The sequence below is a fragment of the Nicotiana tabacum genome, chromosome 22 (assembly GCF_000715075.1).
Source record: "Nicotiana tabacum cultivar K326 chromosome 22, ASM71507v2, whole genome shotgun sequence".
Classification (NCBI taxonomy): Eukaryota; Viridiplantae; Streptophyta; class Magnoliopsida; order Solanales; family Solanaceae; genus Nicotiana; species Nicotiana tabacum.
Genome location: NC_134101.1, coordinates 165,746,551 through 165,818,639, shown reverse-complemented (window position 1 = coordinate 165,818,639; position 72,089 = coordinate 165,746,551). Strand labels below are relative to the sequence as shown.

Genomic DNA, 72,089 nt, shown 5'->3' with positions numbered 1-72,089 from the left:
GTCAAGCCTTAACCTCGAATCCCCACCAATGGAGTTACCCAATGCAGTCGCAAATCCCTGTTCCAACAACGACCAACCTGCTACCATTTTACCCACCACACCTTGAACGATGGACTCGATCTACCACAATAGAATCACCCACCGGTGTAGACACATAAATAGGAGCACTCAAAGAATCACTATGCATGACCAGATACGGTGCAAATACATAGGAGTATGTAGATCCTGGATCAAATAAAGCTATCAGAAGAAGATAAGTGGAGGATTGCCATGAATGATGAAATACAGTCCCTTTATCAGAATCATACATGGAGATTGGCCAATCTCCCGAAGGGCAAGAAAGCAATTGGGTGCAAATGGGTTTACGCAAATTGCCCAACTCTCGCTGAACCGCTCTCCAGAAACGCAAAGTAAACTGCGTACCTCAGTCCGAAATAATAGATATCGGCACAGCATGAAGGGTAACTTCAAAAAGAGATTTATTGGTTTTATTATGTCGCAATACAAGAAAATAATGAAGTTTTTACTCATTCAATAGTTATTGCATTTCCTTCATTAAACAAGAAAAATAATGAGATTTTTAATTAATTAAAAGGTCAAACATGAAACAACGGATCAAAGGAACTAATGGAAAAGCCAAGTTAATTCTTCGTGATTGATATGACTAAGAACATGATTAAAGAAAATGTGATGGGAGGGAGGTTAGTGTGTACGCAGACCTTACCATTATCTTGTGAGGGTAGGATAGAGAAGTTGTTTCCAATAGATCATCGACACATGAAAGTATAAGCACCACATTAATGAAAATATAGACAAAAAAGGACAGTACCAAGAAGCCAGGATCTTTTGGGTTCATCCGCCCTCGAACAGGATATTTTGGGTTCATCCGCCCTCGAACAGGATATTTTGGGTTCATCCTCCCTCGAACATGATATTTTGGGTTAAGATAAATGAAGAGTGATTCATAAAAGAGAGCATTCTCACCCAAAAAAAAGATTGCTCAAGCTTTTAAATTAATTTTTGAATCAATAACTATGACTCAAATATTAGTTCCACAAACCAAATCCAACTGGATGATGAAAATTAGATTTTTAACAAGCTTAAAAATGTGGATTTAAATTCCATATTTGATTTTGTGAAAAATTTGAAGTAGGTGTTATTTAGACTTGTTAGGTGATGTTTGTATGCTTGCAATGGAATTCGATTTTCTATCTAAAGTCAGAGTGTATTTTTACAAATGAATATCACATGTTCCCTATCATTGTGTCTCTTTCCATTTACAGGGAACATGTTCCTAAAACCCCTAACAGTACAAATACAGAGAATATTCACTAGAATATTCTCTTTTGTGTTCTATCGCGAAACTAGCCATTGTAGCTCTATCAAGGGTGTTCGACATTGTTGTGCTGCCATTTTATCAACTCGTATCAAATTTATTCATTTTACAGTCAAAACTTATCATTTTTCATAGATTTTCATATTTAAGCTTTCCGACTACGCGCCCGGACTGCGCAGACTGTAATATGGAGTCATTCTTTTCCTCGATTCGGGATTAAAATTGGTGACTTGGGACACCCTAAATCTCCCAAGTGGCGACTCTGAAACAAATAAACAAAGGTTTTCGAATATTTTCTCCTATGAGGGTTCTGAAAACTTTAAAATTAAATCTCATTATCTAGGAGGGTCCTTATTTCAAGACAACTAGAGATTGATAACTTAAGAAAACTAAAATTGACCCTTCTTTTTCCTTTTTCTTTTTTTTTTCTTTTGTTTTTCAAATCCAGACTTCCCTTTTCGTTTTATTGTTTTTTTCAAATTATCCTAGGAGAAAATTCGTCAGGCTAGGTTTTCTATCTTAGGAGAAAAATTCATCAGAGTAATATTTCTATCCTAGGAGAAAGTTCATCAGACTAGGTCTTTGTCAGGACTCCAAATACCGGTCGTGATGTCGCCTATCATATAGAGGTGGTTTCGATGGGGACACAGGGCCAACGGGGGAGCCCCCGTCTGACCACCTGAATAAAGCACCCTTCTAAGTCAACTTGGTTATGGGCGATGCAATAGATGAAAATCCCTGAACAAACCGACGATAATAGCTCTGCCATGTAAAAGTTCTGAAGCCACGAGACGACTTAAATACACCACAACCCATTCCTGACCCTCAAAACTCTACTAATGACCACCACTACACCCAGTCACCGAGCACTCACCAAAACAACCCCATATACGTGGAAACCGTGCCTCACTCTATCCAACCATTCTCCTTCATTCCCTAGTCTCCTTTTGCCAACATTAGGGCTCCAATCAGTGAGTTGAGCCTTTTTAGACATAGGGCCTCCATTACCTAGTCGCCTTTTGCCAACATTAGGAGATGGCTTGCTCCTTCCTTCCTGTGATATCATGTTGCCCCAGTACGCAACCAAATGAATTCTCCAGTACCGTTAGATAGAGAATCCACGGTCCGAAATCTTTGTTCATAAAATTTCCAAGTTTCAATTGAAGATGCATTTTACAAATTTTCGAAAAATTGAAAAACTCCAAAAATCTGTTTTTCAAAATTTTCACTCACAAAACTATCTTATCCAAACTAATTTGATAATAAGAAGTAGAGTAGCAATTGTTTGTTGTAAGTAGGGGCGGAGCTAGCTCATTAAGTATGGGTTCGGGTTCGGCCTAACCCAGTTGTTTTGGTCGCTTTTCTTTAGAAGTGTTTTTATAAATAAATAAAAACTTAGAAGTCCAAAATATTTTCTTAAAAGTCCCTCTTTCGAAAATTAAGAGGCAACATCCAAAATCCAAAAAATATTTTCTTTCTTCTTTAGAAAAAGAGAAAATAAATAAATTCAGTCCCTCAATGATTGGCTATGAAAGGATGGTAAGGTGAATTGCTAAAAAGTGTTTTCTGACAACTTTTAACTCAATTCTATACCGTTAGAAATAGACACGCATTTGAGGAACATGGTCCATGTGAATCTGGAGTAGTCAACAACTATGGCAAAAATGTACTTCTTTCCTCTCTACTTGACACCGTCGTAGGTCCACACAGATCCCTATGAAGAGACAAAAAAAGGTTTAAAGGTCATGATCTAGTGTATCTAAACTAAGATAACAATCTGGTTTTCAACACTAAATAGAGTCATACTTCATTTAAGTCTAGGTTATTGTGTGAACTACAAAATAACATTCAAAGCAGATTAGCATAACAATCATAATAGTGCTAATAAAATTAATATTAAATAGAATGTATAAAGAGTTGAAATTGAGAAGAAAAAAATACCCCCACGATAATATATTTTTATATTATATTTGAACTATTTTCTTACTCAAATAATATTTTTTAATCAATTTTTCATGTAATATTGAAAAATAAGTTGTGTTTATACACTATTATATACTATTCATACAATATTATTATTTAATTTAATTAATGAAAAAGAATCATATGCAAACAAAACTGAAAAGAAAAATTAGTTCCACATTCAGTCAACACTCATTCGTGCCTTCTTCCATAACCAATACTTTTTTGTTTTTTTTTAAAAAAAATTGTATAGGTTTAGGTTTATACATACCTATCACAACTACAATAAGACTGCATGCATTTTGAATGTTTGCCTTGTCTCAGCATCATATGTTTCATTCCCAGTTTCCCATAGTTCCTTCAATTCTTCAATTAATGGTTGTAGATACACATCTATATCATTTCCTGGAGATGAAGGACCTGGAATGATCATTGACAACATTATATTACCCTCTGTCCATCTATTTGTCCAAAAAAGTACAAGACGTTAATTCTATTAACAAAATTACCCCCGCGACTACGCCAGAACTTGTGGGTCTTCTATTTAATGAGGTGGAATATTTTTATTGGGCCACGTGACATTTTAGGTGGGACAACACATATGGGTTTATTACCCGTCCCTTTTGTTAGTCCATTTTAAAAAGAATGTGATAGTATATTATTTTCGTACCATAAAGCTATTATAGTCGTACTAGACATATTTTAGATCACAATTTTTTTAAAAATATTATTCTTTCTGAAATTTCGTAGTGAGTTAAATTATTAGTAGAGCTGAAACGACGTTAGGACTGGTCGATGGGGGACCTTGGGGTCGACGTTTGGGTCGAGCTCGAGCTATCGGGGATAGTCAGGAATGGGATAACAGTTAGGATATGATTAAACAAGGCTCTTTATGGCCAATACCAAGCGATAATAAAGTGTGTGGTTATGTTTCCTTTATTTCCCCTTCCTTCTATCTGACAATCTCCTCTTTACTCAAAACATTTTCTTTCTTTGTTTGTTCTGGCTGTAAGCTGTTTACCTATAGATTTGGTCACTAGTTGGCTAAATCAGCAGGTCCAAAGGCTAAAAACTCAAAACTCTACCGTTCAAGCTATTGAAATCCAGTATTGTTCGTATGTGAAGTACAATCTTGATGGATAAGCAATGTCCAAGAGAGACAGTGTTCATTGGTCATATGAGGATTGTAATAGTTTAGTGTTTAGATTAGTATTTTATGTATTTAATAGGATTACCATGTAATAATTCTGATTTTCTTAAGAAAACTGTATTCTGATGGGAAAAGTTGTAACTTGTAGCATTTGTCGATTAGGTGTCCATGCTTTTTACAGTATTTGCAAAAAAAATTCCCTTGGGCTGATCAAAGTCCATTTTCTAAGTATATTACTTAGAAGGAATGTCTTACTATTGACATTCGGAGGAAAAACTTTATTGCAATAATTAATAAAGTGATCTGGACAAAAGTGAGAAGCAAAGCATCATTGCTACATCTACAATGGAAGCTGAGTTTATTGCTTATTTGGTTATGCATAAATCCTCATAGTTCAGACCTTCTATCCATTTACCTCTTTCAACACCCTGAACTCGACTTAACAACTTCTTGAGTTCCTCGACCATTTATACCGGTATAAGTTATGTCGGTATAAGTTATATTGGGATAAGTTATGTTATGATTAGCTATGTTGGGATTGTTGTTTATTCATTGTTTGGTATGTTGTATTAAGAATGACAATTGCATAGTTTCTAAAAAGAAGGTATAAGTTATACCGGTGCTAATTACCCCACCTTCTATAAGGTATAAGTTATTTCAGTGTTAAAATTAACACCGAGATAACTTATACGTGGTTTGCTAACCAAACAGAATATTTCTTGCTTGGGGACTTTTGGATTTTCTTTTGATAGGACCGAACCGTGAGGCTGCCTACATATCCTTTAAAGGAATCAGGTCGAACGTAGTTTAGTACTCCCCTAAAGGGGGGGGATATGGAATGATAAAGAAAGAATGCGATAAAAATAATAAAGAGATGAGATTGCACTTAAGCTTGTCGATGGCCTACAAAAGAAAACCCAATAAAAAAGGAAGACGCGAAGCTCGAAAGGCCTGTGCCAAAACTATGATTGAGATGGCATGCGGGCTAGGACGTCGCTGCTCAACCAGGGATCCAACCTAGCCACACAAACCGAACACCACTCATGTGTCGCACGTACACTTGCCTCGCCGATACAAGCCAACAACAGCCCCAACACGCGACGCGCAGCCATGTGTTACTAAATTACTTTCAAATAGAATTCTTTTTATACAGTTTTCACTAAAACCTTTCAACTTGTGTCAACCATTTTCACTCTACTCCTAGGAATTTTTTCATTCTTATACACAATTGGAAACTTTATTACCCTAAATATTCATGTTTAGTAAATTATCCTACCTACACAAGTTTTGGTTACAAAATATATACATTCCACCTTAAAAGGCTTCCCCCGGTATAGGCTGTGAACGGTGAAACTGGCAAAGCACACGCTCTGTGGCATAATACTCAACCATATCGAAGAAGATCATCGGGATGGAGGAGCTTGGCTCGGGTGGATTTCGGATAGACTACAGGTGTTTTGGAAACTTAGAAATAGGTATCATATACATTACTATAAGTATCTTTAATTAAATTTTGTGTATAATTCAATTATGGTACGTCGAATTTCAAAATAAATTGCATAATTGGGTTCGAGGGTGAATGGGTAATCGGGTTTTGGTCTGAATTTCGGGTTTGGACCAAGCGGGGTCCCCGAGTGTTCGAGATGTTTTTGGCTCTGGAGCCATTTTTGCAAAAAATATCGAGCTTCTTTGAAACGTGAAATGCTTTGGAAATTCCAATTTAAAGGACAATCGAAACGGGATTTCTAGTTTTCAACAAATTACCTAAATCAAGCTAGGCACTTTCAGATTCAATTCCGGGCATACACCCAAGTCTCAAATCATGATACAGACCCACCGTGACCATCAAAGCCTTTCGAAGCCTAATCCAAATCCAGCATGAGGAACTACAACATAAGAAAAGGAGTTGTCCAATCAAAATCTGTTTCGTGAAAATGTAAACTAGGAGGAGATAAACATTGGGCTTATAAGCCAAAAATAAGTCAAAAGTCATAAGTTGGTCTCCCCCAACTTATCAAATTTCAGCTTATAAGCACTTTAACCAAGATATTTACTATTCTATCCCTAAAATAACCTGTCGTTGTTCGACCGAGGTCGAACCCTTCTCTTTTTTTTGGCGAAGGCCCTTGGCCTTAAAGACTGTTATTTCAAACTTATTGAAATTATAGCCCGTCGTCGTTTGGTTCTGGTAGGGGCGGACCGGTTGGGGAACGGGTTTTGGGCTGATTTGGGGCGGGTATTGGTGTATTGGGTATTTAATGGGTCTCTTGTTTTAGGGCTTAGATGTTTATGGGTGGTTGATATTTGGCTTGATTTGTGTTTTTCATGTTGAATTAGTGGTTGCAAATACTAATTTATGCCTTTTTGACTTGGGATCTTCTTCAGAAAGAAGGCAAAACCAAACGAGGATCATTCAGACTGCAGGATTTGCAAGCTAATTATGATTTTTCAAAAAACATCATACATCAAACCACTACTCAGGGAAATCCATTCTTATGTCTTATGCTCTCTTATATCCATTACATCAATATCCTGTATTTGACAAACATTTGCTGACTTTGACAAATCCATCATTGGTCAAACTTCATCCAAAATTTCCTAATTTGACTGATCATTGTCTATTTTTTATGCTTTACAGCTCGGGGTGGGGCTCAAGCAACTAGAGGTCGCCCTAGAGGGGGAGGCTGATCAGGTGGCGGTCAGGCTCGATGCTATGCTTTCCCTGCTTCCATATTATTTTGCCCTGGTTCCACTTATTCATATGTATCATGGAGTCACAGTGAAGAGAATTCATACTACGGAGAATCCTGCTGATATGTTGACAAAAGTGGTTTCCTCATCGCTGCCAGTGCTTCCTCTTCTTCCGACCCATATATAACATCGGCTGGTTGGAAAGTCTGCTCCAAGCGAGGTATCGGATGTTCCTCCCCGTGTCAGGATTGGGTAATATGCGCGCCTGCTGCCTTCCTTGGATGTGGTAGCCGTTTCTCAGGCTCCCTCTCCGGAATCGAACCCTAGTCACGACACAAACACAAAGGGTTTATGGTTTTATAAAGGGGTTCCTAAGCAGTGCTTCTAGCTAAGCAATTTAGGAATTACAATGAAGAACAATTACAAAGTTACAACTCAACTAAGGACAACAAAATACTAGACTTAGGAACTGGTCCGTAGCAGCGTTTAACTTTGTTCTTGAGGCTCTTAAGAATTAAATTCGCTGTCTCAGAAGGCTTGAATACTTGAAGTGAAAATACCAAACGTGTCTTGTGGTTGCAAAATGTGTTATACAAGTGTTTATATCTCCTGTGCATTCTGTAATTTGTTGGGTTCCTCAAGTTAGGGAGACTAAGAATTCTCCCAAAAGTGATTATATGAGCAAGAAGTCATGGATGATACAAATGTAAAAGTTAGACCCATTGGTTATTCATTTGTTATCCATTTTCTGAATGGATAATATGGTTTTTTAGCCATGAACACCGCCTGGTTTCATAAGTGCGTAGAGATTCCTAAATGTGTCATCCCGTAGATACACTATTTGATATACCCCGTATCAAATTTAGAAATCATTAAAAAGCCTTAATACTTTATCCTTGGTATTGAACATTGTCTCATCACGAGAATGGACCAAACTCGAATAGAAGAAATTCTAGTCACCAGGTGCAAATGTATCAAAATAATCTATATTTTATTTTTGAGAGAATCCTTTTGCTACTAACCGAGCTTTATATTTATCTAAAGATCCATCAGGATTAAATTTCTTTTTGAAAATCCATTTACAACCAATAGGCTTTGCACCAGGAGGTAAATCTGTTAAAATCCATGTATTATTTTTCTTACAAATTGATTCTTCAAACAAATATTCTTCAAGAAGAAAAAAGAAACAACTTTTTTTTAATATTGACGGATTTTGTAATGTTTCTTTCTCCAGCAATCTTTATGACTTTATCCCCTATAACAACAAAGTCACCTTTTTCTGTCATATTAAAGTAATTGAAAAATTACCCAAATTTCTTTTTTGTCACATTAAAATATTATGCATCCCAAAGCGATACTTGTTTGCAGAGAGGACCCATGACCCTCGCCTGCAACAAAAATACATCGGGCCCCTGCCCATTGAAAAATGCATTGGGAAGTCCACAGTATTTTGACTGTCCCGATAGGTCTGTATCATAATTGGGACTTGGATGTATGTCCGGATTTGAATTCGAAGGTCCCTAGCTCAAGCTATGAATATTTATTGGAAATTAAAAGTTTGAATATTGATCTCCTCTTCATCAAGAGTGATCTTCCTCGGGGTTTCAAACCATCTAGAAAAACAGTTTTACCCTTAAGGGTTAAATGTTACAAGGACCAATTATATTAAATAGTCGTTTAGATAATTAGGAATTACATATCAATAAGCCATCTCGTGGCGTACAAATCTCAGGCCCTCGGCCTCATAACATTAATCAGGTGTTTCCTCACAACATAGGCCATCGGCCTTATTTTTTGGTATAAAAATGGTGTAATGGTTGGAGTAAATTTAGTGTTACACCATTTTGGTGTGAAATTTGGTATTAGGGTTGGAGATGGTCTTATAGCAGTAACTTTTACTTATTGCCCTAAAAAATATTAAAATTGATCAAATCCCCCAGTCGTTATGCCTTCTAGAACCTCGTTCCCTTAAATAAAATTTTCAGTGCTTGCTTTTGCTAATTTTCGACTTGCGGGACGGTTGGTTCAGGATTCGGAAGAGTTTGGAGTGAAATATGCCACAGTGGGTGCTTAGATGGTTGCCTGTCCAAGAAGTCATATATATTTTAGTCATGTTAATGCGTTTATTTTAGGTGTTATGCTTTTTAGGAGTCTTTAACCTTATTAGAGATTTTTATGCCATTAGAAAATATCAAATATAGAGAATTTTTTTTATTTTTATTTTGTATAATGTTGGTTTAAGATGAATTTGTACGGAAAACAAGGTCAATGTGATTCATATTTTTCTTCTTCTTTCTCTGCTGCTGTTGGTGCTACTATGAAACTTCAGTTCATGGGATGATTGCCATAAATATGGGTTATAAAATTGAAAAGTAGGGAGCCCAGTTGTTCTTATGTGAAAACAAAAACACAAGACTATCAGACGGGACCTCGGAACTCGATTCCGGGCATACGCCTAAGTCCCATATTTTCCTACGGACATAAGGCTTATTGGGCAATCAAAAAACTAAATATGGATATGGACTTAGCCGGTGAAAAAAGATGCAGTCATGACAAGAATTATTATTACGTTATTATTTTTTTGAAAAAAATTAAATCATTTGAGAAAAATAATTTTTATTTATTTTTTATTAAAAGCTACTATCATTCTACGCAAGCGAGTCTATAAAAAAAAGGCATTTATCGTGTTTATCGCTTTTTTATATTTTTATCTTTAGTTTAAGATCAATTAGTATATTTTTATTCATGGTATCTTAATTTTATCATGACATTAGCCTATTTTCTTTACTTTTTACTTTATTGTTATAACATTTAAAAATACAAAAAAGTAGTTTCATTTTAAAATTTTGTTTATTTACTTAACTAAGTTTAATTAATATTTTTGTATGGTTGAACTCGTATCGGAATGGGTTGTCAGATTTTATGAGTTTCGTCGGATTTCGAGACGTGGGCCCCATTAGGAAACGTGGTAGGGATGAATGAGATCCCTCCAACCTTAACCAATTAAGGTTGTATAGGTTCAAGCTTATAACAAGGAGTTATTCCCAGTAGAGAGTGCTTTTCCGTTAATAATTCCTACACAATATGAATCCAGATTAGTCAGGTCAGTAATTTGAATATCGAAAAAAATATAAGTTATAGCAGTTAAGAAGGAAAGGTTGAGGAACCTGATATCTCTAGGGAAGGGTGTTACAACCCATATCCACATGCGTTAGTTCATGTTATATATTAGTTAACATAAATCCAAGAAGGAATTACCTTTGAGATGATAAGAAGTTAATCCTATTGGTCTTAAGTGATACAAGGGTGTAAGGGAGCAAACACACGGTCTATCAAGCTTTCGAGATTGTGTTAGCAGAGCAGTATGAAGAGGGAAGACCTTGCCCTCAACCTTTCTTGTCTAACGCCTCGGTTATGGTGGCTAAAGAGATGATCCGGCACGGATTCAGGCCGTTGACTCGAAGACTAGTCCTAAAACAGTTGGGCAAAGAAAAAAGGCCCTAACGCCTACTCGCATAAAAAATTGCACTTAAGAGCCTCCGGGCCTACCTAATTAGCTCTGGACCCACGGGGCTCCCGCCAAACACCGAAACCAGCAAATGTGACTTATTCTTCGCATTGGAGACGTCGATCGAGAGTCAAGGTCGAATAGAGATCGATATCTGTCACGACCCAAATCGATGGGCCGCGACGGGCACCCGATAAGTAATGGACTTAGTAGTAATGTTGATATTAAAAAATGTCTAGTAATTACATACGTTTGTTGTGTTTGGGGTGTAAGCACTGCCCTGAGTCCCTTTGAGACTCTTGGGAACTTTGACACACCCCAAATATGAGAAAGGCTTTTGAAAATCTTGATCTCGGAAGTGGTTCAATCTCATATGGTTAGAATTCTTGAGACCAAATGGCATTACTTTGTAATAGTAAGTCCCCTTCTCTGTTATAAATGAAGTTTTTTCCTCATCTTTTGGATCTATTTTTATTTGATTATACCTTGAATATGCATCTAAAAAACTTACTTGGCTTCATATCAAGCTTGACTACCATCGTTTTAATATATTTTAAATAACTCTTAATATATTTTCTTCATATCAAGCTTTACTATCACTTGGCTTCACTTTCAAGATTGCTTAATTCTTCAATTGCATAAATCGCATTTATCTTGGTGCACGCCCACACGCCCATCACTTAGCATTGTGTCACCCCAATAGGTCATAGAATACATAGTTCGGGGTTTTGAAAACCCTATGTCTTGTCACTCCAATGATCTTATCAAAAAACACTCAGGAGGGGTGTCTCTTGTATCCTTATTATTTAATTGTACTATGCAGCCAGCGGAAATAAATCCATATTTTTTCCTTTGATTTCATTGAATATTCAGTGTTGAGAAATGAAATTACTCTCTTTATTAATAGGCAAATACTCCACAAATTAAAGAAACTAGTAAAAAAAAGGAAATTTATTAATCTTTAGAAATAAAGGATCTATCTTTCTTTATTCAAGCATTTTCATAGATTTTGGAAAAAGTCTATCTTTAGTAATTCATATATGGCAAAAATCACGTGCTCACAGCTGCTCCTCTTTGCTCGGAAACACAAAGAGTTTTCTGCAAAGATAAAGTCAACGGATACGAGCGATTTTTGCCCACTTGAATACTCCGTGGGAAGCATTTTGAAAGATTTGACCGCACCCTACTTCCGAGGTTGCCTCCTTTCTCAATGACTAACATAGGATCTCTATCGGTGTGCTTATTTTTTAATATTTTGTGGTACTTTACAGTATGATGATGTTAGGCTAGAAACCCGTATTTTAGCCGTAGTATTATATGCCAATGACTGCATATTTTATGTGTGTTTGAGTTCAAATGATAGTGAATTGCACTTAGTACGTGTTTTATGCCTTGCAGGAAGTGATCCTGAGCTCAAAAGTTAATTTGGAGCTAAATTGATCAATTAAAAGTAAAAATAATTATATTAACCTTAATTTATTCATTAAAAAATATAACAAATACTCCCGGGCTACAAGAGCAACCCGACTGGTTGTTTTGAGTATTGGAGCCTTGTTCCCCAATTTATTGCTTATTCTATGCTCATTTGTTGATATGTTACTTGCCTGGGTGGCTGGTTTGGTTACGGGGATGTTTCAGAATGAATTGTTGTTGGTTTGCTTTATTTTATTGCTTATTCACACTGTTAATCATCATATTTATCAACTGGTGCTAGGTAAAATTACGTATTCTTAAAACCACTTATTAGTTTAATTGATATCCGATTTTAAGGATAAACACAATTATTTTTCACAGTTTTGAAGCTTTGATTGCAGGGCTCGTATTGGCCCGGGAACTTGACTACAAAGTCATCGAAATCAAGTGTGACTTATAGCTGGTGGTAAACCAGGTTTATGGGATCTTCGAAACCAATAAAAAGCGCATGCGACAATGTCCCTGTCAGGTGGCATGCCCAGCAGGTCCGCGAGAAACAAATCCGGAAAGTCTCGCACTTTTTTTTATAGATGGTTACGTATACGTAGTTATCTTTTTTCTGATATAAATATAAAATCTCTTTTATATCGTTTGTGTATATTAGTTAAATTCTTTAATTTTTTGTTATTTGGTACACTATATATATATGTGTGTGTGTGTGTGAGATCTTGGGCTAGTTTCTTGAAAGGCTTATCATAACGAGAACTTAAAGCACCGAACTACTTTTTTTATTGAGGAATAGGGGAGTGGAGAGCATAGTCTACCTCCTCTCTCAATCTCTGCAACACTACACGCAAATGCTGGGCATGCTCCTCCTGGCTACGCGAGTACACCAGGATATCTTAAGCATGGGTCCTCAAATAAGGGAGGGTAAAAAAACAAAGTTAATTAGGAAAAAAAGAAAAAAATCTAAGCGTGTTTCTTGGCCATAGACATATATATATATATATATATATATATATATATATATATTATATATGATATTATGGGATCGTGTGGCACGCCGTCCACTTATATATGATATTATGGGATCGTGTGACACGTCGTCCACTTATATATGATATTATGGGATCGTGTGGCACGCCGTCCAGTTGTTTTATTGGTCTTTTTTTTTCTTTTTCTCTTTTCCTTTTCTTCTTTTTTTCTTTTCTCTTTTTTTTTTCTTTTACTTATCTTTCACGCTTGTGTTTCTGATCTCTGCTACTCATTCCCCTTTAAGTTGTGCTGCCTTTTACGTCAATAAAAACTCTGAAATTGAACGAGGTGTCCCTCGATTAGTCATCAATTATAAACCTTTGAATAAATCACATCACTGGATTAGATACCCTATTCCAAACAAAAAGGATTTACTTTAAAGGATTTATTCTTCAACTATTTTTAAAAAATTTGATTTAAAATCAGAATTTTAGAAAATTGAAATAGATCCCAAGGAAAATGTATACGACCTTGGGTTATAAGTCAAATCACATTAAGGAAGAAATGGATCTAAAGTGGATATGATCCATTTAAGTTTATCTGACATTTATTTTTGAATTTTTCTCATTAAATATTATGTCATGTCATATTTATGGCAGGGGTTTGAGCCAAAACGACTTTTAAGTAAGGTCAAATAGACAATCTTTTTGAGCATCTCGTTTTTAAAATATCTTCCTTTCAGTATTTTGTTTTGGAAAACATTGTTTTGAAGTTATTCAGACGATATTTTGTTTTGATGGATTTGATTTTCATGGTTTCCCAATGTGTTATTACTGTTATTGTCGGTGTTGTTGTTTGACATGGTGACGACAACGGACAAGATATAGCTTAAAAGAAAAGATTATCAGATTCCCGGTAACGGAACCGTACCCAAGGGGCCTGTTGTTAGCTCTGGATTTCAGGAGACCTCAAGCACAAGTAACGGTTGAAGGAGAGAAAGACCCTCCTCATTATTAGGATTTTGTTACTATTCTTAAGCTTACCTTAACTGCACTACTCGCAGTTACTTCCCTAAGTAAATGTTGTTTAGGTGGCATTTGGACACATCTTGGAAGTGTTTTTTCTTTTTTAGAAATGTTTTTATAGAAAAAAATACCTTCTTTTTTTTTTGTGAGGAAGTGAGTTGTATTGGATGGATATGAGTTTTTTGTTACAGTTGGTGAGGTTAGGAGTTCGAGAGGAATAGTCGAGTAAGCTCATAGGGGAAAAACAGAAGAAAAAATATTATGTTTTTGATGGAAGTATTTCCCAAGAATGATTTTTAAAAAAATATTGTATAGGAATATCTTCTAAAAAAGAAAAGAAAACTAATAAAAAAGCTAAAAACTTGAATTATTCTACAAACTTCGCCAAGGCAATCTTGGGAAATTTTCAAACTAATAGAAAGAAAACATTGTCATCCACAAACTACAATTCTAATTCCCTATATCTCAATCCAAGAACTAAATGTTAAAGATGGTCCCAAACTAAACGAATCGCATCAAGCTAGTTAACAAAGATATAACAAAAGAACAAGTCTCACGCGTTTTAGGTACACCCTTTCAATGGCATGATGTAGTAGTCGAAACAGTGTTTATTTGTCTGTTTTACTAATGCCCGAGAGGCTTATATGATTTTTAGATTGAGTACGACCAAGTGACATTTTAAAGAAAGTAAAACGGTACAAATTTGGATCAATTCTCTTGTTCCTACAGTTGCAATTCATTCAACAAATACACAAAGGGAGACCCTGTTGGGATCTGCCGTTTTTTTTTTGTGTGGGTGTGTGTGGCTTTACTTCGAAAGCAACCAAACATCTTATAGTACTTTTTACTTAATTTTTAAATATATAAATTTTATTTCAAATAATTTAAAGAGTGTCTAAATTCACATAAAAATTGACTCTCACACTCCGAAAAGGTTCAAACAAATTTCAACTATCTGATAAACCTTAAATAATTGTGAGATTTTTGTCATCATTTTTGAGATTTTCTTTTCTTTTGTGCTTCTGATTTTCCTGAATCTTGCCAATGTAGACATATGAGTCATCCCAACCCCAGATTCCTCTGTTCCAAAAGTGGATTAGATATTCTACAAGAAAATGGCTCTTTAACTCAATTTTCTTGTGGATGAATTGTTCTTTTTAAATAGTTTTTATGTCACTTTTTACTCTTTTTTTTGGCGAAGGCCCCTGGCCTTAAAGGGTATTATTTCGAACTTATCGAAATAGTAACCCGTCATCGTTCGATGGACCGTCAAATCACGGATCCGGGTCTGTTTATCCAAAATGTTGACCGAAGTCAAATTAATTCATTTTTATAGTCAAAATTTATCATTTTTGTTTACAGATTTTCACATATGATTTAAGGAGAATCACATGGGTTCCCATGAATAAGCAAATAACCCAAGTTAAAATAGGAGAATCGAAAGTGTAAAGGGAAGTTTTCAAATCAAGCCAAGAAATAGGGAACTCAGAGTTAGTCAAAGTGAGGCAATTGATACGTCGTAAAATAAACGCAGTGTAGGGAGAATCATTAAAATTCCCAAACATAGAGAGTTAGCCTCACATACCTTAACTTCCTGCATTTTTTATTTGGCGAGGCTTGTCTCATTATTTTAGAAGGGATATCCTAAAGCGACTACATTTCTAATGTGTTTGTTTAAAAAATACTAGTACCTCGGTGGCAAACGAGCGGGTCGGATCGGATATGAGCAGCTCCGTAAAATGTCGTTTGACTTAAGGTATGAAATTTAAGATGCTCGAACATCCTATTAACTAAACGTTGATATGTGGCCCCTGCGTTCTTTATCCCGAAGGGCATTACATTATAGCAGTATGTACCAAACTTTATGATGAACTAAGTCTTTTCTCGGTCCTTCGGGTTTGTATATTGGGCCTTTTGAGGTGCTTGAGAGGATTGGAGAGATGTGGGGGACGAAGGGGCCATTATAACTGCTGAAGGGGCTGCACTAGCAGAAGCTACTGGGCCCTCACATGAGGAACCTGATCCCTCTCCGAAGGACCCAGGTCAGGGTTCTCATGTTAGCAGAGGCGGACGCACACCTTAACACCGGCACCCGGTAACTTCCGCAAAAATTGTCTTCAAGAAATAGTCAAATATTAGCCTAGGCCCCCGTATCAATCTCTATGAGCGGTGTAGCCTGGCTCGTAAATGCGAGCTTCCAAATGCAAGCAATATGTCGCAAATGCGAATAGTTGCCTGGGCTTCCTTGATTGCAAATGCTAAGTATTTGTCGCAAATGCCCTACTCGAGGCCTCAAATCACATATATCAACAATGAAACAATGAAACACACCTCAAATAAAACTTAATGAACTTTTCGAACTTTCGACTTCCAAAAATGCGCGCAGAAACATATCAAATTAACTTCAAATGTTAACAACCTTATAAACATGATATCTATATGCTGATTTATCATTAAACCTAACGGTTTGCCTAATGTCATTATAAATGCAAATCCCTATAGGCATGGTATCTATATGCATAGTTGCAGAAATCAGAAAGTTAGATCCTATAGGCATGGTTTCTACTTGTGAGATTGCATAGAGAAACAGAAACTTGTGATTGACGTAACATTTGGAGTAAAGAATTGTAAACCGCATTTAAGAAAGCAATAGGGATCGGGTTTGGCCAATTTCAAGATTTTTGGTATAATTTGATTATTTTCGCTTGGGCTTCGATCCCTTAGCATATTCTAATGTTATGATTCTGATTTTGGGTAGATTCGTTCTTTTTACTAAAATGGCTCTAACTCCATCATACGAACCCGGAATTCGATGTTTCTTGTTTCTATGAGTCACAAATAATAATACGAACATAGTCCTTCAATCGAAACTCACATTGGTCATGCTTAATCTTTTATACACCCCCACAATTTTTAGCATATAATCTATAAAAGGAAGTGTAACAACCCGATTTTATTAAAAAATAAAATTATCGACCAAAATCGGTATGAAATTACTGAAATACCCTCAGTTATGCCAAGCAGGCATGTTATATATATATTTTTCTAATTTGTATTTCTGTTTAAATTACAGCAAGGTGTTTATACAAAATTCTTTCGAGCAATATTTGTACAAAATTCATTTTTACTATTAGAAGAGGGATTAAGAGAGGGTTTTGAGAGGCGACAACTAGGGTTTCTTTAGAGAAAAAGAGAAAGTAGAGAGGATTTAGGGGGAGGGGGCAGATGAGAATGATTTAGGTTTAGGGTAAGAGTAATACGGGTTGTTGATCTAAGAGATCAACGGCCATGATTTAAAAGGGGTTTTTGGGTCAGGTAGGTTTAGTTGATTGGGCTGGGGTTATTTAGTTTGGGTTGGGGTATTTTGATCTAGTATATTAGGTAATTGGGCTGGGGGTTGGTCCGAAAATAGGTAGAATTTAGGCTAGTTTTTAAATACCCAATATTTAATAAATAAATAATTTATTCTGTCTAAAAAAAATACCCCCAGCCCAATCAACTAAGATATCTATTTTATCTTTCAGACTTTGTATGTAGTATTCTTAGACCGTCTGTGAAGTTGTGACATCAAATTCTGGGTAGAGTTGTATTTAGACTTCCGCAGTTTTGTATAAAGATAAATTGTCAGATTTTGTCTTCCGCTTAATTATTTTCACTATTTGCATGATACCTACTCATCACTATTAGTAGGATGTTATACTCACCTTAGACAGCAGCAACAACTTGGAATTTCATCCAAATACAGCCCACAACAATCCTCAATGACAACACAACCTCAAAGCCTTCTTAAGTCTTCATTTGCTGAGCAACTTTTTAAAGCCACTGAATAGATCAGAGATCTGAAGGACCTATTGAATCAGAAAGAAGATTACGCTGGTGAGAATGGCATCAAATTGCGACCCTTTGTAAAAAATTAATTTCTTTGGAGCTTTGGCTTTCTTAATAATCTATAGGAAAATCCTTTTCTTGTTGTGGGGAGAAACAAGGGTAGGAAGGCCTTATTAATTTCTTACGGGTTTAAACTAAGTTGCATTATTGGCAGTTTTGAACTTTGAATTATGCCTGTCTTTTACCATTGGCAATATCTAAGAAATTTAGGCTTCGGTTCCGAAACAGCCGCAACGGTCCAAGGATATCGAAAGAACGCCATCATCTCACTTGAAACCTAAAAAGCCCAACCAAGGAACAAGTAGTCAGGGTAGGAAATGTTTTGGTCTAAGTAGGTTCCATCTTCCCTTAAGCACTTCTTTTGATTCATTTGACACACATTCACTTTCTTAAGTAGTTCAAATAAAGTTTTACACTGTAAAAATAAATGTAATAAATATATTAAATTGAAAAATAAGAACAATGGCAGCTAACTCAAGGTCGTGAATAGGGTAATTTTTCTCATGTATCTTCAACTGTCTAGATGCGTAGGCAATCACCCTACCATCCTGCATCAACACCGCTCACCCGACTTTTTTATGACAGAATTAAAATTTTGACACATCTTTTTATTATTATTTATTTGTTTTTGGCTTTTTAGCAAAATGGGGGTTGGACCCGATGAGGGTTGCCTACGTATCTCACATCCGGTGAGAATCTCATCGATCGCATCGCCCTTGACCAAGTTGACTCAGAAGGGTGCTCTATTTGTATTGTCGGACGAGTTAGCAAACGTAGTAGTAGTGCCTAAAAAATGGAATAAACTAAGAATTTATGTGGATTATAATGATTTGAATAAGGCATGCCCTAAGGACTCTTTCCCTTTGCCAAACATCGATCGCATGATCGATGCCATAGCCATCCACGACGACTTGTGTTACAAGAAGATTTGTAAATATCCTGGCATTGATTATATAGAGACATGATCTCTTGTGGTGGATGTAGTCATTTCAGGTTTTAATCTATTAATATAAATCCTCATTTGATTATGTCAGTATTCTCTCAGTGTTCTATTCTTTATCATAGTTGTGTGCACATATGTGACATGAGTTAGCTTAGCTGGACTTCTTTGTGCTGTTATTCTTTTTAATGATGCCAAAAGGGGAAAAATATGGACTCAGGGGGAACAAAAAAAAATGACTTTTGTATAACAAAACTTAACTTGAATGACCACCGTAAAATTTACCCTCGTCCTTTGGTGCAAGTTACTTACCAAAATGGCCTTTTCTTTTAATTTGGTTGTCTGAGACTCTAAGTTATATCCCTGCCATGTAAAAGTTCTGAAGCCACGAGACGACTCAAAGAAAGTCTTCGAGAATTTCCTGCAACCACATGGAATGATGTTTACAACAGGTATAGCACGAAGCTGCGAATCGAAGAAGATACCGTACCTAAGCTTCATCATGAAGAAAGGGGCGGTACCCGAAGGTCAGAAACCGAAAAAAGATCAGGTAAAAACAGGTACGATCCAAAAAGAATAATTAGGAATTGAACCCTCGAGGAATTGTAAATCGAGGACAGAACCCTCGGGGACTCCTCAATAGAGGTGGTTTCGATGGGGACACAGGGCCAACGGGGGAGCCCCCGTCCGACCACCTGAATAAAGCACCCTTCTAAGTCAACTTGGTTATGGGCGATAACATGTACTTGACGGATATGTTATCATCTTTTGGATAACATGATTCGATTAACACTCATAGATGTTCCCGGTACCAAACTGGAGCAGAAAAGTTTCTTTTGCTTTGTCTATTTTGTTGTAGTATCAGGCGCCCACCTGGAGAACAAAGGAAGACAGTTCAAGTTTCAAGGGAAAGCAATTTCGAAGGAGGACAATTCAAGTTCAGCAATCAGGCGCCCACCTGGAGAATAAGGGAAAACGGTTCAAGTTTCGAAGGAAGACAGTTCAAGTTTTGGCAATTAGGCACCCACCTGGAAAACAGGGGAATTTACTTTAGAATGCAATTAAAGTCAGCAACAAATGAAGCTCGCAGGAAGAATGCAAGTCAACAGTCTGAGATGATCAACGGAAGTTAGTCACAATCCATAATAAAAAAAAAGGCAAGAAGTGAATCCAAATGCAGAAGTTGATGAAATACGTGAGTTGCTCAAGACATGACTGAAGTCACAAGCATGGTATGTCTGGTTTTGATCCGAAAAGGTGAAGAAGAATGAACTAGCACCTGTAACTAGCAAGCTTCAAGGTTCAAATCCAAAGTCTGCATGAAGAACCATTCAAGACTCAAGATCAAGCTTCAGAAGACTTATAGATAGGAATCTTGTAACTCGTAGTTGATAGACTTAGTTAGTCTTTTTCATTTTGATTTTGATGTAATAATAGGAACCGCAGACTAGAACCTCGGCAGAACGACACCTCGACCGGCTCTCCACCTCGGTAAACTCCGTCACTCTTCCTACTTCTGAACTACATGTGGCCTGATTCCTTTATAGCCAAGGATATGTAGACAGCTCAGATACCAAGACTCGGTCTCATTCTCCTTTCTCTTAGTTTTTGGTCTCCCCAAATAAGGGTCGGGTCAAAAAACCTGTCTAATCGTTCTTTGTCTGAAAACTCTTCGCGTTCCCAGTCAAAGAGGGGCAACTTTAAACATGTGATTTTTGACCCTCCCCAATTTTTTTTATATTTTAGCATGTAATATTTAGTTTAGGCCTAATATCGTTATTTTAAATAATTTTGACTCTTTTACTTTATTTTATCATAAAAAAATAAAAATTACAAAAAAATAAAATAAATATTTTTATTTTTAGGTTAAAGTCGATTAGTATATTTATATTTATAGTATTATAGCATTTAAAAATACAAAAAAAAAAATAGTTTCACTCGTAGTATTTAGTTTTATATTAGCTTATTTTAATTTAGAGTAATTTTTACATTTTTATAGATACATTGTATTATTTGGTCTTTTTAGCCTAAGTTCAAACCCAAAAGATATGGTCCAACTCAGTTACCCTTAGCTCATTCTTTCCAATTCATTAGCCCACTTAAGTGCAAGATTTAATCCTAACCATCTATTTTCTTCTAATCCAATGGACATCATTCCTTCCTACCTTCATATAAAATACCCAATTATAGAAACCCTACCATAAGTTTTCAATTCCTAGACCTAGACAACAAAACAAAAAAGGCAGACCCTTCAACTCAAAAATTCCGGCGCCTCACCCCACCTCACAAAAGCAGCGACAACACCTTGAAACGTGTCTATGTGCTCCAAGTTGGTTCGATCATACACAAAAGCAAAGATGGTTTGTTTTGTTCCACGTTCTTACCTCCTTGTTCTTTGAGGTTTTAATTGTATTCTTCTATCCCAATGCTGGTAGCCGGTGAGTTTTTCCTGTATTATTTTTGTTTCTCTCCTTCTGTATTTTAGATCTTTCCCTGTTCATGGGTGGTTTGACATATATGTGTATGCATTTGTCGAGATTCACTTTCACCTAACCAAGGTTTTTATTTCTGCATGTTTATTGTTATAATTTCTTTGTACATGTTTATTTTGTTGTTTAATCATATGTGTTTATTCTTAAATTCTTTTTGTGCTTTTTTTTGGATTTCTAATTTTCTGAATGGAGCATTGGGTGGAATATTTTTGTTCGCCTCATCCCGTAAAGTAAGAAATAAGTACTTACAAAGGTATATTAGCGCACACACTCTCTGTCCGACCAATTGATAATTTTAATTAATCGTTGTCCCATTTTTTTTCTTTGGCTTTTCTTGTAAAAATTTTCTTGTTTGACCCTTTATTGTATGGTATGTATTTGGCCTCAATACTTTTATGAGATGGAATAGTTTTTGCATAGTTAATGAGACAAATTAAAATATATCGGGTTAGTAAGTCTTTAATAATATTTTATCCATGATTCATGATTTTACAACAAATTCCAAAATGGTTTAGGAAATGTAACCTTTATACCGTAATTTGCTTTAAGTGCGATTAATAAACCATCGTGATTATGGATACGGTTCTCGTGACATAGTTACGATGCCTAATTCCAAAATTCGGGTATGCATTTTATGTAATCCGAATATAACAACTTCAAATAATAACTCTTTAAAATAAATTGAGGCAGACCATGCCAAACAAAATTTATAATCCATGGCCCTCATAGATTCAAGAACTAGCACTTATAGAAAAAAGTTTGAGGTGTGCCATAAATAAATTAAATCATCCATGGCCCTCACAAATGTTGCTATTGAAAATTGAATCTTCGTAGTTGCTTTGGGCGCGCTATTTAAATAATTCATCATAGCTACGGGTACGGTTCCCGTGATGTAGTTATTTTTAATTACTAAATCCAGGTGTACATTTCATGTGATCCAATTTTAATTTCTCAAACAATGTTAAATAGAAAGTGTCGCAAACCATGAGTGCATTTCATGTAGCGTGGTTTAAGACGTGTTTTAAATAACATTGAATCTTCCTAAAAGCGGTTTAAAATTAATTAAAAGCGGTTCTGAAGCTAAAAATGCACCATAGGTGAAAACATGTAATAAATCGGATAATAGGCCAATTTTAATAGTTTAAGCGACCGTGCTAGAACCACGGAACCCGGGAATGCCTAACACCTTCTCTTGGGTTAACAAAATTCCTTATCTAGAATTTCTGGTTCGCAGACTTTTAAATAAAGTTGAAATTTCCTCGATTTGAGATTTTAAAATAAATCGGTGGCTTGGGACACCAAATAAACTATCCCAAGTGGCGACTCTGATAGATTAAATAAATAATCGCATTTCGATTTATGTCATTTTAATTGGAAAAACTCCCTTATATACCCTCTCGGATGGTAAAAAGGAGGTTTGACAATTGCCACGTCCATATTCGTTGATACATTCATAGTAATAATTTTATCTTCTTTCAGACTTATCACATACTACTATCACATTCTCTTAAGGGAATGATAATGGAGCAAATTCAATGGAACATGTTTTCACTTCTTGTGCTCACGATCATACATGACTTTGATCATGGCAAGACATATAAATTTTACCACTTCGAGTGGTTATAATTTCTTACTAACTCCATTAGAGTTATAATCAAAATTTATTGTCTTTGCTTGTATTTAAAATCAAATTATAGAATGTCAAGAATTTGAAAGAGAAAAGTAAAATACTTACCTTAAATTCAGAATTTAATCATGAAAGAAGTTCATGGAACAATTGACAATTATTATACTCAATCCCAAAGCTTCTACTCAATTGGTTATAGTTTCGTGCTGATAACGTGTTATAAAACAATAAAAGAAAAAGAAAAGTATTGCAGAGAAAAGTAGGGAGAGAGAATTCTTATTGATTTGGGATCAATTACAATGAAATAGAACCCTTCTATTTATAGGAGAAAAGTGACTTAGCCACCAACTAACAAACCCTAAAATCTCTCTAAAATATAGATATTCACATTTACAACATAAACAAATTTTTTTAAGTAATCAAGGGAATGTGCGCGACACTGTCAAGATGTGGGAACAGCTAGCCAATCACGTGAGAATAAACGTACTTACTGAAGGGCAACCTTCCTCAAACGTAGGATGTTTCATACGGTAATTATTCATCGAGTTCTCCGCACACGATCCTGTGCCGGCCTGCCGGCTATAAAAAGGACTTGGTAACAACCTCTCTTTTCGAAGCTTCCTTGTCTTTTGCAACTCCAAAAATAGGGGCGAGTTTTCTCCATCACTCCATCCCATTTTCTGCACCATGGCCGAGGCAGCTGCCAAGCCACCTACAGATGCAGTAAGTACACCATGCCTTTTTTCGTATTTTCTCCAATTCCTTTTTATTTAGGAAGTACATGCACACAAGTACCACTATTCTTGCCCTATAATAAGTAACTTTTGTTTTAGTGATCGATTTGTTATCTCCATATGTAGTTTTCGGCAATTTTTGCCTCATGAGATAACTTTTAAAATTTTACAGTTAAGTCTGGCCAATGTTCATTTTTGATGTTAGAGTCAAACTTATCTGAAATCTCAAAGCCTCATGTTATGTTGTCCACACCTTATACGTTCAGATCTAAACGTGTTAAATTATCTCATATTAGTAATTGAGGAAATGCATTATTGACTTCTTAAACGGACCTGACAATTTTCATCTCATGAGTAAGCTTTTGAAATTGAATTGGCCCAAATTCCCCTTTCTTAACACACCTAAGGTTCTCTAACAGCTTAATTTTTCCTTATTCCCGGTACTTTCATTCTTAAATGTAGATGTTTTTTCAAATGTCAATGGCAAACGATATGCTGAAATTCAGAAGTTTAACTTTGTATCTAATTGTCTATAACTGAAGGTAGCAGAGGATGAGAGGAAACTCAAATATTTGGATTTCGTTCAAGTTACAGCGATCTATGTGATAGTTTGCTTCTCCACTTTGTACGAATACGCCAAAGGAAACTCCGGGCCACTGAAACCTGGTGTTGAAGCTGTAGAAGCCACTGTTAAAACCGTCATCGGACCGGTTTACGAAAAATTCCACGACGTGCCTTTCGATCTCCTCAAGTTCGTCTACTTCAAGGTTTTTACATTCTTAAAATTTCTTTATGACCAATTAATAAATAAATTTTACTCGTAGTGTTCGCACCATACTTTTTCATTATAAAGTCAAAGTATGGGCAGCGTGTACAAAGTATGGGTGAGACCGGGCAAATTGAGTAGGGTGCGTATGGGCAGCGTGTACAAAGTATTCTTTTTCTATTTCAATTCATTTGGCACTTTTTCATTATAAAGTGAAAATTTAATTGATTTTCTAAATTAAATTGGACTAAATTGATACGTTTTTCAAATTAAATTTTAGACAAATATATTTAGAACTTGAGGTTAAATGCTAAATTGTTTTTATTGAAATATTAAGAAAACATTGTTTGAATCTGGGCAATTCTCATATTCGGACTTGTATTGTCTTTTAAGTTTTGATTTCAAACTTTGCGTTCAATTTATATGAAATGTCAACTTGCAAGCTCAAATCTGTGAATCCACTATCAAATTCCGCCTAAAAGTATCAAACATTTTAAACGGATTGTTATCTGATTAGCGAGTGACGAAATATGCAGGTTGAAGATTTGATGATCGAAGTAGATCGCCATGTACCTTATTTGCTGAAGCAGACGTCATACCAAGCTCTGTTGCTGGCTCAGAAGGTTCCTGAATTAGCTCGAGATCTCGCCAGCGAGATACAGCGTGATGGCTTGGTTGACACGGCGAACAGCGTAGCCAAAGCGCTTTACAAAAAGTACGAACCTACAGGCAAGGAGCTATACGAAAAGTACGAGCCATTAGCCGAGAAGAATGCGGTTTCGGCTTGGCGGTCTTTGAACAGGCTTCCGCTATTCCCTCAAGTGGCTCAGATTTTGGTGCCGACGGCTGCTTATTGGAGCGAGAAATACAATCAAGCTGTGGCGTATGCGTCGGAGAGAGGCTATGCGGCGGCGTATTATTTTCCGATTATTCCTCTGGAGAGGATCGCGAAGGTGTTTGAAGGCGGCGCCGGCGCCGCTGAGAACGGGCATTCCGTTTCCGTGAATGACGGTTCGGTTACTTTGGCGCAATGACCATTTTTGCATTTCTATAAATTTTTTTCAGTAGGTAACGTATGGATGGACTGGGGCTGGGCCCATTTGGTTTTGTTTGTTACTCACATTGTTATCTGTAGTGAAAAAAAGTACTAATTATTATCTTTATATCATAAGCCATTATTTATCTAATTGCTACATATACTGTATTAGTGTGCTCATATTTCTTGCTTCTGAAATTCCACTGAATAACTGGTTATTTCGTCTGCTTTTGGGTCTTAAGCAGTGTTTAAAAGGATGGATGCAGGACAGAGCATTTTAATTATCAAGGGGTGGGATGTTAGCTAAGAGAAATGAGCAAGCTCCACAAACTTATGGTCTGGAGTTTAACAAAGCACATATTCAATAATATTCTAAATTACCATCTTTTAGATTATGGAATAAATCATACTTATTTTTATTAAGTTTTAATCAAATCCTTAAAACAAAATATAAAATTTTAGAGGTTTCAGAGTTTGTCTAGCAAACATTCCAAGGCATAAAGCGGCACTGGTTGAATATGGGACATATTAGTCCCTTTGAGCGTCCTAGAACGTTAAGAAGCTTCTTGTATAGGATAAAATATGTACATATTAAATACCCGCATGATAAAGCGACACGTGGAGCCGAAGACAGAATCAAGTCTGAAGGCAACGATCTTGTTTGTCCCCGGAGGGAATGGTGTTCATGAAAGCAGAATAAATGTTTGTCACCCGGTAGCATTTAATGGAGAATATTCTATAGCATTAAGTATATAGTCTGTTACAGAAAAATATAGCATTCACTGCCTATCGTTACACATTCTTCAATGACCCTTATAATTGTCATTTAAGAAGGGCTTGATCTTAGGACCTTGTTCTCTAGGTGCAGTTATAAATAGAGAGCTCAACAACCATTGTAGTACACGAATTTTCTGACATGCTGATACTATACTTTGCTAAAAGCTCAATAATATCTTATCTTCTTGCTTATTAATATTTTTACTACTGCCTCCGGAAGCTCTGCTCCCAGAAACAAGATTTCTGTTGTCTTATCTCGATTTCAACGCTAAGTCTTACATTCTTGTTTAATTTATTTATCATTTTGGGATCAAATCGATTCACTTGTCTATAAATCACGTATAAATTTAACTATATCATTTTACGGATAAATAGTTTGACGCCCACCGTGGGGCTTAGACAGTTGTGTAATTGAGTTGATCCTTGCATCTATTGCTAACCCGTTTGATTCTTTGCACTTAACAAAAATCATAGAAAATGGTAGATAACAATGTCAACATCGCACACAACATTGAGGCCCAAGGAAATAAGCCTCAACACGAAGATTCAATCAGTGATACCCGTAACGAGGGGGGACGAGGCCCCATCGGTCCACGGTGGGCAATATCCGCGATGTGTTCGAGAGGCAACTCCTAATGATACAGAAGATGAGCATGTTGAAACAGTAAAAAGAGCAACAAAAAGTCATTATGGGCCACCTCTCACGACAGGATTAGGTCATGACAAAGTTGAAGCAGGCGTTGTGAGGTGTTTCCAACAATGTGAATGGACGAGGTTTAATTCCTCCCGGTGCTCCCACAAATCAAACAACGCATAGGTTCAACAACAATACCTCAAGGGGCGAAGTCGGCTTCGACAGGGCCGGGGGGAATGGTAGTGGATCTGGTAACAACAATGAGAATGATCCTTTAAAACCGAACTCATGCAGTTTATGAGGGAAATAAATGCCCGAATGGATCAAATACGGGCGCACCGCCATTGTTGAAAGGACCTGATTCAAAGAAATATACCCAGTTGATGTTCAAACCAAACGCGGCACCAGAATTGATCCCGAAGCAGTTCAAAATGCCAGACATGCCGAAGTATGATGAGACTTCGGACCCTTAGGAGCACATCACCACCTATACAACGGCAGTGAAGGGGAACGATTTAGCTCCCCACAAGATTGAGTCAATCTTGCTAAAGAAATTCGGGGAGACCCTCACGAAGGGGGCCCTGACATGGTATTCACTTTTGTCCGAGCACTCAATAGATTCCTTCGAGATGCTCGTTGGATTAAAAAAAAGCTTTTCTGGGGACGCTCTGTTCAAGTCGAGTTTCCACCCACTACCACTAAATCACCACCCCCCAAGTTAAACTGGTACTTACTATTGCACCAGGAGCCGTTGCACCAGGTGCTAAAGCATGGGTGTTTTGTATCCATTGAGCAAAAACGGATTGTAATTGTCTAGCAGTATCTGAAAACATATCTTGAGGACGTCCTAAAGCGCTCATGGTATCATTATGAATATACAAACCAAAACTGTGAAAGCCTAGAAATATACATGCCCAGTTAAGATGGGATATGATTGCATCACGATGTCTAAGGACACGATCTAATAGATCATTGTACCGAGTAGTTGGATCATAATCTCTTACCATAAAAATGGTTGCATGCGCGACATCACCAACTATGAAAAATTCACCAATCCATATGTGATATGTGAACAATGACAGTTGTGTACCATAGTCAGTAGCTAGATACGGATAAGGGGGTATGGAATACATATGGTTAGCTACAACAATGGTTACCTTGATCCACTACTGTACGGATAGTGTTTGCTGCTGCGGTTTGAGCACACAAACGGTGTTCCTCTTCTCGTACCTTTGAATCTAGAAGTACCGGCGGAGGACCAAGAAACTACTCGACCCTGTACATCTGTAACAGTGACAATGGTATTATTGAAACTTGCTTGAACATGAATAACTCCCTTTGGTATTCTACGTGCACCCTTACGTGAACCAATACGTCCATTCCTGCGCAAACTAGTTTTTGGTATAACTTTTGCCATATTTTATCATCTCGTAAATACGAGTCAGAGATCTATGGATTTATCCATTTCATGTTAAAATAGATTCTTTATTTTGTACATCGGCTCTTCTGGCAAGTCTGATTATCAAAGGACTTGTGTTAGATTAGCACTACAAATCTAATCCAAATAAAATAGATACAAAAAAGTATAGATGAGAGAATAAATTAAGTGAAAAACAAAACTACAATTTATTTATATTTATTTAATCCATAATGGATTTGTCACTACCCTAAACCCAGACCCGATCGTGATGGTGCCTCTCGTGAAGACAAAGCCAGCCAACATAAACTTCCAATTAATTTAACAGAGAATAATTCATATTAAGTCATAAATAAAGATAAATCCCAAAATAAAATAGTGAAATAGTACAATTTGCGGAAAAACCAACACAACCCGACATCGGGGAATCATCAGTCATGAGCATCTAACATAAATCTAGGAATATAGAAAAGGTACTACATAGTCTATTACAAAATCTAGTACAAGGGAAAGAAATAATGATAAGAGGGAGAAAACACTGGGTAGCGAACGCCGAGCAACTACCTAGTGGACTCCGAAAATCTGCTTGAAGCTATCAACCCTCGCTGGCAAGACCTGAAACTCCTAAATCTGAACACAGGGTGCAAGGAGTAAAGTGAGTACCCCAACTCAGTGAGTAATAATAATAAATGCAGACTGAGCGATAAGAAATCACATAAGGCACAATAATATGCTATAAAAAAGCAGTGTAAAACCAGTAAAAGGCAACAAAACAGTGAAATCTTATAGAAACACCTTAGTTTAGAATAAGCTTCTTTAAATACACCTTTTTAACAGTTAAACAAATAAATAAAAAACAGCTAGAAAAGATAAACACATAAAATCCGCCCCTCGGGTACAATGTCAACAGGATCAGCCCCTCGGGAAATAACATGGAACAACACCAGCCCCCGGGCTATATCTCATATAACAATGGGTACCTGCGCTCACTGGGGTGTACAGACTCCAGGAGGGGGCCCTTACGGCCCAAGCGCAATATCAAGCCATCTCATGGCATAATCAATAGACTCTCGGCCTCATATCAAGCCACTTTGTGGCGTACAATCTCAGGCCCTCGGCCTCATCATCATAAATCAATGTATCACTGTTGCGGCGTGCAACCCAACCCAAAAGTATCCTCACAATACCGGAACTCGACCTTACTCAGTCAGAATATCATAAGCCACTCGGGCAATATTAAAACATGATGCTCAGCCCAAAATATTATTTAATGTGTTAAAACAGAGTAAACATGGTTGAGTTATGAAAACAGTAGAATATAGCATGACTGAGTACAAGTATAAAGTCAAAACAGTGAGGAATAGTAGTAAAAATCCCCTAAGGGTCCAAAACAGTTGACACGAGGCCCAAATATGGCATTCATCCCAAACATGATGATAGCAAATAGTTTTCAATCAAATACGCAGTAAAACAGTCATTCGGGACGGACTAAGTCACAATCCACAATGGTGCATGACCCCACGCCGTCCTCTAGCGTGTGCGCCACCTCAACATAGCACAACGATGTGTAATCCGCGGTTTCATACCCTCAGAACAACATTTAAATTCATTACTCACCTCGATCCGGTCCAAACTCTAGCCCGCGATGCCTTTGCCCCTTGAATCGGTCTCAACTCGCGTCAAATCTATCCAAAATCAAAATCACGACATAAAATATGCTAAGGTAACGAAGCCCATGCGAAATTAGTCAATTTACGACATAAATCCCGAAATTAACCAAAACCCGGACCTCGGGCCCACATCTCGAAATTCAATAAAATTTACATCAATAGATTCCTTAACCTTTAATTTCCATTAATCTTAGGCCAAATTAGTGAAATAATGCCTTAGGATCGATTATTAGGTCCAAAAATCTTACCTCCAGATGATATCCCTTGAATCCCTCTTCAAAATGTCCCAAAAAGCTCCAAAACCGACTTGAAATGGTGAAGAACAACTCAAAAATCGCGAAGGAATTCTTTTATACCTTCTGCCCCAGGCTTTTTGTACCTGCGGTCCAGTCCTCGCTTCTGCGCAACCGCTTCTACGGTCCCAAGCGTCGCTTCTGCGGTCACCACTTAAATCCCAGGCGCCGCATCTGCGAAGCAAATCCCGCACCTGCGCTACCGCAGGTGCGCCTACCTATCCGCTTCTGCGGCTCCAGCTCACCTTGGCCCCTTCCGCTTCTATGGCTCATTTCCATATCTGCGGGGGTCACACCTGCGGCCTCCCAACCGCAGATGCGGTTATGACAGCAGTCCCAACACTTCAGCTGCCATTTCCAAATTCCTATCTTTTCGTCAACCATCCGAAATCATCTTGTGGCCCCCGGGACCTCAACCAAAAGCACAAACAAGTCACATACCACCATCCAAACTAATACCAATCTTCAAAACACCTCAAACAACATCGAATCAACCAAAACACATCGAATTCAAGCCTAAGGTTCCAAAATCTTTCGAATTACACTTTTGATCAAAAAGTCTACCAAACCGCGTCCGAATGACGTGAAATTTTGCACACACATCCCAAATGACACAACAAACCTGCTGCAACTCCTAGAATTCCATTACGACCCTATATCAAAATCTCACCCGTCAACTAGAAAACGCCAAAATTCTAATTTTGCCAATTCACGCCTAAATCCACTCTGGACCTCCAAAACACATTCCGATCACGCTCCTAAGTTCCAAATCACCTTCCGAAGCTATCCAAACCATCGGAACTCATATATGAGCCCTTTAACCCATAAGTCAACATTCGGTTGACTTTTCCAACTTAAGCTCACTCAAAAGAGACTAAGTGTCTCAAACCTTACCAAAACTTCTCTGAACCCGAGCCAACCAACCTGATAGCACATAGTACAACTGAACAAGGCAATAATAAGAAGAAATGGGGAAAACGGAGCGGTAACTCATGAAACGACCAGCCGGCTCGTTACATCCTCCCCCTCTTAAACAAACGTTCGTCCTCGAACGAGTCAAGAAACGTACCTAAAGCCTAAAAAAGGTGAGGATATCTGCTCTGCATCTCCTGCTCGGTCTCCCAAGTAGCCTCCTCTACGGGCCGACCTCTCCACTACACTTTCACTGAAGCTATATCCTTTGATCTCAACTTTCGAACCTGGCGCTCCAAAATAGCTGATGGCTCCACATCATAAGTCAAGTCACCATCTAACTGAACCATGCTGAAATCTAGAACATGAAACGGATCCCCAATATACTTTCGGAGCATAGAAACACAAAATACTGAATGCACACTCGACAAGTTGGGTGGAAAAGCAAGCTCATAAGCCACCTCCCTAATCCTCCGAAGCACCTCAAAAGGCCCAATGAACCGAGGACTCAATTTACCTTTCTTCCCAAATCTCATAACACCCTTCATGGGTGAAACCTTCAACAGAACCTTCTCACCAACCATGTAGGACACATCCCGAACCTTCCTATCAGTATAACTCTTTTTCCTTGACTGTGTTGTACGAAGCCTCTCCTGAATTACCTTTACCTTTTCTAAAGCATCCTGCACCAAGTCTGTCCCCAATAGCCTAGCCTTACCAGGCTCAAACCAACCAATTGGAGATCTACACCGCCTCCCATACAAAGCCTCATACGGAGCCATCTGAATACCGACTGGTAGCTGTTGTTATAAGCAAACTCTATGAGCGGTAGAAACTGATCTTATGACCCTCTGAAATCAATGACACAAGCACGCAACATGTCCTCCAATATCTAAATAGTGCACTCGGACTGCCCGTCCGTCTGAGGATGAAAAGTTATGCTGAACTCAACCTGAGTACCCAACTCTCGCTGCACAGACCTCCAAAACTGCGAAGTAAACTGAGTGGCCCTATCTAAACTGATGGAAACTGGGACACCATGCAAACAAACAATCTCCCAGATATAGATCTCTACCAATCGCTCTGAAGAATAGGTAGTACACACAGGAATGAAGTGCGCGGACTTGGTCAACCGATCCACAATTACCTAAATAGCATCGAACTTCTTCAAAGTCTGTGGGAGCCCAACTACAAAGTCCATGGTGATCCGCTCCCACTTCCACTCTAGAATATCCATCTGCTGAAGCAAGCCACCCAGTCTCTGATGCTCATATTTAACTTGCTGACAATTGAAACACCGAGCTACAAATCCCACAATGTCCTTCTTCATTCTCCTCCACCAAAAATGCTATCTCAGATCCTGATACATCTTCGCGGCACCGGGATGAATGGAATATCGCGAGCTATGGGCCTCCTCCAGAATCAACTCCCGAAGCCCATCTACATTGGGAACACATATCCGGCCCTGCATCCTCAACACCCCATCATCACGAATAGTCACATCTCTGGCATCATCATGCTGAACTTTGTCCTTAAGGACAAGCAAATGAGGATCATCATACTGGTGCTCTATGATGCGATCATGTAAGAAAGACCAAGAAATCACACAAGCCAATACCCAATCGGGCTCCAAAATATCTAGCCTCACGAACCGATTGGCCAAGGCATGAACATCAACTGCAAGAGGTCTCTCCCCAATTGGAATATATGCCAAACTCCCCATACTCACCGCCTTCCTACTCAAAGCATCGGCTACCATATTAGCCTTCCCCATATGGTACAAAATAGTAATATCATAATCCTTTAGCAACTCCAACAATCTCCGCTGCCTCAAATTGAGATCCTTCTGCTTGAACAAGTGCTGGAGGCTACGATGATCAGTAAACACCTCACAAGACACCATACAAATAATGCCTCCAAATCTTCAATGCGTGAACTATGACAGCCAACTCCAAATCATGAACATGGTAGTTCTTCTCATGGGGCTTCAACTGGCGAGAAGCATAAGTAATAACTCTACCCTCCTGCATCAACACACACCTAATACCAACTCTCGAAGCATCACAATACACGGTATATGAATCTGAAGCTAATGGAAACACTAACACTGGAGTTGTGGTCAAGGCTGTCTTGAGCTTATGAAAGCTCTCCTCACACTCATTCGACCACCTGAATAAAGCACCCTTTTTGAGTCAACTTGGTCAAGGGCGATGCAATAGATGAGAATCCCTAAGCAAACTGGCAGTAATAACCCGCCAAACCAAGAAAGCTGCGAATCTCTGTGGCTGAGAACGGTCTGGGCCAACTCTAAACCGCCTCTATCTTTTTCGGATCAACCTGAATACCCTCATTGGACACCACGTGCCCCAAGAAATCCACTAAACTGAGCCAAAACTCACATTTGGAGAACTTTGCATAAAGTTTCTCCTCCCTCAATCTCTACAACACAACTCTCAAATGTTTCGCGTGCTCCTCCTGACTACGCGAATACACCAGAATATCATCAATGAAGATAATCACATCGAATCAAGATAAGGCCAAAATATGTTGTTCATCAAATGCATGAACGCTGCTGGGGAATTAGTCAGCCCAAAAGACATCATCAAGAACTCATAATGACTATATCGGGTCCTAAAAGTCGTCTTAAGAATATCTGAGTCCCTAATCTTCAACTGGTGATAACTTGAACAGAGATTAATCTTGGAGAACACTCTCGCTCCCTAAAGCTGGTCGAATAAATCATCAATGCGAGGCAAAGAATACTTGTTCTTAACTGTTACTTTGTTCAACTGCTTATAATCAATGCACATCCTCATAGTGCCATCCTTCTTCTTCACAAATAGAACCGGCACACCTAAGGCGACACACTAGGCCGAATGAACCCCTTATCAAGGAGTTCCTGAAGCTGCTCTTTTAACTCCTTCAACTCTGCTGGTGCCATATGATACGGCAAAATAGAAATGGGCTGAGTGCCCGACACCAGATCAATACCAAAATTAATATCTCTATCCGGTGGCACGCCCGAAAGGTTTACAAGAAACACATCGGGAAAATCCCTCACAATTGGAACAGAATCAATACTGGGAGTCTCTGCACCGAAATCCCTCACAAAGGCTAAATACGAAAGACAACCCTTCCTAACCATACGCTGGGCCTTCAAGAATGAAATTACCCTACTGGGAACATAATCAGTCGAACCTCGCCACTCAATTCGTGGCACACCCGGCATAGCCAATGTCACTATCTTAGCGTGACAGTCTAATATAGCATGACACGGAGATAGCCAATCCATGCCCAATATAACATTGAAATCCACCATACATAACAACAAAATATCTACTCGGGTCTCCAGACCCCCAATAGTCACCACACACGACCGGTACACATGGTCTACAACAACAGTATCGCCCACCGAAGTAGATACACGAATAGATGAAACAAGAGACTCACGGGGCATATCCAAATAATGAGCAAAGAATGATGACACATAAGAATAAGTGGAACCGGGATCAAATAATACAGAGGCATCTCTATGGAAGACAAAGACAATACCTGTAATAACAGCTTCGGAAGCAATAGCATCGGTTTTATCTAGAAGTGCATAGAAACGGGCCTGACCGTCACCTAATCGACCTCCCCCTCTAGGGCGACCCCTAGCTGACTGACCTCCACTCCTAGCTGGGTGGGTGGGTGATAGTGAAGTAACTGGCGCTGAAGACAATGGCTGACTCCTGTGCTGAGATGAACTCCCAAGACGATGAGGACACTACCTCCATATATGACCCATCTCTCCACACTCATAGCAACTCCCGGATACTGGAGACGGGGACTGAAGGGAACCCCTAGCACCGGAATGACTAGCAGATGCACCTGGCATAGAAGATCCCTGAACTGATGGAGCACGGGACGAACTCTGAGCTGGAAGGGTACTAAGTGATGACTGACTCTGATGAGAACTGTCAGAACCATGACCCGATGATGCCCCACGATAATCTGGGCGAGCTGGCCGAGCATGCTTGAATGGACGACCTCTGTCGTGCTGAAACTGACCTCTCGAAGGAGTACCACCACAACTACCAGATCCTCGAGGCCTCTTGGCCTCCCCCTCATATTTCTCCTGGCGACGAACTGACTCAATCTCACGAGCAATGTCTACAACCTCCTCAAAAGTAGCACCAGACACCCTCTCCCTGGTCCTGAGAATACGAAGCTGATATGTGAGGCCATCAACAAACCTCCTAATCCTCTCTCTATATGTCGGAACCAACCAAATAGCATGACGAGCTAACTCAGAGAACCTCATCTCATACTGTGTCACAGTCATCTCTCCCTTTCGTCAACCATCCAAAATCACACTTTAGCTGCCATTTCCAAAATTACCTCGAGGCCCCGGGACCTCAACCAAAAGCACAAACAAGTCACATACCATCATCCAAACTTATACCAATCTTCAAAACACCTCAAACAACATCGAATCAACCAAAACATATCGAATTCAAGCTTAAGGTTCCAAAATCTTCTGAATTACGCTTTTGATCAAAATGTCTACCAAACCGCGTCCGAATGACCTGAAAATTTGCACACACATCCCAAATGACATAAAGGACCTACTACAACTCCCAAAATTCCATTCCGACCCCTATATCAAAATCTCACCCATCAACCGGAAAATGCCAAAATTTCAATTTCGCCAATTCAAGCCTAAATCCACCCCAGACCTCCAAAACACATTCCGATCACGCTCCTAAGTCCCAAATCACCTATCGAAGCTATCCAAACCATCAGAACTCACATCCAAGCCCTTTAACCCATACGTCAATGTCCGATTGACTTTTCCAACTTAAGCTCACTCAAAAAAGACTAAGTATCTCAAACCTTACCAAAACTTCTCCGAACCAGATCCAACTAACCCGATAACATATATTACTGTTGAACAAGGCAATAATAAGCAGAAATGGGGAAAATGGAGTGGTAACTCATGAAACGACCGGCCGGGTCGTTACAGGATTCAATTAAGTTAAGTGAGATAACCAAACTTGATTTCTTTTTTAGTTTTAGTAGAGTTCCAATGAAAAACGAAAAATCACCCAATTGAAGGAAATGCCCGAATTTTATATTTCAAGGATCAATAAAATAAGAGGTTTTGTCGTTATAGAACACAGAATTCAATGGAAGCAATGATAAAAAAATACAAATAGAAAAGGAAAGGGAGGAAATACAAAAAAATAGAAGAGAAAAGTCATACAAAGTTATATACAAATGACTACCCCCTTTTTGTATTTCCTTAATTTATTTCCTTAATTGAATTTCGGTTGATTAGGACGAAGTTCCTTAAAAACCTTCGCCTTCTTTAAAATATCCTGAACAGTTCCAGTAGGTTGAGCCCCTTTTTCAAGGTTTGCTGAGTTCCTTAAAGAGAGTTGTCTCGCGCCCCTAGGTATTCTCTACCTATTCTAACAAAAATTCATTTTTGGGGTGTAACAAGAGTTTGTATTCTCAAATGATATCAGAGGGATTTGCGTTTATTGTGGAAATTCTGTTTTCTCTATGATTAATATCTTCTTTATCTTCTTTCGAAGGCAAAAATATTTTTAAATCTCATTATTTACGATCAAGGGATAATTTTTCACATCTAAATTATGTACACCAAGCTCGGGATGGATTGGTGTGGTTCCTCTATGCCTAGGACACCAGAATATCGAACCATGAACGAAGAAAGGTATGAGGGAAAAGCATATTGGCTAGTGATTGTAAGGCCCTAATTCTTGACTGGAGGGGTTACCATAGGCCTCTGCCCTTCCATCCCTTGGATAGATAGAGAGAGAGGGCAGAACTTTTGATTTTTTCATGTTGTCAAAGAGTTGAACAATAGTTTTTTCGAGGACCGTAGGTGCGATGATTTACTTCACGGGCGAGGTCTCTGGTTCAAGTCTAGGATGGCCCAGCTGCGCCAGGGAAAAGAATAGTAGAAGCATATGACTACTTCATGCATGCTCCACTTGGCTCGGGGGGATATAACTCAGTTGGTAGAGCTCCGCTCTTGCAATTAGGGAAAAATGAAGCTTGGGTGAAACTAAGTGGAGGTCCGAACCGACTAATGTTGAAGAATCAACGGATGAGTTGTGGTTAGGGTTGAAATGCCACTCGAACCCAGAGCTAGCTGGTTCTCCCTGAAATGCGTTGAGGCGCAGCAGTTGACTGAAGTCTAAAGAAAAATCATTATTGATCATCCAAGATGGTTCACTAATAGACCGAGGGCTAAGTCATTCGACTCATTCACGTCCAGATCATGAATGTTTGAATCCATATTATGTAAGGAGACATTGCTTTTGCTAATTCGAATTGAAGAGTGATATAAAATCAGTCTATTTCCGGCATCATATCCATAATTAGCCCATTCATCCTAGTTAGCAGTTCCAGCTCCGTATCAAGGTCACGATCGATATTGTCACTAGCATCAAGATTGTTACTATCATCAATATCGTCATCATCAATATCGATCTCATTAAGAAGAAAACTTTTAGGCTTGTTTTCCTTTTCTTAAAATAGAAAAAAATACATCCACTTCTTTCTTACCGAGAATTTCCGAAAAATACTAATTTATTTTTACGACGGGTTCTATATTTATATATTTTATATATAATTGTATATAAGTATTTTCTATATAATCTATAAGAGAAGTCTTTTCCTTTTATTTTACTATTCTATGTTAAATGAGACAAAAAAGATGAAATGAGCAGAAAATTTGTATATATCAATGGAGGAAATAACCATGTGGAAAACAAGACAGGAATTCCCTACAATTACAATGTGGAACAATTGAAGGGATGTGACGTAGCTTGATGTTCTCTTATTTGCCGATGCAGTTTCTAAATCCGCCCAATTCCCCCTTCGTGTATGGTTACCTGATGCCATAGAGAGGCCTACTCCCATTTCGGCTCTTATACATGCTGCTACTATGGTAGCGGCGAAATTTTTTCTTGTAGCTCGGCTTGTTCCTCTTTTCAGAATTATACCTTACATAATATATTTGATCTCGTTTATAGGAGTAATAACAGTATTATTAGGAGCTACTTTAGCTCTTGCTCAAAAAGACATTAAGAGAGGTTTAACCTATTCCACAATGTCTCAATTGGGTTATATTATGTTAGCTCTTGGTATGGGGTCTTATAGAAGCGCTTTATTTCATTTGATTACTCATTCTTATTCCAAAGCATTATTGTTTTTAAGATCTGGATCCATTATTCATTCAGTGGAAATTATTGTTGGATATTCTCCGGCTAAAAGCCAGAATATGGGTCTTATGGGAGATTTAAGAAAACATGTATCAATTACCAAAATTATATTTTTATTAGGTACACTTTCTCTTTGTGGTATTCCACCTCTTGTTTGTTTTTGGTCCAAAGATGAAATTCTTAATGATAGTTGGTTGTATTCGCCAATTTTCGCAATAGTAGCTTGGGCCACGGCGGGATTAACTGCATTTATATGTTTCAGATCTATTTACTTACTTTTGAAGGGCATTTAAATGCTCATTTTCAAAATAATGGTGGGAAACAAAAAAACCCCTTCTATTCAATATCTCTATGTGGCAAAAGTGGAGTTAAGAAAAACTCTTATTTATTAACTATGAATAATAATGAAAGTACTTATTTTTTTGCAAAAACTAAATATCCAATTGATAAAAATGGAAGAAACATGATACAAACTTTTATGACTATTGCTCGTTTTGAGCATAAAGCGGTTTATTCCTATCCTTATGAATCGGACATTACTATGCTATTCCCAATATTTATATTAGAACTCTTTACTTTGTTTGTTGGATCTCTAGGAATTCCTTTCAACCAAGAGGGAGGGAATTTGGATATATTATCGAAATGGTTAGCTCCATCTATAGATCTTTTGCATCAAAAGTCGAATAATTCGATGGATTGGAATGAATTTTTAAAGGATGCAGTTCTTTCAGTCAGTATAGCTTATTTCGGAATATTTATAGCATCCTTTTTATATAAACCTATTTATTCTTCTTTAAAAAATTTTGAGTTAATTAATGCTTTTGTTAAAAAGGGTCCTGAGAGAATTCTATGGAACAAAATTATAAATGGCATATATGATTGGTCATATAATCGTGCTTACATAGATGCTTTTTATACAAGATTCTTAGTTGGTGGGATTAGAGGATTAGCTGAATTTACTCATTTTTTTGATCGACGAGTAATTTATGGGATGACTAACGGGGAAGGGGTAAATTAGTTTCATTGTAGGAGAAGGTATCAAATATATAGGGGCGAACACATCTCTTCTTATCTTTTCTTGTATTTAGCTTATGTTTCAGTCTTTTTATTAGTTTATTACTTACTCTTTTCAACTTTGTGAATCAAATTCCTTATTTTTTTTAATTCACAATTACAATTATAGCATGTCTCTGTAAGGTGAGAGTGGAATTTATCCTTTATTTTATCCTTTTCATTCACTCGGATTTCTTCCGTTTCATCGATTTTGTCCGGATCCCACCTTTCTTCCGAAAAAAGGGAAGGGGAAGGATAAGGATCTTCTTCAGTGGATCCCTCTTGTTCCTGCTTAGTCCCTTTAATTTTGGATGTTGTTTCTATTTCTACATCTCTTTCTACTTCAATTTCTACCCTTTCTTCTATTTTTGAGGCTTCTTTTAGTTTCTTAGTAAGAATGGGTGAGGGTATTCTTCCAAAATAGTAGACATAGATAATAAATAAGAGAATACTAAAGATCCGAGCCATAGAATTTCTCAATTCTAACACAAGGTACTTATTAGATAGAATGTACTTATTCGATCTAATAGAATGATTTTGCCGTATCCTGACTAATACCAATCCAAGCCATTTTATGAATAAAATGTGACCAATTAACCAACCAACAAAATTCCTTGTTACAAATAAGATCTTTATGTTGCATCGAAAGAGATAAATGTTGACTAATCTGGCTAACATTGAACTTGGTAAAATGAAATAATTGAATAATTGAAAAATGAGATTATTCAGGAATACACATTGAATGCTGAGATTACGCATTGAATTTTTGGTAGTAGATCCATAACCAAAAAAGTGTTTGGGATTGTTCCAGAAGAAATGAAACAAAAGATATGGTAGAGCTAGGACAGTTATTGTATGAGGTCTACTCAATGCTAGATGCAGAGGCGCATAATAGATCGATATGAACATCATGAGTTGTCCCGTAATAAAACCGATTGTTGCTGATACCTTCTTCTTGGTTCCTTCTTCCATAACCAGAGCTCGGAGAAGGAAGAGATGGCCCTATGGAGAATGTGGTCAGAAATCCATAATAGAGTCCAACCACAACTACCAAATTGATTATCTTCATGCATAAGGATACTAGATTACCTAGTAGAAAAGATTGAAAAATCATCACAAACCTCCCTTATTTCTTTTCTATTGCAATTTTTGGATTATTATATGATGATTTTTGAACTTTCCATATATAGAAAAGAAATAGAAAGAGATAGACTAGAAACGATATATGTTATGTCAATGACACCAAAAGGATATTAAATGAATGAAATTGGTATATGGATGCAATATAATGAAATAGAGCCACTTTGAGATTCCCTCTGAAATGATGCATGTAAGGGAGCCACTACGAAGAAGTTCTGGGAGTTACAAAGGAAGCTTCGAGTTCATATTGGTCATGGGTTGGGATGCGAATTGAACTCTATGAGATCGAATCTCCTGTTGTTCCTCAGTAGCTCAGTGGTAGAGCAGTTGGCTGTTAACCGAAGAGTATTTGACTTTCATTATTTTTATTTCATTTTTTTTAAATTGGAGTAGTGTGACTATGTTACTATTTATAGATTTCAATGCCATAAGACGTATCAATAGTTTTCTATTCTAAATAGAAAGAAAGTCAAATTTGTTTAAATACTAAACATAAGGAAGCAGAGGATAGATGCGAGGAACAAAAAATTCTATGAGGAATTATTTGTCTTCCTAGTCTTTGACACAAGAAAGGGTGTAGAAAAATCCTTTTTTCTTGTGTCGAAATGAAAGAGTAATGATTCTTGATCATGTTTGTTAAAAATTCCTAGTCTTGGTTTCGATTTTTCCAGATGATTCAGAAACCCTTTACCTTACCCCCACCCCGCCTTATGTAGTTGGAATTGGATCAATACTTCCAATTGGATAAGTATGAATAAAGGATCCATGGATGAAGATAGAAAATTGACTTCTAATCGTAACTAAATCTTCAATTTCTTATTTGTAAAGAAGAAATTGAAGCAAAATAGCTGTTAAACGATAAGTTTGGTTTACTAGAGACATCAACATATTGTTTTAGCTTGGTGAAAACAAAATCCTTTTCCTCATGATCCTATTAAATAGAAATAGAGAACGAAATAACTAGAAAGGTTGTTAGAATCCCCTTCTTCTAGAAGGATCATCTACAAAGCTATTCGTTTTATCTGTTTTCAGACCAAAAGTTGACATAGATGTTATGGGTAGAGTTTTTTTTTTCGAATTTTGTTCACATCTTAGATCTATAAATTGACTCATCTTCATAAAGGATCCGAATGAAACCAAAGTTTCATGTTCAGTTTTGAATTAGAGACGTTAAAAATAATGAATCGACGTCGACTATAACCCCTAACCTTCCAAAGTAATGATGCGGGTTTGATTCCCGCTACCCGCTCTATATCTGTTTATTCTAAATATTTTAATGTATTCATTAAATCAAATTTAGTTTATTAGTATTAGTACATCATTGAATATATAGTTCCGAAAATTCTTTCACATCCGATTCTTTCTGGGTTTTTTTCAAACAAAAAGTTAAAATACGAAAAAAAAAATCAGAATGAAAAGCATCCATTGTCTAATGGATAGGATAGAGGTGGTCCCCCCCGGACCATCCAAATCCCACAAGTGAATCGAAAGTTGAATCTACATTCGATCTCACCCGAATCGCCCCATCTATCCTCCTGAGGAGGAGTTTGGTTTCAAACCCCTGTTCAAACAAGAGGAGTACGCCATGCTAATATGCCTTGGATGATCCACATCTCAGGGTCAGGCTCCAATGAGCACATTGAACTATCCATGTGGCTGAGAGCCCTCACAGCCCAGGCACAACGACACAATTATCAGGGGCGCGCTCTACCACTGAGCTAATAGCCCATCGTGCGAGCCTCCCACTGGGGGACCGCTATGCCAAAAGCAAAAGAAACCCCATCCCTCTCTTTCCTTTTTTCTCCCCCATGTCGCCACATAGGGGGAATATAGAGACGTAAAAGGGGGTCCTATTAACTTGTTCCGACCTAGGATAATAAGCTCATGAGTTTGGTCTTACTTCACCGTCGAGAAATGAAAGAAGACTTCCATCTCCAAGTTTAACTCAAACGTAGCTCCCTTCTTTTTTTGGGGGGATGTGAAGCAGTGTCAAACCAAAATACCCAACAAGCATTAGCTCTCCCTGAAAAGGAGGTGATCCAGCCGCACCTTCCAGTACGACTACCTGGTTGGTCCGGGTGGAGAGAAAAAAAAACGAATAGAACTTAAAATCTTTTCTAGAGATATCCATTTTCTTGGAGAGATAGATAAGATATCCCGACATACCGGCATTTTGATACCACTAGGAACAGGAAAAAGAAATTCCAAGGAATCCAAAAAAGTGAAAAATTGGATCTATGTCCAACGGATTACACCTAGCAAGAAAAAGTTTTTTGTTTTAGTTCGACCTGTCGTCACATATGAAATAACAAACGGTATAAATTTAGCAACTCTTTTTCCACCAGATGCATTGCAGGAAAGGGATAACGTGCAGCTTCGAATTGTCAATTATATCCTTTATGGATAAATCAGAAATACAGAAACAAAAACAACAATTGGACTAGAGAATGCGATTGCATTATAAGGTCTCAATTGAACAGATTGAGCAAGCTCGAATTGACGTAACATGAAACCTATTAGGCCAAAAGCTCCATGGAGAGCAACAAAAGTCCACAAGGGATTCCCAGCATCTCGTAGAAAAAGAGTGTAATGTAGATTTTGAAGAAGAGTATTTGACTTTCATTATTTTTATTTCGTCTCTTCTTCAAAGAGTATGTAATGGACTATGTTACTATTGACAGATTTCAATGCCATAAGGCGTATCAATAGTTTTTTATTCTAAATAGAAAGAAAGTCAAATTTATCTAAATACTAGACATAAGGAAGCAGGGGATAAATGCGGGGAACAAAAAATTCTAGGAGGGATTATTTGTCTTCCTAGTCTTCGACACAAGAAAGGGGTGTAGAAAAGTCCTTTTTCTTGTGTCGAAACGAAAGAGTAATGATTCTTGATCTTGTTTGATATTTCCCTTTAACTATTCATGTCAACTATTCTTGAGCAATGGTGACTCATTATTTCGATGAATCATTTCTTCGGACAAAATAAGATTATGTAAACACTTACTCGAGATCTCACTTATCAGATTCCATTTTGGAAGACACAATTTTTTCTGAAGAATTCGCCATGATATACCTGATCCTTGCATAATATCATGAAAAATAGATACAAATTTTTGACTGCTACTTAGTATTGGCAATAGTTCTAAAAAAGTATCTAAAAATATCAAATTTAGATATTTGTACCCTGTCGAAGTAAGGAACCATGGCATATATGTTTGGAATAGATTCCATTTTGAGAGAGTTGAAAAAGCACTATCTCATTGAAAGGTTCTATACATCTGCCCTTTCTCAACGCATTTCTTTAGACAAAGACTGCATTTTTTCCTCTTTTTGGATGATAAATCTTTCTCAAAACATGGAGTGTGAATCAAACCCATGTTTGAATTGAAATTGAGATACTGATGCAAGTTCTTCCCTTCTGAATCAGATAGATTCATATCTGAAAAAAGTTGACAATAAGTTCTTTCAAAATTGACTATTTGTCCCTCTGTTAAAGGTGTTCCAGAAATGTTTGCGATCGAGTAAATAGCTCTATGAACGAATGGATCGGATTGACTTGGAAAATGAAAAGATTTGTACAAGATATACGTTTCGTCACCACTTTGTGGAAAATTGTTAGGTATGAATATGTTAGATACCTGTGACTCGAGTGGTGAAATAGTATCTCTCCCCCAAAAAGCATGTTTTTTTTACCGAGCACAAAGAAAATATTTTGTTATGAATGAACAAGATATTGAGGAATTGTCCATACGTAAAATCAGAATTATTGATATGGGCCTTTTCCACAGAAAAGAGGAATCATGTGTTCCAATAGAAGCAGAAGTGATGTGGATTATTCAAGAATCAAAGTCGATTTGCTTTATAAAAAGAAGATATCAATGAAATTCTATGAAATGGTTTCACAGGATTCAGCCAATTGTCTTGATCGTGGAATATCATTAAGAAATAGGAATCCGGGTTATCAAAGGATTTCCTGCGATTATTTCTAGTATAATGAGTCAATCATCCACTTTGGTATCTTATTGAACAAAAATGATGATATTGTTCCTCCATTGATCAAGAATTTTGATTTTTGGGAAGTATCATGATCGTCCAATAAGAAGGGTTTCAATTTTTTTCAAATGAACAATTTGAAGACCTATTGATTCTAACAACTGATTGCAGAGTTGATCATTCGGACCTTTCAATTCATAGATGTAGATCTCGGACCTGTGAACTACTTCAACAAGTCTGCGAGTGAGATATCCAGCGTCTGATGTTTGTACAGCAGTATTCACAACTCATTTATGGGCTCTGTAGCAAGAAATGATGTATTCTGTTAAAAAGAGTCCTTCGCGTAAATTGCTTTGAATAGTCAAAATCAATCATTTTCCCTTGAGGATCTGACATTAATCCTCTCATACCTACTAATTGATGTACCTGAGATGCATTTCCTCCAGCTCATGAGAAAGACATTATATGAACTGGATTAAAAGGGTCAGTCATCCTAAAATTAGGATTCATTTCTTGTCGCAATTAGTCACTTGTAGCATACCATATTTCAATGGATTGGCGTAATTTTTCTACTGCGTGTACATTCCCAAATGATGGTGTTTTTCCAAAATCAAACTTTGTTGTTCAACATCTTGAACTAGCCATCACTTAGAAAGTATTGTTAAAAGATCATCAATTCCTAATGAAATGGATGTAGCAGTAGCTTGTTGGAACCCCAGAGTTTTTACTTGATCCAGGATATGTGATATATATGTCATTCCGAAGTGATCTATTAATCTACTAATAAGTCATTTCATGGAAGTTCCGTCTATCTCTTTATTGTGAAAGACCAGATTGACCCGTTCCACCATAAGTACCTCCATATTCCGCTAAGTAGAATTCGACAATGGGTTTGAGTCAGTGATTGTAAAACTTCCTTTTATCGATCTTGATTCGCGTATAATCAGATTTTCTTCGAATATGTTCTCAACTTATTCGAGATGTGAGTAAAACTCAAATTGGCGAAGAATATGGGCCATGGGTTCCTTTTATTGGCACTATGTTTTTATTTATTTTTGTTTCTAATTGGTTAGAAGCTCCTTTACCTTGGAAAATCATACAATTACCTCATAGGGAGTTAGCCGCACCCACGAATGATATAAGTACTACTGTTGCTTTGGCTTTACTCACATGAGTGGCATATTTCTATGCGAGTCTTACAAAAAAGGATTAGGTTATTTCGGAAAAAATATTCAACCAACCCCAATCCTTTTACCCATTAACATCTTAGAAGATTTCACAAAATCTTTATCACTTAGTTTTCGACTTTTCGGGAATATCTTAGCTGATGAATTAGTAGTTGTTGTTCTTGTTTCTTTAGTACCTTTAGTAGTTCCTATACCTATCATGCTCCTTGGATTATTTACAAGTGGTATTCAAGCTCTTATTTTTGCAATTTTAGCCGCAACTTATATAGGTGAATCCATGGAGGGCCATCATTGAAATAGTCTTATTTAGCTTAGCCCAAAGCAATGTATAAATATGGTGGGTGGCTCAAGAGAATTACTTAACTTAGGGAATAAAATAGGGGAATCTAAATATACAACTATTTTATATACGATCTAGAATGATAGCAAAAAAATTATGATGATATTAAAGAGTAAGGGGAAAAAGATCTTAAAAAAAAAAGATCTTTTTCCTAAAATTCCCCTTTCCTTCACTTAATATCATACTTCGTCTCAATGAATATTCACTTTAGATTGCTTAGTACATCTCATTATTAATTCATTGTTAAAACAATTTGAATATAATAATTTTTGTCAATAATTATAATTCTTGTTGTATAGGTTTACGACGTGTAATTAAATTAAATTAAATAAAAAAGGGCAAAACGATTTCATTTTCAGTTGATTTTATTCAACGATTGACCAAAATAGTAATAATTAATAAATAAATTATTCATTTTTATTAATAAATTGCATGAACTTAGATCAATCAAATAATGATATTTCTATACATATGGAATTATGCGGCCTAATCAATTTGTCCATTTAGATTTATCTAGGTGGAATAACAAGAAAAGGTAAGGTTCAAAAGAATTTACAAAAAAAGGACTTTTTGAGTATTTTAGAAAGGGTCGGTTAGGAGAGGGAGGTATATGTAATTGAATAACTATAAGCCGACCCTTCTAGATGTTTCGACACTTGATTCTCGAATAGGAATGAATCTAAGATGAATGCTTGGTTTACGTTATGGAAGAAAGACATGTATATGTGATATTAGATATTGACTAGTGCTAGTTATATATGAAATGAACAAAAGATATATTTTACTACTCTAGGGGATTCTAATATACTAGAAGTCCTTCCGGCCCCTTGTGACTGTGAATTGAATGAATAAACGGATGAAATCAAGAAATAATTCAACTAACAGTTTGAACCAAGAAATGGAAGAACGAAAGTCGTATGGGTTAAGAAAGACTCTATGGCTAAAAAGTAAAAAATATATATCGAAGTAGTTCTGATGATTCAATAATCTTATTACTTCAATCCGAAGTTCTTAGTTACTTCGACTGGATGAGTCCTAGCGAAGGAATAATTAAGTCATAACTCATTGGTTGATTGTATCATTAACCATTTCTTTTTTTTTTTTGGTACGAGGAACTTATCATGAATCCACTGATTTTTGCCGCTTCCATTATTGCTGTTGGATTGGCCATAGGGCTTGCTTCTATTAGACCCGGAGTTGGTCAAGGAACTGCTGCGGGTCAAGATATAGAGGGTATCGCGAGACAGCCTGAGGCAGAGGGAAAAATTTGTGGTACGCTATTGCTTAGTCTAGCTTTTATGGAAGCATTAACAATTTATGGACTGGTTGTAGCATTAGCACTTTTATTTGCGAATCCTTTTGTTTAATCTTAGCTTAGAAATTTGAAAAATAAATACATTTTTCATATTTTATTGCCTTCGACTTATTGTTTGCTTTTTAAAATTCTATCAAGATTTCCCTCCTCCAATTCTTTATTCTTTGAGAAAAGAACCTACGGGAAGGGCTGATTAGCGGATGAGGAATTAGCATACTGACACACTTTCATCCTTCCCGTTCATAGACCAAGGTAATGTCACGACCCGGTTTTCCCACCCTTGGGAGTCATGATGGCGCCTACTCGTAGAAGCTAGGCAAACCACTAAACATAGAAAATTTCTAACTCTTTCATTTTTAATCTTTTTTAACAATATGAATTAACAGGTATCCAACATTTAGATATTAACGATAAATGAAATCAAGCAGAAGACTTAATCTAATATAATAACCAAGACCAGTACGATAATGACAACACACATCTCTCCCCGGAATCTGGTGTCACAATATCATGGACGGACTAAGATTACTACAACAAATGTCTGAAACAAATACAATTTGTCTCGAAATCTAATGAAAACAGAGTACATAATAAAGTAGAAGAGAGCGCCGGGCCTGCGGACGCTTGCAGGACTACCTCGGGATCTCTGGATGGACTGAAAGCAGGCTCCCCAAGTGCTACTGTCCAAAAGCTACTTCGAAATCTGCAGATAGTGCAGAGTGTAGCATCAGCACAACCGACCCTGTGTGCTGGTAAGTGCCTGGCCTAACCCCGGCAAGGTAGTGACGAGGCTAGGAACAAACTCCAGATAAACTTGTGCAGTTATATAATATATAGCGGAAAATAAAAAGGAATAAACAATTAACATGGGAGGGGTACATGCTACGAGGGAAATATCAAATCCTGCAGAAACTTAAGAGAAATATGAGAGAACAATTCAAGATTTACAACAAAGCCATAATAACACTGTTGCGGCGCGCAACCCGATCCCTATCATTTAACACTGTTGCGGTGTGCAACCCGATCCATTTATATCACTATTGCGGCGTGCAATCCGACCCAATATAACATTGTTGCAGCGTGCAACCCGATCCAACATAACATTGTTGCGGCGTGCAACCTGTTCCATATATAGTATTGTTGCGGCATGCAACCCGATCCAACATAACATTGTTGCGGCATGCAACCCGATCCATATATAGTATTGTTGCGGCGTGCAACCCGTTCTACATATAGTATTATTGCGGCTTGCAACCCTATCCAACATAACATTTATATACCTTTAGCAACAACCATACCAAGAGTCCCGGCAAGGGAACAACAATAAGCTACACTATCCCGACAAGGGATTCAACAGTAAAAGTAAATACGTCCCGACAAGGGAGAAACAACTATAACCAATCTTAACCCAACTTCTACTCATATCAGCTAACACCAATACTCAATCATAAGTGATTTCCACGAAAACAAACTTAATCCTTGCTCAATATCAAGAATCATCATTTAAAACATCTGTAGTACTATTTAAGAACACAAAATAAATTGCAATTTAAGACTCACGGTCATGCTCGACACCAACGTATAGATACTCGTCACCATGCGTATAAGTCGTACTCAACAAGAAGCAAATAGCAAATAGGACACAACTCCTAATCCCTCAAGCTAAGGTTAGACCGAAAACTTACCTCGAACTTCCACGGATAACTCAAGCCTCAAACACCGCCTTTCCTTTTGAATTTGACTCTAAATCAATTGTATCTAGACATAATCGACTTACTAACATCAATAAACGCTAATCAATCCAATTCTAATGCTTAATTATAGCTTTCCCATCATTCTTCCCAAAAAGTCAAAAATTGACCCCGGGCCCGCTTGTTCAAAACACGAGGTTCAGACAAAAATCAGATCACCATTCACCCACGAGCCCGAATATATTTTTTTTTTGAAATCCAACCCCGAAACGAGGTCAAATTCCCAAATAATCAAAAAGCCCTAACTCTACCCAAATCCCTATCTACCCTTAATCTCATGTTTTAAGCCTAGAAATCTAGTGGGCGTTGATAAAAATGGAAGAAAACGAGCTTAGGATTACATACCTGTGAAGCTATGGTGAAGTTCCTCTTCAAAAATCTCCCAAGAGGTGTGGAGAAGATGAAGTTTATGAAAAATGGTGAAAATCTCGTAATGCATTCTGTTTTTGGAACTTAAAATAACTGGGCGAATTTGGTCTTCGCGTTCGCGATGAGCTAGGCCTGAGAGACCTTCGCATTTGCATAAACGAGCTCACGTTCGCGGAGCATTAACTCCTTGAGCCATCGCGTTCGCGGCCAGGAGTTCGCTTCGCATAGGGTATAATATCCCTCCCCCTACCCAGGCTCATAAGCCTTCGCGTTCGCGTTACCAGGCCCGCGTTCGCAAAGGGAAGACCCCCCAGAGTTCGCATTCGCAACCTGGGTCACGCATTCGCGTAGAAGGAAATTTCTTTCAGCATGAATATCTCATTGCGTTCGCAAGGGTCCTCCCGCGAACGCGAAGAAGAAAATACCAGCACACCAGAACTGAAAAAAACCTGCAAAGTTTATGAGTTCAAAAACCTTCCGAAACTCACCCGAGCCCTCGGGGCTCCAAACCAAACATACGTACTAACTCAAAAACATCATATGAACTTATCCGTGCGATCAAATCGCCAAAATAACCCCTTAAACAACGAATTAAACCTCAAAATCGATAAAATATTTCAAATCTTCTTAAAACATCAAATTTTGCATTTAAGGTCCGATTAACGTCAAATGACATCCGTTTCTTACCAAACTTCACAGAATTATATTAAATCACATATAAGACTTGTATCAGGCGTCAGAACCAAAAATACAGGCCCGATACCAACATGTTCTAATCAAAATTCATTTCCAAATCCTTTAAACAATTTGGAAAACAATTTTCTTTTAAAAATTTATTTCTCGGGCTTGGGACCTCGGAATTCGATTCCGGGCATACGCCCAAGTCCCGTATTTTCCTACGGACCCTCCGAGACCGTCAAAACATGGGTTTGGGTCCATTTACCCAAAAAATTGACCGAAGTCAAATTAATTCATTCTATAGTCAAAATTTATCATTTTTCACAGATTTTCACATATAAGCTTTCCGGCTACGCGCTCGACTACGCACACAAATCGAGGTAATGCTAAAAAAGGTTTTTAAAGCCTCAGAATGCGGAATTTTATTCACATTCTCCACCTCTAAAACAATTGTTTGTCCTCGAACGGACAGAAGAAGGAAGTACCTGAGTCCGGGAAAAGATGGGGATAACGGCTCCACATATCGGGCTCGGACTCCCAGGTCGATGCCTCAGGAGGCTGACCTCTCCACTGAACACGAACATAAGGAAAACTCTTCGATCTCAATTGATGAACCTGTCGGTCTAGGATAGCTACCGGCTCCTCCTCATAAGACAAGTCCTTGTCCAACTGGACAGTGCTGAAATCTAACACGTGGGATGGATCGCCGTGATACTTCTAAAGCATGGATACATGAAACACTGGATACACGATTGCCAAGCTCGGCGGCAATGCAAGTCTTATAAGCCACCTCTCCAACTCAATCAAGAATCTCAAACGGGCCAATGAACCTAGGGCTAAGCTTGCCCTTCTTCCCAAATCTCATCACACCCTTCATAGGCGACACTCGAAGCAATACTCGCTCACCGACCATGAATGCCAAATCACAAACCTTGCGGTCGGTATAACTCTTTTGCCTGGACTGAGCTGTACGAAGCATATCCTGAATAATCCTGACCTTGTCCAAGGCATCCTGAACTAGATCCGTACCCAACAACCGAGCCTCTCCCGGCTCAAACCATCCAACCGGAGACCGACACCACCTACCATATAAAGCCTCATAAGGAGCCATCTGAATACTCGATTGGTAGTTGTTGTTGTAGGCAAACTCTACTAAAGGCAAAAACTGATCCCACGAGCCTCCAAAGTCAATGACACAAGCTCGGAGCATATCCTCCAAAATCTAAATGGTCCGCTCGGACTGCCCGTCTATCTGAGGATGAAACACTGTGCTCAACTCAACCCGCGTGCCCAACTCTCGCTGAACTACTCTCCAGAAGCGTGAGGTAAACTGTGTACCTCGGTCCGAAATGATAGACATGGGCATACCATGAAGGCGAACAATCTCCCGGATATAGATCTCAGCTAACCTCTCAGAAGAATAGGAGACTGCCACAGGAATGAAATGCGCTAACTTGGTCAGCCTATCAATAATGACCCATACTGTGTCGAACTTCCTCCGAGTCTGCGGGAGTCCAACAACGAAATCCATAGTGATTCGCTCCCACTTCCACTCGGGAATCTCAATCCTCTGAAGTGAACCACCGGGCCTTTGATGCTCGTACTTAACCTGCTGACAATTCAAACACCGAGCCACATATGTAAGGATATCCTTCTTCATTCTCCGTCACCAATAATGCTGCCGCAAATCCTGATACATCTTCGCGGCGCCTGGATGAATAGAGTACCGGGAGCTATGGGCCTCCTCTAAAATCAACTCTCCGAGTCCATCCACATTAGGCATACAAACTCGACCCTGTAATCTCAAAATTCCATCATCACCTAAGGTAACTTGCTTGGCACCTCCGTGCTGCATCGTGTCTCTAAGGACACACAAATGGGGATCATCTTACTGCCGATCACGAATACGCTCCAATATTGAAGAACGAGCGACTGTGCAAGCTAACACACGGCTGGGCTTAGAAACATCCAACCTCACAAACTGATTGGCCAAAGTCTGAATGTCCAAAGCAAGTGGTCTCTCACTGACCGGAATATAAGCAAGACTGCCCATACTGGCTAACTTCCTACTCAAAGAATCGGCCACCATATTGGCCTTTCCCGGATGAGATAAGATGATGATATTATAGTCTTTCAACAACTCCAACTACCTCCTCTGCCTCAAATTCAACTCCTTTTTCTTGAACAAATACTGAAGACTCTTTTGATCCGTGAACACCTCACATGCCACGCCATACAGATAATGCCTCAAAATCTTCAATGCGTGAACAATGGCTGCCAACTCCAAATCATGAACCGGGTAGTTCTTCTCATGAATCTTCAACTGTCGTGAAGCATAGGCAATGACCTTGCCATCATGCATCAACACTGCACCAAGTCCAATACGAGATGAATCACAATAAACTGTATAAGGCCCTGAACCTATGGGCAAAACCAATACCAGTACCGTAGTCAGAGCTGTCTTGAGTTTCTGAAAGCTCGCCTCATACTCGTCTAACCATCTGAACTGGGCACCATTCTGGGTCAACCTGGTCATCGGGGTTGCGATAGATGAAAACCCCTCCACGAACCAATGATAGTAGCCTACCAATCCCAAGAAACTCCGAATTTCTGTAGTTGATGCTGGTCTAGGCCAGTCCTTGACTGCCTCAGTTTTCTTCGAATCGACTTGAATACCCTCTACTGATACAACATGACCCAGGAATGCAGCTAAACTCAACCAAAACTCACACTTCGAGAACTTAGCATATAACTGACTATCCCTCAAGGTCTGAAGAACCACTCTAAGATGTTGCACGTGCTCCTCCCGGCTGCGGGAATAGATCAAAATATCATCAATGAAGACTATCACGAACAAATTCAAATAAGGACAGAACACTCGGTTCATCAAATCCATAAAAGTTGCTGGGACATTCGTCAAACCGAATGACATCACCAAGAACTCATAATGCCCGTACCGAGTGCGAAAGGCTATCTTAGGGACATCAGATGCCCTAATCCTCAACTGATGGTAGCCAGATCTCAAGTAAATCTTTGAAAATACCTTAGCACCCTGAAGCTGATCAAACAAATCATCAATCCTTGGCAATGGATACATATTCTTGATCGTAACCTTGTTCAACTGCCGGTAATCAATACACATTCTCATCGATCTCTCCTTCTTCTTAAAAAACAACACTGGCGCACCCCAAGGCTAAACACTCGGCCTAATGAAACCCTTCTCAAGCAAGTCTTGCAATTGCTCCTTCAACTCTTTCAACTCAGGCGGGGCCATATGATACGGCAGGATAAAAATGGGCTGAGTGCCCGGAGCCAAATCAATGCAAAAGTCAATATCTCTATCGGGTGGCATACCCGGCAGGTCTGAAGGGAAAACCTCAGGAAACTCAAGAACAACAGGCACAGAAACAATAGAAGGAACCTCAGCACTAGAATCACGAACATATGCCGAATAGGCCAAACACCCCTTCTCGACCATATGCCGAGCCTTCACATAAGAAATAACACTATGGGTAAAATGACCAGGAGTCCCTCTTCACTCTAAACGAGGTAAACCCGGTAAGGCTAAGGTCACAGTCTTGGCATGACAATCCAAGATAGCATGGTAAGGTGATAGCTAGTCTATCCCCAATATAACATCGAAATCAACCATGTCCAGAAGCAACAAATCTACGTGGGTCTCAAGACCTCCAATCACAACTATACAAGAGCGATGGACTCGATTTACCACAATAGAATCACCCACCAGTGTAGACACATATACGGGGGAACTCAAGGAATCACTAGGCATGACCAGATACGGTGCAAAATAAGATGACACATAGGAGTACGTAGACCCTGGATCAAATAAAACGGAAGCATCTCTGCCACAAACCAGAACAGTACCTATGATTACTGCATCGAAAGTCTCAACCTCAGGCCTGGCTGGAAGAGCATAACATTGGGGCTGGGCCCCACCACCTTGGACTACCTCTCTGGGACTGCCTGTAGCTGGCTGGCCCCACCTCTAGCGGTCCGAGCTCCACCTCTAGCACCTCTACCTCCACCTCTCGCACCTCTACCCCCACCTATAGCTGGCTGGGCGGTTTGTGGAACACCTGGTGCCTGAACTATAGCACGGGAACCCTGTTGCTGCGACTGAGTACCTACCAATATCGGACAAGCTCTCCTGATATGACCATAATCACCACACTCAAAACATCCACCTGAGTGTTGCGGCTGAGGAAACTGAGACTGACCCTGGCGACCTGAATGACCACCCCAAAAACTCTAGAGTGGCGGTGCACTGATAGGAGCTGGTGGTGCACTGTAGGGCTGCTAATCCAAATACTGCATGTGAGAACCACGGCCACTTGAAGCGCTGACTGAAAGGGCCTAGGAGGATGGCCTCTACCATACGAATCCCTGCCTCTAGACGAGGCACCACTGAATCTTCCTGAATAATGGGGCCTCTTGTCCGACCCATGACCACCTCCCTGCGATAGAACCATCTCCACTCTCCTGGCCACATTGACCGCCTCTTGGAAAGTAATCTCACTCCCAGTCTCCCTAGCCATCTGAAGACGAATCGGCTAAATAAGTCCATCAATGAACCTCCTCACCCTCTCTCTCTCTCGGTGGGAAGAATGACAAGAGCATGACGAGCCAAGTCGATGAATCTGGTCTCATACTGGGTAACAGTAATGGAACCCTACTGGAGACGCTCAAACTGCCTCCGATAGGCCTTTCTCTGAGTGATGGGGAGAAACTTCTCCAAAAATAGTTGAGTAAACTGCTCCCAAGTCAAAGCTGGCGATCTGGCTGGTCTAACCAAACAGAAATCCCTCCACCAAATCTTGGTGGATCCAGATAAGCGAAAAGTGGCAAAATCAACCCCATTGGTCTCAACTATCCCCATGTTCCTGAGAACCTCATAACAGCTATCTAGATAATCCTGGGGATCCTTAGTAGATCCACCGCTGAAAGTAGTAGTAAAGAACTTGGTGAACCTATCCAACCTCCACAAGGCATCGACAGACATAGCTACTCCATCACCGGTCTGAGCTACCACACCCAGCTGAACTGCTCCAACTGGCTGATCTACTGGAGTCTGAAACTGGGGAGCTACCTGCTCCGGGGTGCGAGTAGCAGGAGTCTGGGCTCCTCCTCCAACCTGAGAGATGGATGGTGCTACAGGAAGCAAGCCTTCCCGAGTGACACTCTCCATAAGGCCGACTAGACGGACCAGAGCATCTTGAAGTACTGGGGTAGCAATAAACCCCTCTAGGACCTGAGCTGGGCCCACCGGAAATGCTGGGGCCGGAACCTCATCACCAAAGTCAACCTGAGGCTCCGCTGCAGGTGCTGCTGCCCTGGGTTGAGCTCTACCCCTATCTCGGCCTCTAGCACGGCCTCGCCCTCTGTCCCTTATGGGAGCTGTTGCTGGGGGCTCGGGCTGCTGGTCAGTGGATGAGGAAGCGCGTGTTCTCGCCATCTGCGAAAGAACAGAGTAGAATTTCAATTAGCATTGAGAAACCAATCCGCATGACAGGAAAGAATAAAAGTGGAATGTTTCCTAACTTTGTAGCCTCTGGGGATAAATACATACGTCTCCGTATCGATCCCTCAAACTCTACTAAGCTTGTTTGTGAATTGTGAGACCTATGTAACCTAGAGCTTTGATGCCAACTTGTCACGACCCGAATTTCCCACCCTCGGGAGTCGTGATGGCGCATACTTGTAGAAGCTAGGCAAGCCACTAAACATAGAAAATTTCTAACTCTTTCATTTTTAACCCTTTTTAACAATCTGAATTAACAGGTATCCAACATTTAGATATTAACGATAAATGAAATCAAACGGAAGACTTAATCTAATATAATAACCAAGACCAGTACGATAATGACAACACACATCTCTACTCGGAATGTGGAGTCACAAAATCACGGACGGACTAAGATTACTACAACAAGTGTCTGAAAGAAATACAATCTGTCTCGAAATCTAATGAAAACAGAGTAAATAATAAAGTAGAAGAGAACGTTGGGCCTGTGGACGCCTACAGGAATACCTCGGGATCTCTGGCTGGACTAAGGCAGGCTTCTCAAGTGCTACTATCCAAAAGTTGCTTCGGAATCTGCACATAGTGCAGAGTGTAGCATCAGCACAACCAACTCCATGTGCTAGTAAGTTCCTGTCCTAACCCCGGCGAGGTAGTGACGAGGCTAGGACCAGATTCCAGATAAACCTGTGTAGTTATAAAATATACATCGAAAAATAAACAGGAATAAACAATTAACATGGGAGGGGTACATGCTACGGGGGAAATATCGAATCCAGCAGAAACTTAAGAGAAATATGAGAGAACAATTCAAGATTTACAACAAAGCCATAATAAAACTGTTGCGGCGCGCAACGCGGTCCCTATCATTCAACACTGTTGCGGCGTGCAACCCGATCCATTTATATCACTGTTGCGGCATGCAATCCGATCCAATATAACATTGTTGCGGCGTGCAACCTGATCCAAGATAACATTGTTGTGGCGTGCAACCCGTTCCATATATAGTATTGTTGTGGCGTGCAACCCAATCCAACATAACATTGTTGCGGCATGCAACCCATTCCATATATAGTATTGTTGCGGCGTGCAACCCGATCAAACATAACATTTATATACCTTTAGCAACAACCATACCAAGAGTCCCGGCAAGGGATCAACAATAAGCTACACTATCCCGGCAAGGGATTCGACAATAAAAGTAAATACGTCCCGGCAAGGGAGAAACAACTATAACCAATCTTAACCCAACTTCTACTCATCTCAGCTAACACCAATACTCAATCATAAGTGATTTCCACGAAAACAAACTTAATCCTTGCTCAATATCGAGAATCATCATTTAAAACATCTGTAGTACTATTTAAGAACACAAAATAAATTGCAATTTAAGACTCACGGTCATGCTCGACACCAACGTATAGATACTCGTCACCATGCCTATACATCGTACTCAACAAGAAGCAAATAGCAAATAGGACACAACTCCTAATCCCTCAAGCTAAGGTTAGACCGAACACTTACCTCGAACTTCCACGACCAACTCAAGCCTCAAACACCGCCTTTCTTTTTGAATTTGAGTCCAAATCAATTGTATCTAGACATAATCGACTTACTAACATCAATAAACGCTAAACAATCCAATTTCAATGCTTAATTATAGCTTTCCCATCATTCTTCCCAAAAAATAAAAAATTGACCCCAAGCCCGCTTTGTCAAAACACGAGGTTCGGACCAAAATCCGATCACTCATTCACCCACGATCCCGAATATATATTTTGCTTTGAAATCCGACCCCAAAATGCTGCTTGACTCTTTATAAAGTATACAAGTGTTGAAAGAGTGAAGTCTGGGGACAACGGTAAACGTGAGGAATGGCACCTCTCGAAACCAATTCACTTGAGTGAGACAGAGGAGAGTGGAATTTCGTGTGTAGGGGTGAAATCCGGAGATCTACGAAGGAAGGCCAAAAGCGAAGGCAGCTCTCTGGGTCAAATTCCCAAATTATCAAAAAGCCCTAACTCTACCCAAATCCCTAAGAGGTATGGAGAAGATGAAGTTCATGAAAAATGGTGGAAATCCCATAATGCATTCTATTTTTGGAACTTAAAATAACTGGGCGAATTTGGTCTTCGCGTTCGCGATGAGCTACGCCTGAGAGACCTTCGCGTTTGCGTAACCGGGCTCGCATTCGCGGAGCATTAACTCCTCGAGCCATCGCGTTCGCGACTAGGAGGTCGCATTCGCATAGGGTATAATATCCCTCCCCCTGCCCAGGCTCATAAGCCTTCGCGTTCACGTTACCAAGCCCGCATTCGCGAAGGGAAGACCCCCCAAAGCTTCGCGTTCGCGAGGGTCCTCCCACGAACGCGAAGAAGAAAATACCAGCACACCAGAACTGAAAAAAACCTGCAACTTTTATGAGTTCAAAAACCTTCCGAAACACATCCGAAACTCACACGAGCCCTCGGGGCTCCAAACCAAACATACGTACTAACTCAAAAACATCATATGAATTTATTTGTGCGATCAAATCGCCAAAATAGCCCCTTAAACAACGAATTAAACCTCAAAATTGATGAAATATTTTAAAACTTCTTAAAACATCAAATTTTGCATTTAAGGTCCGAATCACGTCAAATGACATCCGTTTCTTACCAAACTTCACAGAATTATCTTAAATCACATATAAGACCTGTACCGGGCGCCGGAACCAAAATACGGGCCCGATACCAACATGTTCTAATCAAAATTCATTTTCAAATCCTTTAAACAATTTCAGAAAATAATTTTCTTTGAAAATTCATTTCTCGGGCTTGGGACCTCGGAATTCGATTCCGGGCATATTAAGTCCCATATTTTCCAACGGACCCTCCGGGACCGTCAAATATATAAGCTTTCCGGCTATTACGAAGTAAACGCAACCAATTGTGTCTGGGACTGGCGAAATGAGATCATTGACTATCTCAAGCACGAAAAATTACCTGAAGATCCCAAGGCATATCGGGCACTGCGCTCTAAAGCAGCTCGATACAGCTTCAAGGGAGGTCAACTCTATAGAAGATCCTTCTAAGGCCCGTTGGCCCGATGTCTGGGAGCTTCCGAAGCCAACTATGTCATGCAGGAAGTCCATGAAGGGATCTGTAGAAATCACTCGGGCGCGGATTCCTTAGTGTTAAAATTAATTTGGGAAGGATACTACTGGCCTCGGATGGAACAAGACGCCAAGGCTTATGTTCAGAAATGTGATAAATGTCAACACCACGCACCATTAGTACATCAACCAGCAAAGCTATTACATTCAGTTTTATCTCCATGGTTGTTCATGAAGTGGGGGAAGGATATTGTCGGTCTGTTGCCGCCATCCCCCGGTAAGGTAAGATTTCTTTTGATTTTAACTGACTAATTTTCTAAGTGGGTTGAAATGGGTCCTTACCTGAAGATCTGCGAATGCGAAGTGGTATATTTCTTGTGGAAAAATATAATTTGAAGACTTGGGATATCAAAAGAGATAGCCTACGATAATTGGACACAATTTATAGGTGTAAAGGTAACTAAATTCCTTGAATATTTGAAAATAAAAAGGATCACATCGTCACCTTATCACCTGAGTGCAGACGGTCAAGCAAAATCAACAAACAAAGTGATTATCCAAAATCTCAAAAAGAGATTGGAAGCAGCCAAAGGTAAATAGACCGGAAGAGCTACCATGAGTGTTATAGGCGTATAAAACAATGGCTAAATCAAGAAGGGGGAAACTCCTTTCTCTCTTGTATACGGAGCAGAATCCTTGATTCCAGTGGAATTAGGGGAACCTACCTTGAGATATTTCCGGGCGAATGAAGAAACAAATAATGAAGCAATGTTGGTCGAATTGGAACTGCTCGACGAACGTAGGGACTTGGCGCATATAAGGATGGCATCCCAAAAGTAGAGAATGGAAAGATATTGCAATCGAAGAGCCAACGTCCATTATTTCAAAGTAGGAGACTTGATTTTAAGGAAAGTAACTCAGAACACCCGGGAGCTCAACGCAGCGAAGCTGGGTCCAACATGGGAAGGCCCCTACCGAATTTCAACTATCACCAGAAAAGGGTTATACGAATTGGAAAATTAAGATGGAAAAAGTTGCCGAGAAACTAGAATGTGGCACACCTCAAAAGGTACTATTGTTGACGAACATCACCTATACTGAAAGTATGTGCTGCACTCTTTTTCCCTTCATCCAGTTTTTGTTCCAATTGGGTTTTTCTGGCAAGGTTTTTAACAAGGCAACAACGGAAAGCATACTACGAAGGAAGCTTCGTCAGCGGATATAAGACCTTAAAATGACAAGGCACACAGACAATGAATCACTATGGAGCGGTTAGATAATCTTTTGCTTGGTAGCAAAGTTCCGACCGGAAAGTAAAATTTTCTATCGGGAAAAGAGTTACCTGACCGTTCACGAGTGCAGACCACTGTAGGGTTGTTAGATAGTCTTTGGCTCGATAACAAAGTTCCTAAGGGGAAGTGAAACTTACTATCAAACTAAAGATTATCTAACCATTAAATAGTGGAATCTTCAAAGAAGTAAGACTTCCAGTATTCAAGTTCACATTCTTCGCATTCGAACACTGGGGGAATGATATAAGAATACAACAACAATGATTTCCACATCGACCAGGAATATGAAACCCGAAAACATAGTTGTATCATCGGGATCGGGGACTGTGCGGCCAGCCCCATAGAAACAAGTTGTATAAGTTAGTCACAAGTAATGACAATTTCTTTTTAGCACAACGAATGATTATATACTTTTGAAAATGGAAGGAATAAAGTAAAGTCCTTTTATTTTTATCTTGTTTCTTATCCTATCAATGAATTAATTTTATCATTTGAAAGTTAAACAAGTACTTCAAATGCTAATGCCATAATGAACAGGAGATGTCCTGTTCAAGAGCACCGTAAACATAAGAGGGAACTCTCTTATGAAACCCTCATGGTAAGGGGTTGATTCCGGAAGAGCTTATGCTCGGAATTCAAATGCTCTCGGGGAAAAATACACCTGAAGCCTTGCATAATTCGATGCAAATAGAAAAACTTGCATAATACTTAAATGAAAAGTACGCAAAAAGAAATAATTGCACAATACTTAAACGAAAAAATAATTCCATCCATAGCAAACGTGCCAAGCAACACAAATACAAAGGTATGGAAAAGAAAAGAAAGTAAAAAGTTGAACTACTGCACCCCCAAAATCCGAAGGAAAAGAAGCATTTGCACTCCCGGGAGAAGTAGGTGGATTAGCCGTTGGCTCAATATCTTGGCCTTCACCATCTTGGCCTTCAGCATCATCCCCTTCCGGTTCTTCTTCAGTTCCCGAGAACTCGGAACCGGAACTAGAAGAGTCAGTAGCATCATGTTGAACCAGGAGACCCCGTCGGGCAGTTGACTCCAGCTCACGAACCTTAGCGATTTCGGCATCAAAGTCAATGACGCCCGATTTGGACTCTTCCAAGGTTTTTCTCCTCATGCTATACATAGAATATGTTTTTTCAACAACAAGGGAAGCCACTTATCGCTAAAGTTCTTCATTAAGACGGTCAACCTCAGTCGAAAGGTTATCCCGCTCGGATCTAATGGCCCGGAGGCTAAAATCAAGGTCACGGATAGTGGAGTTAAATACTTTATTATTCTCTATAACCCACTTATGCCTCTCTTCCAATCGGGCATACTTTTCCTCGGCACAAGCAACTTCTTCAGCTTTGGAGTTCAAGGTCGCCTCCAAATTATTTAATCTTTCAGTAGAGGCAGCCTCGCGATCGGATGCAGCAAGAACGACATTGTGGATCTCAACCCACTTTGCCCTAGCTTCTTCAAACTGTACCCTTAATAGGGTGGCATCTTGGCCGAGGGTCACTACCTCTTGCTCGCTTTGCTGCAACCGAGCCTCCAACTCAACGACCTCAGCAGCTTGTGCTTCCAGTTCTAGGAGCCGAGCAACATTTGGTCTCGCTCGGCCAACAATGGATCCCGCTCGAAGGTAAGTTCCACCTTATCAAGAATCAACCTCTGAAGGCCCTCGGATGCAAGGAAGTTAGCCTGCAAAACAGAAGTACAAACTAAAAACCTTGCCATAACAACAATAGAAGAAACAATAGAGGAAAGAAAGATTTTACTGCTACTGCGTTATGCATGGCATTGTTCAACAAACACTCTCCCGAAATAGATTGCATTTTATTTATATCCTTTCTAAAGCCAGAGGCTTCAGATAATTAGCAAGTTCCACCAGCAGGGATAGTAGATAGCATCCGAAAACCGAAAGGGAGACACTCATCCTCCTCTATGGATCTCTGGAGGGGGCAAAATAATTATGCCCAAAATTCCCATAAACTGGGGACTGGGAAGAGGGACATCTTCCTCTCGGACGACTGCGGTCGGTGGAGATAATGTAGCACTTGATGGTGGCGAAGGCAAGGTCATAGAAGAAGGAGATGATACTGATAGCATTGTAGGTTGAGAAGTGGCGACTGAACTCGAAAGCGAGAGTTAGCATCTTCCACCATATCATGTTCCCTCCAGAGCGTCGGGGCGTCATCCTCGATTGCCGTAACTAGATCAACAGATTGAGCATTCTGTTGAGCTGATGAAGGTCATCATCTTCTATGTAGAGAAGCCCCCTCATCATTGGCTCCTTCATCGTTATCGATCACCACAATGTCTATGGCTGGCTTAGGCGCGGCGTTATTCGCCTTTTTATTTTACCCTCGATCGCAGAAGAATGTCGCCTTTTTTTTGCTTGTTCTCCGGCCGGGGACTCCTAGAAGAAACACTTACACCGGAAGCAGGCCCGATGACACCTATTCGGGTAAAAGCCTCCTGCACCAACCTCGCCGTATCAGCCAGAACGTCCTTCTCGGGATAGTAATAGAGCCCTGCGGAAGACCTGAATTCAACAGGAAAGAAAGGTTAACCAATTTTTCTTATACGAGAAGTGAAGACAACATAAGTTCAACCTACCATGATTTTTGTCCTTCTACCCATATTTAAGGGCCAGTTCCTTCCACTTGCTGGTCTTAGGCGTAGTGACATCCAGAATCTTCTGGACCCACTGGTCTAGGCCTTCAATCCTAGGTGGTATCCACTGAGTTGCTGAAATAGTAAAAGAAGAAGGATCAACAATATCATGGGACAATCTTTAACTAGAAAGACAGACGATGTACTTACGAGTGGGGTTCCATAATTCAGGAAAGGATGGAGTCATGGTCGGGATAATGTCCCTGGTGGAAACCGCAACGAACCGCTCCATCCACCCACGGTCATTGTCATCATCCATGCTAGTTAGCAAAGCATGGTGACCACATTTGCTAAAGTTTATCATTCCCCCACGGAAAATCTTGGGGGAATAAAGGTTTATCAGTCGATCTAGATATAGCTCTTCTCCTATCTCCTGACATAGACGTCGAAGACAAGCAACAGTCTGCCACACAGAAGGGCTTATCTGTGCCAAACAGACTTGGTAAAGAAGGCAAAACTCCAAGATAATGGAGTCAAGCCCCCCGCTAATGAGAACGGGTCCAGAGTAAAGCGATACGTATAAACATACGTAAAATCCTTCTTATAGAAGGTTACCGGCTCCGCCTGGTCAGGAGAAATGATGTTCATATCTTGACAACCACAATCTTCCTTCGCACTAGGAATGCTAGAAGGGTGGATGGAAGAAGGATACACGCCAACAACCCATGTTCGGGGGCTAGGAGAAGGGTACTTCTCTTCGAAGTCATTAGTTGTAATAATCTTTCTGGGAATGATGGTGCTCACCGTGGTAGGAGCAGCATCATCAACACTTTCTTTATTTTTCGAAGCACTGGAATTCCTGGAAGAGGAGGCAAATGTTATAAGAAGAAAGAGAGTTTGAGAGAGTTTGGAAAGTTATGAAGTGTAAAAGGAGAAGGTTGATGCATATAAGTAAAGGAATAGGTGTCTAAAGTCGTGGCTATAATTACCTCAATAACCGGCAAATTGTTGCTGAATTATGGGATGAAGCATGTTCGGGGCATTAAATACGGAAAAACATACGTCTAATCAACCGTCAGAAACTTTTCAGAAGGGGTCAAAGAATTTTCCGCCAAAAAGGTATCTATACCAACTTCTCGGTGACACAAGGTTATGTAACTGGAAGTAGGGGGACTATCTGTATAGGGTAAAATATGTTCATATTAAATGCTCGCATGATAAAGCTACACGTGGAGCCGAAGAAAGAAGGCAAACAGGTCCGAAGGCAACGATCTCGTTTGTCCCCGGAGGGAATGGGGTTCATGAAGGCGGAATAAATGTCTACCACCTGATAGAATTTAATGGAGAATATTCTATAGCATTAAATATATAGTCCGTTACAGAAAATATGACATTGACTGCCTACCGTTACACATTCTTTAATGGCCCTCATAATTGTCATTTAATAAGGGCTTGATCCTAGGACCTTGTTCCCTATGTGCAATTATAAATAGAGAGCTCAACAACTATTGTAGGACATGAATTTTCTAACAAGCTGATACTATACTTTGTTAAAAGCCCTCAATAATATTTTAATCTTCTTGCTTATTAATATTTTTACTACTGCCTTCGGAAGCACTGCTCCCGGAACCAAGATTTCTGATGTCTTATCTCGATTTCAACGCTAAGTCTTACATTCTTGTTTAATTTATTTATCATTTAGGGATCAAATCGATTCACTTATTTATAAACCACGTATAAATTCAACTGTACCGCTTTATAGGTAAACAACTTTGTCACTGGGAATTTTTGCCTTCTTATAACATATTGTTTTTATGTTTTAGTATTAATGGGAATCTAGATTTCATTCAGTTATTATCAACATATTGTTCCAAAAACATAGAAGGTTTGACAATTAGGTACTATTGGAATATTTGTTGGGTCTCTCACATCGGCTGAGGAATGAGGGATTTGGTCACTTTTTATGGCTCGGACAATTCTCACCTCATGAATTGGCTTTTAGAGTTGGGTAGGTCCAAGCTTCATTTCCTTGTCATGGTATCAGAGTCGGATTCTTTGTACCATTTTTGGACCCTCATATTATATTATTCATGCTTCAACATCGGCTAAGGAATGGGGGACTTGGGCAATCCTCATATCATGAACTAGCTTTTACAGTTGAGTTAGGCCAAGATCTATTTATTTGGCATTACTTAATCCTGAAAGAGTAGAGAGACAGCTTTTTTAAGTTTCAAACAATAATATTTCTCAATTAATCTTGGCTTCGCCAAGTAGGAACCCGATTTTGATTTACTTCAAGGTCAAAAGTTAAAAGTGTTGCTCATGGGGCAAGCGAGAGACAACACTTGTTAAACTTGAAGTTCTACCAATTAAGCAAGCGGAGGCAAAACTTTAAGATCATCTACTTTAAGGGTTTTTGTGTACTTCACCCCGTTAAGGTGAAAGGTTCTAAATCCATCAATAAAGGTAACATCCTTTTTCCCCCACCCTAACCAAGGGCGGATTTAAGTCTAATTTATGGGCACGTGAACCCATGGTCTATCCGCCAAACTAGATATTTTATATACATATTTTCTAAAATTGATCTGATATTATATGATGACACTCATGCTCCAAAGATGCTAAATGGTGCACTTGTTTGAATGTTTAGTTAGTTACCTAGAGGAGCAGAGATCGATTCCCACTTAATTCTTCTTTTTTTCCTTCTTTGTTTAATGGTGCACTCATGTTATAGAAATTCTAGATCCGCCTCTGACACCAAAGTAGTAATTAAAAAAGAAAAAGAAAAAGGCATGGGGAGATTCTGATTTGCGATTGTTACAAGAGCAAAGAGTAAATAATTTTTTTCCATGTGATAGCAGAAAATGACTTACACCCACTATGATCGTAAGGCTGTTTCTCCCAATTTTGTGTAAAATATACAAGCATAGCTACCTACTACAAAAAATATACAGCGAAAATTGTCGAAAAATTTAGTATTTGTTAGGAAATAATGGTAGAGCAAGGTAAAGGATAGGTATGGCTATTTTCTTGCATGCTTTTATTTGAAAGGAAAAAAGAAAATAAAAACGCTTTTTCAACATCTACTTTCAAGTAGCTTTAAGCGCTTTTCAAAGTATGCTTTATAGAAGCACAAAAAGGTCGAAAAGCCAACTTTAATTTCTTACTTATCCTTAATTTACACAGCATTAAACACCTTTTTGAAAATGAATAAGTAAACTGGCATTATTTCCAAAAACAACAGAAAGTCAGAAATATTGGTGCTGACCATCAGCCATGGCCCCCAAACATCATAGAACTATGTAGTCAAACAAATTTCAAGGACATCTTCAGCTCTTATGCTTCTCAAGAGTCAAGCTCGATTGACAATAATAAGAAAACAGAAAACAGTGCTGCTTGTAATGTGAGAAAATAGAAAAAAGTGCTGCTTGAATTTGCAAACCCGGTTTCGGAAAAAAATTAAACAAAGGCTTCTGTAACACAATGCATCTAAAATGTCTGATATCTCCCTCCCTTGCTGTTACCCAGAATAAGTCACAAATCTACAAGGCGACCTTATACTTGTAACGGGATCACTCAAAAAGTGTCCCTTGAATCATTAACATCACTTAGAAATATCAAAAGAGTGAGACTAGCCAATTAGAAGTTGGACTAAGAATGTCATTGGTCGTCTATTGATGCAGGGCTTTACCTGCTAGTTTTACTATACCAGCCATCTTTTTCGTATTTCGTATTCTGTATTTCATATCTATTGTATTGCTGTTATTTTATTATGCATTTTTATTATGCATTTTTATGGTACTAATATATCGGCTTCTGTTGCTTTTGAGCCGAGGGTCTCCTGGAAACAGCCTCTCTACCCTTCGGGGTAGGGGTAAGGTCTGCGTACATATTACGCTCCCCAGACCCCACTTGTAGGATTATACTGGGTTGTTGTTGTTGTTGTACTTAGAAATATCAAAAGAATCAAGGAAGCTCTTTGCCATGTCCTTTTGGACCCTTATTCTAGGACGTTGTTGAATAAAGGCAAATTAAATGACAACATTTGAAAGCAGAATAAACTCCTATCTTAACAGAAAACAGCCGGTAACACAACAACTTAAATTGGTTTCTTCAAAATTCCGAAGAATGCTAACCAAGAATAAGCAATAACAAAGAGCATTTAAGCAACACGAACCTCTTGATTTCATCTCGTAAAAAAGTACATTTAATCACCCAAAACTGATACGAGTAGGAATCCTACATAGACGGATAAATGACAGAAGCATTATTCAACAGAATGACAAGATAATACGCCATTACAAAGTTCAATTAACCAAAAATGCTGAAACGAAAATGAAATTTAGTAGATCGAGTACTTCTCGCCAGCATCAGGCCAAAGTTTCCTGTAGATGCCAATTGCAGTTGGAATTATAGCAGAAAGTGCAAGAGAGAGGTGGTCTGAACTGCTTGTCCTCACAGTTATTTGCCCACTGAGCTTGTTATTGATTCCTGCTCGAACAGCTACCTTAGAATTACGCCCAACCGCGAATTGCGCCATACTGTTGAATCCTAGAGCCAAATCACCTCTCCACTTTATGACAGACATAGACAATGTGGATTGCACCTGACCAATTGGAAAATCTGCCTCCCTTCTCTGCAGTTCAAAGTTGGCACCATAAGCTGTGTCACTCTGAGATCGAACAGTGCCAGTGCTGCCAACTAGAACGTATTGCTTGCCTAAGGTGATCTGATCTTCAACTTTAAGCCCGGTAACCACATTTTCACCTAGAAATGTGACAGAAATTCCACCAGCAGTCTTGTTCTTCTTCAAGATTTTGAATTTGGTTTCTCCCCTGACAATATATGCAAGTTGCTTTCCTATGCTTTGAATATCAAAGCCAGCCATGGTGGATCCATTATCTCCATGCTTAGCAGAAATAGAAGAGTCCAAATTGATACTGAAATCTTTCTTATCTTTGGTGATTTGGACAGTAACTGCAGCAGGGAAACGACTTGCAATGGCTAAACTCTGTTCCACGTTAACACCATCATAGCCACAATCATGATCCCAACCATGCGTGTCCAGAACAGGCCTTGCAAGAAACTGAGAAGTGGGCTCCAAAAACCGGTACCTGTAGGCAGGATTATCACTATCAAAAGAAGGTGGGAGGACCATGTCGGGTAGGGGAACTGCTACAGGAGCTGCTGCCCCTGTATCAGCATCTTCCTCTGCATAACCATACTCAATTGCTGCCTCTTTTCCCTTGTTATTTTTCATTTCTCTCATTCTTCTCAACTCTTCCCTCCACTGCTTCTTCTGAAGGAGCTTGACCCGATAGTCGTACTCCTCAAAATATGCCTTCCTCTGTTCTTTGCTGAGCTTAGCGAGTTGAGCCTTCCGAAGAGGCTTAAACGGAGGAAGCTGGTCGTACTCATCCTCTTCTTCTTCTTGGTCAGACTCTGACAAATCATCCAAGTCAATGTCTGAATCACCATTATCACCACCCTGCTCAGCGGGAAGCTTGGGATGCGCACGTGACTGCAGCATTGAGGACAGCATGTAGGGAAGAGGTGGTGAGCGTGTGCGGAAACCAAAGAGCTTACGGTGATCGAATGGATCTTCAGGCTTTGAAAGTGCACTTGCTTCAGACAAGATCTTCATTGAGTAGCATAACAGCAGTAATTGAGGCCTCCAGCTCTGGCCATTAGGTAGTATCTTCTGCCCTTCCCTATTCTTCCTACAAGATGGATGATTCTCTACCAGAGAAACAGGGTTCATCAAACTTGGACTCATCATTCGTAAATCGCCTACTGCTTGACCAATAGACTGCTGAACAACATGAGACCTTTGAGTAACAAACACCTCATAACTTAAAGGGGAGCCAGAAGGCCCATCTGGAGGTGCAGAAGCTCCATGTGTGAGAGTGACTATGGCACTTCTCCATATTGAAGGGCCAAGACAACTTGTGATAGTCTTCAGCATAGGAAGATCATTGAGATCTCTAGTTTGGGCATCTAGCCGATCAACGTAAAGGAAAATATCAGGGGGGTTCTTCTTAGTAAACTTCTTTGCTGAAGACAAGACACTGCGGTTGAAACCCTGTTCCATCACAGAGGACTTGAGACCGGGTGTATCAAATACCCGAATCTTAACACCCTCTACAACACCACTAATCTCTTTCACACTGGTGGTAGCTGGCCCAAATGCATTAATTGGAGTTTTTTCCTCTCCGAAGATCGAATTTATGGTAGCGCTCTTACCCACTCCTGATTTTCCAATAACCTGGATATTAACAGAGAAGTCCAAATCATCTTCCCCCTCTGCTTCAAGCTGGAGAGCTCTCATCTTGGCAGCCTCCAGGCTAAAAAGTGGACTGTTTTGCCTTCGTGCAATAAGTGCCAGCCGGTACAATACTTGAGCAGCTATGGACTCATCAGAAGAAAACCCTAACCTGTGAATAAGCCTCAAAAACTTGACCCTAATCTGCTGTAATTTCTCCAGTTTCTTCTTTTCTTCTTCACTCAAGTTATTCTCAGATTCTCCACTATTCTGAAGACTGGAAGGAGTAAAAAGATTGGGGCGATTTGGTTGGGGAGCTGGCCTCAGCGACCGCAGTGATGACCCAAGACCAGCAGGACGTTCAACAGAGAATAGCCTTGACCCATCTTGAGATGTGATTGTGATGTTTCCACCATCAGAATCAGCACCTGTAGCTGCTTTTAAAAGGGCAGCTAAGGCAGCTGAATCGAACAACTCCTTCCCATCTCCTTCTTCATCAGTATCAGCCTCCTCATCTGAGTCGGTGACGATCTGACCATCAATTTCCTGTGAATGATCATGTGAAGCCTCAGCACCAGTATAGGAATCACCACCGGATTCCCTTTCCAGCTCTTCAATAAACTGTCTGGCAGCTTCAGAGCTTCCAAAGATCATACCGTCTGTCTCTCCATCTGAAATTGAGCCTTCAAGCTCAGCTTCTTCATCTATTTGATCTTTAGCTTCTCCATCTGCTTCCAGTATTTGCTGTGAGCCACTGATTGACCTTGATATGGCAGATGACTGACCTGAGACTTCAGCTTCCACTACATCTCCCTCAATGCTTCCTTCGGAATGGTCACCGTTGGCATAAATAGTTTCAGACACTGCCTGCTCAGGTTCCTTTTCGACATCCTTCACGTCCGGACTTATATTACCACTTTCAGGATCTGCTTCTTTGATTTCCTCGGTAGCAGCTACCGCATCACCAGTCTGAACGTCTCCAGCATCTAGTTTTTCATCACTTCCAGCACCAACAATGATATCCACAGGCTTGGATTCTGCAGCTGCAACATTATCATCCACTGCAGGCTTAGACTTCTGAACATCTACTTCATCAACTGTCATATTAGCCACTTCTTCAATAAGTTGTCTGGTCTCACCAACACCATTTACTGATGTCACATTCTCATCAGCAGTACTTTCTACATGTTCTTTCACTTCCTTGTTCTCATCCACATCTCCAACAACAGCAACCCCTGTCCCTGAGACGTTGACATCAATAGCATCCACAACTGCATCTCCATCTGAAGTAAATTTCTCACCATCTGCTTCAATCAACAAAGACTCTGACACATCAGCAGGACTTTCAACATGTTGTTCCACTTCCTTGCTCTCTTCCACATCTCCAACAACAGCAACTCCTGGTGCTGACACATTCACTACACTCCCTTCCACATCTCCAACGACAGGGACCCCTAGCGCTGATACATTCACTTCACTCTCTTCCACATCTCCAACAACAACAACCCCTGGCGCTGACACATTGACATTGACATCAATAGCATCCACTACTGCATCTCCTTCTGGAGTAATCTCACCTTCTGCTCCAACCAACAAAGACTCCGACGGTTCAACAACCTCCTCATTGGGTTTTTCGGCATCATCACTAGGAATAGCACTCTCTTCCACATCTCCACCAACAGCAACCCCTGGCGCTGACACATTGACATTAACATCAATAGCATCCACAACCGCATCTCCTTCAAGCGTAAACTTCTCACGGTTCGCTTCAACCAACAAAGACTCCGACGGTTCAACAACCGCCTTATTGGGTTTTTCGGCATCATCACTATGAGTAGCACTCTCTTCAATCACCGTCTTATCAGGTTCCACAGCCCCTTTCAGATTAGATGAAGCAACACTAGTTAAAGCTTCATCCTTTTCATTCTCCTCAATTTCCTTCACCTCCTCCTGGGTGGACCCATCCACACCCTTTTTCAATTCTGTACCTACAGCAATCTCACCACCACTCTCTTTCACCTGCTCAATCGAATTAGACTCATCAACTGAGTTTAATTCTTCAGTATTTCCCTCAGAAACAGAACCACCAACTCCGCCAGAATCCTCACTCAACGTAATCCCTTCACCCTTTTCTCCCCCCAAAACCTCAACTTTTTCGACACCATCAATCATAGAAACCTCAGAAACAGGCTTCACTGACTTCAGCATCGAAATTTCCGCAGAATCATTGGGCTGCTCTTCACCAATGGATTTTTCTACGGTTTTCTCATCTGGGTCAGCAAGAAGGGGCCTTTCAGAGCCCGTAACAATCTTTTCTCGCTGACCACCACTCACAAGTGTTCCATCATCACTAACGCAGTTACTATTATAACTATTATTATTGTTATTAATTTCGGTAGCAGTGTTTGCAACGTTATTTTGCATTTGGGAATCGAGAGAAGAAGATGAATTGTTGATAGGAGAAGAACCTGGAGAAGGAGAAGAGACTACAGGTGGAAACGACGTCGCTTCTACTTTGAAATCCATGCCGTCAACAACTCCTCGCTTCTCAATTGAATTGGGATGAAGTAAAATTGGATAGTATGAGATAGGGGAAGTTCTCTGTGGAGAGAACAAAGAGGGGTTTTGGTGCAGAGAGGGGGGGATTAGATAGAGTAGACGATAAGGTTTATAGTATTAGCTCAATTTCTATAGGCACTCCTATGGGCTTTGGGGGTTTTGAAGCATTTTCACTCTTTAGAAATAAAAGAAAAGAAAATTAATTTTACACGGAATTTGTAAATTTTTTTATACCACCTGTTTTTTTTTATTTATAATAATGGCAGATATATTATAAAAAATAGATAACCTTCAGTTGGTTACGGATAGTAGGAAAATTACCACATTGGTGGATTATCACATGCAATAGATTGATTGCCTAAGGTTCTTAGCCTATTACAAGCATCACTAGATAAAGTTTTTACAAAAGGACAAGCTTCATTT

The 72,089-nt window shown here is 39.3% G+C and overlaps 2 protein-coding genes and 2 pseudogenes across 2 annotated transcripts; 1 reads left to right on the top strand and 3 right to left on the bottom strand.

Moving 5' to 3' along the window:
• Positions 1–7,369: 7,369 nt before the first annotated feature.
• LOC142176928 (18S ribosomal RNA) lies at positions 7,370–7,574 on the bottom strand (annotated as a pseudogene).
• A 15,999-nt stretch (positions 7,575–23,573) lies between these two features.
• On the top strand, positions 23,574–25,702 carry LOC107797963 (stress-related protein-like). Its single transcript, XM_016620881.2, has 3 exons — positions 23,574–23,730; positions 24,284–24,508; positions 25,044–25,702. Exons 1-3 carry the CDS (start codon positions 23,695–23,697, stop codon positions 25,539–25,541), a joined length of 759 nt encoding a protein of 252 aa, XP_016476367.1. The 5' UTR covers positions 23,574–23,694; the 3' UTR covers positions 25,542–25,702.
• Positions 25,703–39,666: 13,964 nt separating this feature from the next.
• LOC142176149 (protein TIC 214-like) lies at positions 39,667–40,603 on the bottom strand (annotated as a pseudogene).
• A 26,403-nt stretch (positions 40,604–67,006) lies between these two features.
• Positions 67,007–71,813, bottom strand: LOC142161645 (translocase of chloroplast 159, chloroplastic-like). Its single transcript, XM_075244426.1, has one exon. The coding sequence runs from the start codon at positions 71,631–71,633 to the stop codon at positions 67,188–67,190; it is 4,446 nt and encodes a 1,481-aa protein (XP_075100527.1). The 5' UTR covers positions 71,634–71,813; the 3' UTR covers positions 67,007–67,187.
• Between the last annotated feature and the right edge of the window lie 276 nt (positions 71,814–72,089).

Coding starts and splice junctions, on each gene's coding strand:
- LOC107797963 (XM_016620881.2), top strand. CDS start 23,695: ATGGCCGAGGCAGCTGCCAAGCCACCTACAGATGCA. Junction 23,731..24,283: donor CCAAGCCACCTACAGATGCA/GTAAGTACACCA, acceptor CTATAACTGAAG/GTAGCAGAGGATGAGAGGAA. Junction 24,509..25,043: donor TCAAGTTCGTCTACTTCAAG/GTTTTTACATTC, acceptor CGAAATATGCAG/GTTGAAGATTTGATGATCGA.
- LOC142161645 (XM_075244426.1), bottom strand. CDS start 71,633: ATGGATTTCAAAGTAGAAGCGACGTCGTTTCCACCTGTAGTCTCTTCT.